Source organism: Lissotriton helveticus, chromosome 8 (genome assembly GCF_964261635.1).
Source record: "Lissotriton helveticus chromosome 8, aLisHel1.1, whole genome shotgun sequence".
Lineage (NCBI taxonomy): Eukaryota > Metazoa > Chordata > Amphibia > Caudata > Salamandridae > Lissotriton > Lissotriton helveticus.
This window is the reverse complement of record NC_136069.1, coordinates 1,470,843,643-1,470,915,731: the sequence shown is the minus strand read 5'-3', so window position 1 is coordinate 1,470,915,731 and position 72,089 is coordinate 1,470,843,643. Positions and strand designations below refer to the sequence as shown.

At 44.1% G+C, this 72,089-nt stretch overlaps 1 protein-coding gene across 1 annotated transcript; it reads right to left on the bottom strand.

Moving 5' to 3' along the window:
• Positions 1–21,365: 21,365 nt before the first annotated feature.
• On the bottom strand, positions 21,366–38,697 carry LOC144773911 (syncytin-1-like). The gene is made up of 3 exons (XM_078658975.1): positions 38,683–38,697; positions 30,632–32,559; positions 21,366–21,433 (listed from the first exon to the last, which is right to left on the bottom strand). The coding sequence occupies exons 2-3, from the start codon at positions 31,989–31,991 to the stop codon at positions 21,366–21,368; spliced, it is 1,428 nt and encodes a 475-aa protein (XP_078515101.1). The 5' UTR covers positions 31,992–32,559; positions 38,683–38,697.
• Positions 38,698–72,089: the final 33,392 nt, after the last annotated feature.

Here is a 72,089-nt window from a genome sequence, read left to right as displayed (position 1 = left end):
CTTTTACAAATTAATAGGCAAGGCGATCATACAGGGAGCCTGCCGGTGTGTAGGACGCTCATGCAATGCGTCCTGTGTCTGCTCGGGAATTGCGCCGAGGCGTGCAGCCCAAACGTGACCAGATCCTACTAAAAACAAGCCCAAAACTGGTCGCGTTTGGGCGCGCGCGTCGGCCGTGAGCCACCCTGCCTTAGCGTGAGGGCGTACGAGGGGGCCCAATGCGCGCCGAAGCGGTACCGGAGAACGGGCTCTTCTGGTGTGCGCGACCGGTTCCCTGCCGGTCAGAGACCGTAGAGTAGATGCGCTCGAAGCGCGAGGGCAGAAGACTTCTAAAAGCCGGCGAAAAGCCAGTGATGTCAAAATCGGAGTCCCAGAGCGCCTCAGAGGCGCGCGACAAGCCCCTATGAAATGCACCAACACAACATTCGAAATATGCAAGGAATAATCGAAATGCTACTAACAATGTAAGCAAATAAACAATCAGGCATATAAACACCTCAGAAATTGACAAAAAAGGTAACACCTCATAATTCGTCAATAAAGGTAAAATATCCCCATGCTAAAGCAGAGTGAGGGGACCAGTAAATTAGGTGCACTTAACTCTTGCTGTGAGCAGCAAAGAAAGAGGATGATGGGAGCACGCAAGGGGTTCTTATGGACTATGGGGGCGTGCCTATACTCATGTGTACTCATGGGAAATGTAGTTTGTTTTACTGTTATTTATGAAAATATACATTTTCATTGGCTGCTGTGTTTATTGCAGTAAAGAATTGAGAAGCATAATCTGAAGCATCCGGTCCTGTAATAGAATCAGTGGTCCACTAGATATACTGACACCTTGGTTACTAAGACTTTTCTATGCAGTCGGATAGTTACATCCTCCTTTTAGTGCCAGCACCCAGGGGGCTCAACTAAACAGATTTCTTAATGTCCCCAAGGCCTATTCTTTTGTGTTTTCAGGTATAAGAGAGGGTATAGCATAGAGGGCTTGATGTGGCAGAAGTGTTAGTACAGGTTATGTGATTACTGTACTTTATCATTCCAGATCTCCCTCCTCGCAGTTCCCTTCCCTTCCTTCCCTTGCTTGATCCTGCCGTTGACCTGTGCCATCAAGGCAAACAGGCTTGGTTAGATCAAGAGGTGGACCCTTTTTGGCATCACTCCGATCCTGAGGACTTATGAAGTAACAGGAAGCCTAATATGCCGCATGACAGAGCAGACGCACAGCAGCTAGCCAGACGGCACCCGTCCCGTCCTGTCTTTTGAGCTTCTCAGCTAGTAAGATCCCTGATTGTTTTAAAAGTTTTAAGACCCATGGTCCCTGATTGTTTTTAAATGTTTTTATTTCGTAACGTTTGTCTTTAAATATTGTACTTGGATTGGCACTACACATTGCACTTACTTCCTGGCTCTTTACGCCTCCCACATCCAGGTCCGCCGTGTTTGCCTTTTGTGTGGAGGGAGCGGGAGGAGGGGTGGGCGGAGTAGGAGGCGGAGTCCGGGGTTGAACTTCCAGGTGGAAGCCTTATTAGCCGCATGACAGCACAGACGCACAATGGCTAGACAGACGGCTCCTGTTCCGTCCTGGCTTGTGAGCTTCTGCAGTAGTAAAATCCCTGATTATTTTAAAAGTTTTAAGACCCATGGTCCCTGATTGTTTTTAAATGTTTTTACTTCATAGCGTTTGTCTTTAAATATTGTACTTGGATTGGTACTAAACATTGCACTTACTTCTTGACTCTTTACGCCTCCTGCTTCCCGGTCCACCGGGGTTTCCATTTGTGTGGAGGGAGCGGGAGGAGGGGTGGGCGGAGTAAGAAGCAGAGCCTGGGGTTGAACTTCCGGGTGGAAGGCTCATTAGCCGCATGACAGAGCGCACGCACAGCAGCTAGACAGACAGCTCCCATTCTGTCCTGTCTTTTGAGCTTCTGAGCTAGTAAGATCCCTGATTGTTTTAAAAGTTTTAAGACCCATGGTCCCTGAATGTTTTTAAATGTTTATATTTCGTAACGTTTGTCTTTAAATATTGTACTTGGATTGGCACTAAATATTGCACTTACTTCCTGACTCTTTACGCCTCCCGCATCCAGGTCCACCGCGGTTTCCTTTTGTGTGGAGGAGGGGTGGGCGGAGTAGGAGGCGGACCCCGGGGTAGAACTTCCAGGTGGAAGCCTTATTAGCCACCTGACAGGACAGACGCGTAGCGGCTAGACAGACGACTCCCGTTCTGTTCTGTCTTTTGAGCTTCTGAGGTAGTAAGATCCCTGATTGTTTTAAAAGTTTTAAGACCCATGGTCCCTGATTGTTTTTAAATGTTTTTACTTCGCAGCGTTTGTCTTTAAATTTGCACTTACTTCCTAACTCTTTACGCCTCCTGCTTCCAGAGTCTGGCCACGTTGTGGGAGAATGATTTGCCTCCGCTTCTTACTCTTCTAATTTTTCGAATAACTGCAAAATGGAGACTAGCTGAGCGTAGGCACTTTCCGGGATGGTAGGGGGTGATGAGAGGTCTGATGATAGCTGGGCCGGTACCCCAAAAGGCCTTATGGGCTATATGTAGAGCCTTAAATTTAGTTCAGAGACAGGTAGCCAGTGAAGCATCTTCAGGGCCTGTTTGGCTGACTTATTTTTTGGTACCCCGAGCAGTAGTCTAGCAGCGCAGTTCAGTGCAACTTGGAGTTTCCTTAAAGTTGCTCCTCCCTAAATACTGCGCTCTTGAGGGATTTTAACCTGCATTTTAACGACTGTGATAAGGCTGATGTCTTAGAACTGACCAAGGACTTACTAGCGACCCAACTCCGCCAAAAAGTCACAGGCCCCACCCATAAATTAGGCCACACTCTCAATCCAATTCTTACTAACATTAATGGACTATCGGTAGGCGACCCCATCCCCCTGCCCTGGACCGATCATTTCCTGATTCCCATTTACATTATTTCCATACCCCCTCCCCCAGATACAAAATGTACCACCAAGAGAGTCAGACCATGGGCCAAACTTATCAGTAGAACCCTGGAACACAGCACTAGAAAGTCAAAATCCTGAATTCAACCTTAATCTCACTTCAGCCGCAGTTGACTTCACCACCTGGATCGAGACATCTCTGGACATGGTCGCCCCAGCCAAACCCTGCAATAAAGTGAGAGAGAAACTCTCACCCTGGTACTCCCCTAAACTTCGATCATTTAAACAGAATTGTAAAACATTGGAGAGAAAATGGAGGAAAGAGTTTAACGCCCTCAGCAAACAGATGTACATGGAATCCATAAAGCATTATCAAAAAGAAATAAAAATCGTGTAGGCAGCGTACTATGAAGAGAGAAATAATTCAGCAGCTAACACCCCCAGAAAAATGTTTCGCATCGCAAAGGATCTTTTAGAGCTTCCAAGTTCCGAAACCCATCTTACGACCTCTCCGGAGCAATGTAATGAACTAGCAGACTTCTTTCTAGGAAAAATTGTAAACATTTACACCACTTTTCCCAGCCTACCCCGCCCTAGTCACCTTAGTGTAATGAACAAGTCTCCGCCCGGCTCAGACCGTGTTCTTAAAGTACGTCCCCCTTTGAATTTAGCCAGGTTATCATAAACCCTCTCTCAGATAAAGGCTCCTCCCACGCAATATGCAAAGCAGGAAAAGTGATATTACCCCACAGTCTATGGCTACTGGCTCAGTCCCGGCACCTTAGAAACATGCCATGGTGAGGGCGCTACTAAAAAAAAACAACCTGGACCCAGATGACTTGGGTAATTATTGCCCAATATCTCTGTTTCCAGTGATCATTAAGGCCCTAAAAAAGCAACCCACCACCTTTTACATCCCACACAAACAGGTTTACAGATTCAACATGGAACTGAAACTGCCCTGCTCGCTGTGGTGGAGGAATATAAACTGATCCTCTACCGGGGAAGGGTGGGGGGGCTGTGGCCATCGTGCTCCTAGACCTTAGCTCACATTTTGATACGGTGAATTTTAATATCCTATTGGAGAGACTCAGGAGGAGAGGTATCTCAGGTGAGGCAAGTGCCTCACCTTAAGTAACAGGATCCAATCTTACCTAGATAACAGAACCTTTCAGTTCTTTTCAGGGTAGTCAACCTCTAGAACCCTAGCAATTAGTTGTGGAGTCCCTCATGGATCCTCCCTGGGCCAAACATTATTTAATGTTTATATACAGCCACTGGCGGATATTATTCTGCCATATGGGATAAAAATTGTCACCTACGCAGATGACACCCAGCTGGTAATTACACTCAACGTCCCACAAAACCCCCCTCTGCCTTTGAAACCTATCTGGGGGAAGTGGCCTCGTGGATGGAACACTCTTTCCTCAAGCTGAATGGTGAAAAAACAGATCTAATGCTCCTGGGTAACACCTTCGGACTAGGCCTCAAACAGATCTGGCCCAATTGCCTGGGGCTGCCCCCAACTCCAAAGACCAAGATAAAAAGACTGGGCATCTGGCTGGACAGTGCCCTCAAGTTCGAAGACCAAGCAGTAAGAGTAGATGGAGTCTGGTTTGGCGCTATTAGACTACTTCGTAAGGTTCTCTCCTCCTTCCAATGACTGCAAGGAGGAGCCTGATACAGGCCCTGGTCCTTTCATGATTGGACTATGGAAACTGTCTTTACCTTGGAGGACCCAAAGAAACTTTAAGGAAACTCGAAGTTGCACTGAACTGCGCTGCCAAACTACTGCTCGGGGTACCAAAAAATAAGTCAGCCAAACCGGCCCTGAAGATGCTTCACTGGCTACCTGTCTCTGAACTAAATTTAAGGCTCTACATATAGCCCATAAGAACTTCTGGGGTATCGGCCCGTCTATCATCAGACCTCTCATCAACCCCTACCATCCCGGAAAGTGCCTACGCTCAGCTAGTCTCCATTTTGCAGTTATTCCAAAAATTAGAAGGGTAAGAAGCGGAGGCAGATCATTCTCCCACAACGTGGCCAGACTCTGGAACTCAATGGCCCAACACATCCGTGCTGAATCCCGTTATCTTCCCTTCTGAAAACTTCTGAAAACCTCGCTATTCCAGCAACCTGCTCTATAAACTGAAGCCACAACCTCTGTCTAGTCGCTAGTGCTGGGATGCCCTTGGGTAGCTCTGCGCTCTACAAATACTACTAAATAAATAATAATAATAATCAATGCAGGTTACACCCCCTGCTGACTGAAAATCGCTTCCAGATTCTGCAGCATTCTCCCCTCCCTCTGATGCTTTCTCAGTATCTGGTCTTCCTTTAGAGCAGTCTTCCATTATTCACATTAGGGCCTGGGCAGTCATCCAAAAAGGCACCATCTCTGATGACTATCTAAAACCTTTAATCTGAAATAATTTGTCCTACATAAAAGGCAGAACTACTCTATGAAATCAGTGATGGGTGTGTGCATGTGTGAGATGTGTGTGACATACGAAGTGTGAAAGCAAAAAAGCACATAGCTTATCAATGCTGCGTTCCGACGGACTTCTCTGAAAAACTTCTGCAAAGACATAGGACAAAACAAAAACTATTATTTCAACTTGCCGTATACCCAATACCACAACATACTTCCCTGGACAAATGGCGCAGTACAGTGAGCAGAGTTGCTGCGCTGCCATGCATCGCCTGGGGAAAGTTGCACCATATCTCCAAAGAAATGGTGCAGTTGTGGTCTCTTCATGTGCTTGCGCACTGTGTGCTGCCTTGCATCAATGCAGGCATCAGGCGCATGATGCCTGCATTGATGCAAGGCAGCACAAGGGTGTCTGCCTTATGGTCAGGATAGTTTTTGTACACAAAGGGGCCCTTTAAAAACTATTCTTTGAGGCTTTTTCCTCTAAGTATGTGTGCTCGGCCTCAGGCAGGTGCTGGATTTTGGCTCAAGTCCATATCTACAAGTCTTTGTAGATATGGATTTGCATACAAAAAGAAGGGGTGGATGCACGAGAATGCCGATGCACCACCCATGGAATGCTTCCCTGACACAAAATAATGCAAAGCAGCAAAATGCACCAAGTTACTTTTTTCTGTCTACGCAGTAGCGCTAAAGCCTTTTATGTTGCTTTCCATTGGGTATGGAGGAAAAAATTGATGCAAACACAACACAAAATCTTTGAAAGCAGACCCTTTATTTTAGTGAAAACTAATGCCATGCTTTATAAGTTGCCCATATTTCAACATTGAGCAGTTTTGCTTTGGAAAACACAAGCAGTATAGGTTTTTTGCGCAATATTGAAGACTGCATGCATTTGTGCTTACTGCAAGCAATATTTATGGTAATATCAACCAAATAAACACTCCTATGTGGTTCAATGGAGTTGGGCCTTTTTTACTCTGAAGGTGCAATCGCTTGCTCTTTGGGGTTGAAATGTTTTGGGCATTGGAGAGGTTCGTTTTCCCCTTCTCCTTTGTCCGACGGGCAGCAATTACTTTTTCTTTTGGTGAATTTAAGCTGCAAACCTAGAAGTTGGATTCAGGATTTGGTGGTTGAGCATTGATGGTCTCCGTGTGGGAAAAATGACACAGGTATCTGAGAGGACTCTGTGGAAGGGGCCTGTGCTGCCTGTGCTTGTGATCTTTCACTTTGGAGGCAATGATTTTGCACCTCACAATCGAAAGGACTTGACTGAACTCCTTTTGTCAGACATTTATTGTTTGTCACTCAATCCCTGGGGCAGTTAACACTTGGGGCCCGATGTCGGTAATCCCAGATTACCGATTCTTAAATACCGAATCATACCGATTCGATATTTAAGAACAGGCAAATGGGATGTAGGTAAGTTTTCTTAAAAAATTACCGAATCTGTAAATTTCGGTAATTAAGGTAATTGCCATTCATTCCTATGGGCCTGGAGCCCCATAGGAATGAATGTCAATTACCGAATCGGTAAATACCGATTCGGTAATTGGGGGAAACATTGAAGGGTGGCAGGGTGTCACTTTGACACCCTGTTGCACCCCTTAATTGTGTATGAGTGCACATGTTGCAGACATACATGCCCTGAGGGCATGTATGTCTGCAACATGGCACTGTTGGAAGAGCAAAAAAAAATGCTTTTTCAAAGGTTTTCATTATTTACCACCAACTTGTAGTTGGTGGTAAATAGCGAATCCTAAAATGGGAAAATCACTCATTTGAGTGCTCCCTACATATCAGGATTCGGTAATTTACTGAATCGGTATTTAAGAATTCCAGCCACGGCCGGTGGTAGGTGTAACTGCAGGGCAGTGATGTAGGGAGGGGGAGGGGGAGGGTGGGGGGCCTTCTAGAGCTCTCCCTGGCGAGATCACTGGGGCTGCGAGCTAGCTTGGACCAAGCATCTTGTTTGCTGTTTTATCACGTTGTCTGAATAGTTTTTAAACATTTTTAAATCGTGTAATTATTTTGCTGCTGGGGGGCTTTAAATCTTTTAGTTAAAAGGGGAATTTTGTGAGGCACACTGACACCCCCTTTACACGCCACTGTTTCCTGCTCCCTGCCTCGCCCAGCCGTTTATTGAGCCGGCTGCAAGCGACGGTGGGCGCCATCTTTGGTGTGGCTGGGGCCGCGCTCTAGTCGCGCCGGCCTCCCGCCCTCCTCACACTCTATATAATTAGTATCATGACCAGACGGCGCAGCGGGCTGGCGCAGCGGGCGCGCCGGATGCGCGCCGAAGCCGCGCCTAAGCCAAGTCCGTCTGCGCCCGTCCGCGACCGGACACGGCCCAGGGTCATGACCCCTGGCCCCTTAGTACATTATTCCTCGAAACAACTTAGACTGCTTAACCCTGGTTATGGCTCTCAACCTTGTACCCCCTTGCCTTTCTCTACCGCTGTAGGTATTACCCCAGCCCCGTGCTCTGAATGCCACTATCAATTGCCGCCCCCTTGTTTGTCAGATTCGTCAGTTCCTGATGCCCTTTCTAATTTATGCGCTCAGGACGTGATTATCACCTCTCTCCATGGCTGCCGAGCAGCGCTTATCAATACGCGCTCCCTTCCATGCCACAGTTTGTATATCAGTGAGTTTATTCTTGCTCACGATCTTGATTTTCTCTTTGCCACCGAAACCTGGGGAGATGCGGGCTCAGGACCAGACTTCTGCCAGGCAACTCCTGATGGATATAGTGTTGTGAGACATGACAGACAAGCAGGTAGAGGGGGGGGACTTGCTATCATCTTTAAAAATCAGTACCGCACTACGCTTGACCCCATCCAATCCATTAAGTGTGAAGCGGCATCCTTTGTTATTAACATTAATTGTAAACAAATTTTCAAAGGTATTCTGTTATATCGACCTCCGGGACCTCGAAACTCTTTTCTTGGCTCCCTCCCTGAGCTAAATGATTACATTATAGACTCAACTGATTACACGATATTGGGAGATTTCAACTTCCCTTTGGAGGAACAGGGAAATCATGACACCATTCAACTCACTGCTGATCTCCTAACCTTAGGACTTCAGCAATTGGTTAAGGGAACCACTCACCAGGCAGGACACACTCTAGATGGCCTGTTCACCAATAATCCCCTCATCTCTGTACAAGATATTTTGCCCCTTACGTGGACTGATCACAGAGCCATTATTTTCGGCATTCATACTCGGCCGGTTAATCTTCCCCTTTCCAGGCCACCCAGTAGGGCAGGAACTCGCGCCTGGAAGACTGCTGATATCCCCCAGATGATAGATATCTTAACACTATCCTCCTCCATAAGAGGATCCAACCTTGTCCCTTCAGCCTCCGATTTCCAAGATTGGATCAGGAACGCTGCTGATCAGGTAGCCCCGGAAAAGTCTATTCGACCTAACAGAAGATCTCCGTCGGCGGTATGGTATACAGAAGAGCTTAGACTCCACCGACAACATTGTAGGAACCTAGAAAGACGTTGGAGGAAATCTTATTGCCCCATAGCTAAGCAATCCTACAAAGATGCTTTGACAATATATAAAAAGGCTATCACTGCTCAAAAAACGACCTTTTTCTCGACCCAGATAGATAACGCCAGGAATTCTGCCAGAGAATTGTTCTCGGTGGTCACCTCCCTATCTACTCCTCCCTCGGGTCCTGGAGTTGAACCTTCCCAGCCCTTCTGTAATGCGCTATCCACCTTTTTTATCACCAAAGTGACAGATATTTACGCATCCTTTGCCGGGGATGTAGGGAGAAAATCCACTGTCAGCAGTAAGGAAATACCTGTTATAGACCATGACTCCTTTTCTTCATTTGTTCCCACCACACAAGATCAAATTAGCAGACTCATCTCCATTACCAAGTCTGGCTCTCCCTTGGATCCCTGTCCTCCTTCAGTGATGGCTAATCTAAGTGAGGTGATTTCTCGCCCACTTATGGAAATCTGTAACACCGCCTTCCAAACTGGCTACTATCCTGCCCCGTGGAAGAAGGCAGTAATTAAGCCACTTTTAAAAAAGCCCTTTTTGGATCCCACTGCTATGGCCAGTTACAGACCCATTGCTTGTCTCCCCTTTCCTGCCAAAATATGCGAAGCATTGATGAATAAACAACTCTCAGAGTTCGTCGATAATTACCAACTTTTAGACGAATCGCAGTTTGGCTTCAGGAAAGGACATGGAACCGAGACTGCTCTAATAAAAGCCTCAGATGAGATTAGAGCCATTATGGACCAGGGAGGTGCAGCCATTCTGATTCTTTTGGACCTGTCCGCAGCATTTGACACGGTCGACCATGCCATATTGGTCGACCGTGTCACAGCTCTGGGGATAAACGGCACGGCCAGAGACCTTATCTCATCTTTTCTGGCCGACCGCACCCAGACAGTCAAGTTGGGTAATTTCTATTCTCCCGTCTCTGCACCACCCTGTGGAGTTCCACAGGGCTCCTCGCTAAGTCCCACATTATTTAACATCTACGCAGCGGACTTAGCGAGGGTAATAAAGGCCCACGGGGTGCGACTGACATCTTACGCAGACGACACCCAACTGGTGCTGGCAATCCATAAGGATGGCATAGCGGTGGCAGCCAATTTCCAGGAGGCTATGCTTGCTGTTAGTACATGGATGTCCTCCAATTGCCTGAGGCTTAACTCGGACAAAACCGAGGTTATGACCTTTGGCAATCTCTCCCCAGAATGGTCCTCCATTTGGTGGCCCAACCAGTTGGGCTTTCCACCTGTCCCAGTGGAAAAGGCGAGGAACCTGGGAGTTATTTTTGACAGCAAGCTAACATTCAACCTTCATGTCAACAAGGTTGTGTCATCCGCCTTCTTTATTTTAAAGAAAATTAAGAAATTGCTGCCTTACCTCCCTATCCCAGCTGGGAAGACCCTAGTAACCACCTTGGTGTTTTCCAAAATTGATTATGGAAATGCCCTATTTCTTAACTCCCAGAAACGTGTGCTATCTAAACTACAGTCTATACAAAACGCGGCTGCTAGAATTCTTTTAGATATTCCTCGTCGCCAGCCTACTACTCTCGCCATCCGCCAGCTTCATTGGCTTAGAGTAGAGAGTCGAATTAAATTCAAGACCCTCTGCATTGCCTATAAGGCAGTGCATGGCACCGGACCCAAGTTTCTGACTGAGGCTTTTCAGCTGTACACCCCTAAAAGATTGCTGAGATCCTCTAACACTGGCCTCCTACTGGTACCCCATACAAGAACGGCAACTTGGGGAGACAGACGCTTTCTAGTTGCTGCGCCAAAACTCTGGAATCTTCTGCCACCTACTATCAAAAACGCCCCTAACTTGATGAGTTTTCGTAGGCTTTTAAAGACATGGTTGTTTAACCAGTGAATTTTGTTGTTCTGGTCCTGCTAGTCCACACATGCGCCGAGACACCTTCGGGTATTTGTATGCGCAATAAAAATTCCAAAAATAAATAAAATAAAATAAAATAAAATAAATAAATAAATGTATGGATTAAGGACTTTAACAGGTAAGTAAGCATATAAATTAATTAAACGAATTTCGTTGTGTGCACGGCATCACCAAATGCGATGCAGTGCACGCAATGAAATTCGCATTTAATTGGGATAACAGAGGAGCAATGTAGTTCCTGGTGCGAAGTTGAAATGTTGGAGTATGGCAGAGTAGTGAGAAGTGCAGAGGAGCAACTGTAAAGGGGATCAGGGGGGGTTATTTCAACCGCAGATGTGCCCTTCTGGTCCCTAGAATCCCAATACTTCAATCCTGCATGGGCTGTTTGGCGGTATGTGTGACGTCACAGTAGCTATATTACTCTATAAGTGGACAGTTGTGATGTCATGGGAACGCGATTAAATGGGAAGTATGTTTATTGGTTTATATGTGTTACTTAATTGCTATCATAAAAGTACAAAAAGTTAGTCTACTGAACTAACTTTGATGTCGATGCTACAAAAACTAAGTGTACACATTCGGTTGCAAATCTATTATATCTTTAATGTGTACATGTGTGATACTAATAGAGGCCAGGCACGAAATCTATGTTCCAATTAAAAATATATGTTTTATACCTACCTGCATATAGTTGGAGTATGGTTTTTTGCTTAGTATCGTCAAACTATTGGAAAAAGTGTTCACGCTCAGTACAGTCATTCAGAATAAACCAGCCTGTGTTGGCAAAAGTGTGTGTTTTGACACAGGAATGCTAGTGCCAGTGAAACAGTTATTTAGTGTGACCACAGTGTTTATAATTTGTCTGTACAATCATGACTGTGACCAGTGCTTAATTTGAGCTGGTGGTTTCCGGCACCGGCACTTACTTGTCAACACCGGTGCTTGGGACAGTCTGACACAAGGTGGTGCTGTCTGATTAATTTAGAGATGGCCACAAAAACAGTTAATTATTAATTCAATATATATTAAAAATTACTATTACCGGCCGCCCAAATCATTCGTATAACTTTGGGGGTCTGAAATAGCCCGAATTGTCACACTTGTAGGAGTGTGATGGTCAGTAGTTGTGTTGTTACTATCATTAGCAGCATGGCAAGGGGCAATGTGTGGTGCAAACTGCAGTGGCCTCCTGAGGAGAACCCTGACATTTTTTTTTTTTTTTACACAAATTAAGCACTGACGGTGACAACTGGATAAAACAGCAGCAGGATATGGAGTGGCGCCTGAGTGATCACGGGAAACGTAGTTCTTAAGAAAGAAGACTGTTTATTTAAAATACTGACACCTACTGGCAACAAAGGTCAAAGAAGCGTTTAACTTGCTTGTGTGGGCACACGTATTTGAACGTTTTTACCCATGCTGCGCAAGTCTTCTGAAGTGTTTTCTTGCAGAAGGATAACGGCCACTTTAGTGAACCACTTACCAAGGGATACTTCCCACTGATTTTCTGGGTTTCAATTATAAATGACAGAGATACGCCAAAAATATGGCGAACAAAATTAAATAACGAAATGGGGAAATTATTTATTTTACGGTGCAGACTCGGTGTGTTATAAATGTAGACCTAGACAACCAGAGGCCCTCGAACCATTGTGGGGGGGGGGGGGGGGGTGGTCGGTGGGTGATGGGCTATTGGAGGCCTAGCCTAGCTCTGGGTATACTGATATAGCATCCTGTGCAGCGAGGTTAAATAAAGTTAATCTTCAGTTCTTATTATAACAAAAAAAAATCTTGCTTCCTCGCGTACCGTCTAAGTCTTCCTGCTTTGAAACAGTGGCGGCTGGTCCATAGGGGCAGCTGGGCAGCGCCCCACTAAGCAATCATAAAGAGAAACTGCTCACTGAATCGGGCAAGAATGCAAGCAGACTATCGTCTGTTTACATTTCCGACCTGTGCTGGCAGCAGCTTCACAAGTGAAAGTGCGCATGAGTCAACAGACGTACAGCGCACGCAGGTGAGAGCAGCAGGAGTCCAGAAATGGACTCCGACTGCGCATCTGCAAGAAGGGCGCTTTCGTTTTTCAGCTCCCCACTCCATAGACATTACATTAGGTATGCTGCGCATGCCTAGTGTAGTGGTGGAGTCTGAGGATAGGATCCTGCTCGGGCGGTGACGTAGGGTCGCCCTATGCCCTGTCCCATGCCAGGACACAGCCGAGTAGCTGCCCCCATTCTTCTGATTTGCCAGTCCACTTCAAAGAAAAGAGCGGGGAGAAGTTAATTCCACTGACATCTTGTGGGTGATGATACACGGGACCGGAGCGGGAGATGCCTGGTAAGTTTATTTATTTGTTTTTATGTAATCATTAAATGAAACGCCTTCCCTATCACCCCCCCCCCCCACCACCTTCCCCAACCGCCTAGGTCATCCAGTTAGACGTCACTTTGAAATCTGGTACTTGTAGTTTGAGTTTTGTAGCAAGACCTCCCTCCTGCACCACAGAGCAGCTGAACGCCCGGCACTGCCTTCCAAGAAACCCTCGAATGTGGCAGCGGCACGTCGGCTCTGAGTCTGAAGGAGGGAAGATAGTAAGGGATGCCGAGGTGAGGGCGTGTGGCAGGAGCAAGAGAGAGAGAGTGTGTGTACGAGCAACACGGCCAATCATTATGCAATCATTATGCACAATGCTCCAGCTGACACCAGGCATTCTCTCTTATTATCTCCCGGTCTGCGAAATTGAAGCTATCCGTCCTCGTACTTTGTGCTTGAAATGTAAAGAATAGGTAAGGAGTTCCAGCCTCACTGGAATATACCATTGTTGAACGGACTGCCCAGCGAAACATAGCCTAATCTAAACCGGCGGCAACGCAGATCTCTACTGGCTACATTAGACAGGGAGGGTGTGGGGGCTAATGAAAAGAGCGGAGTTGTGGACTAGAGAGCGCAAAATAATCAAAGCATTTAAAATTATTTAAAAATAAAGTACTTTAAAGAAACGCTGTGCCTTATAGTCCATATACATGGCGTATTATCATACCATTGTCTAATCAGTTTATCAATCGTACTAATGCCTCATTTTACAGTGATAGAGGCATTTCATGTGCTGTAAATTGGCAAAGCTTAAAATCGCTCCTAATTGATGTTAACATTATTTCAGCAGGATACTCGTGTAAGCCTTTTTAGTGTCCAAAAGTTGCAAGTATGCTACGCCAAGTTTGGAGAAAAACCCTAGGGGTGAACATATTTCACTGGTGCATGTGCGCCAATCCACGAATACGGTCTCGGACAGACTGCAGATTTCAACAGCAGCATGAAAAATACATTCTTGCGTTAAGTTGGAAGAGGAGGAGGGAGATAGACTGAGGAGGGCAGAGGCTCGAGGGTGGAGAGGGGAGAGACTGAGAGGTTGCGGGGCCTCGGAGGAGGAAGAGAGAGAGAGGCTGAGACTTGAAGATGGAGAGAGAGAGAGAGACTGGAGGGAGAGTGGAGCAGGCGCGGTGCGTCCATTGGGGCGAATGAATGAATGAATGATGGATGGATGGATGCAGGATGGATGGATGGGTGGATGCATGAATGAATGATTTATGGATGCAGGATGGGTGGGTGGGTGGATGGATGGGTGGATGCATGAATGAATGATGGATGGATGCAGGATGGATGGGTGGATGCATGAATGAATGATGGATGCAGGATGGATGGGTGGATGGGTGGATGCATGAATGATGTATGGATGCAGGATGGGTGGGTGGATGGATGGATGGATGGGTGAATGAATGATGGATGCAGGATGGATGCAGGATGGGTGGATGGATGGATGGGTGGATGCATGAATGAATGATGGATGCAGGATGGATGCAGGATGGGTGGATGGATAGATCGATGGATGGGTGGATGCATGAATGAATGATGGATGCAGGATGGATGCAGGATGGATGGGTGGATGCATGAATGAATGATGGATGCAGGATGGATGGGTGGATGGGTGGATGCATGAATGATGTATGGATGCAGGATGGGTGGGTGGATGGATGGGTGGATGCATGAATGAATGATGGATGCAGGATGGATGCAGGGTGGATGGATGCATGAATGAATGATGGATGCAGGATGGATGGGTGGATGCATGAATGAATTATGGATGCAGGATGGATGGATGGGTGGATGCATGAATGAATGATGTATGGATGCAGGATGGGTGGGTGGGTGGATGGATGTGTGGATGCATGAATGATGTATGGATGGATGCAAGGTGGTTTGGGCTCGCTCGCTGCGCTCGCTCGCTGTGGTGCAATATGCAAATTAGTTTACGCCTCACCACTTTCAAATGTCACCAGCCGCCCCTGCTTTGAAATGACGTGGGCGAGTTACAATACGTGCCGGTGCAAGACGGTTTTGCACTAGAATGTGCACGGACCAGTGATCGTCGCCTTAAGATTTCCGTGGCAATGGTGTGTAGGGGCAGGTTTGTATCATGGCTGTATGGGTACTTCATACAATTTCACAGGGAGCACCTTCCTCAGGATTGCTGGAGTGCGTGTATTTTACGTGTCTTCTGTTTCAACGAAATAATGTCCATTCTCGGGGTTCGTTTATCCAAGTAGCAGAGAAACACCATTAGATCAGCACAGCTCCTGCACTGCATTTGTTTTAAGTGTTTTGAATGCAAATCCATTACCAGAAAGGAATAATGCGTACACAATTTCAGTGCTGAAACAAGGAGTTATTTTCCTCAAAAAGATGTAGGCCACTTCCTCAAGGCACCGGGCATATCGCAAGAGAAAACGTTGAAACAGCACCCCGAAGAAGGACCTGTAGTGCTGGTTGCGCCAAGAGCTTATGATCTGTTTTCCTCAAATCACAAAAGCTACCAACAATGAATCTTAATAAAAATGACACCTTAATAAAGTCTTTAGACGTGTCCTAGTAATCCTGAGCTGCTATCTTCAGCCAACGTTTTGCTGTAAACCGTACGTTGTTTGCAGACAAGGGTAAAAATAAGCAGCTCACAAGAAGTCGTGGCCCATATCCTCATGAAAACGCGGGAAATCTCTGCAGCAAAAGTGAATAATATTATTTTTTAACTGTGTTTTTTTTTTTCTCCTGATTAAATCGCAAAGTAGCTTCTTTAACGTGAAGAACTATCTTCGACTAAATAAGCCTTCATATTTTCTGTACAATCTGCACGGCTCCCCCACGGGTGTTTCCGCAGCTGTTTGAGTTTTAAGTGCCATCAGTCACCAATCCGAGGGAGGCCGCTGCCCGTCGCGCACGCGCAGTTTGTCAGCCCGCCTTCAGTGTTGTTTGACTTTCAGAAGCTCGGGTTTCAAACCCCGTGCAGCAGCGTTGCTGTCCATGGTGGCAGCGTGCGTGCTTTGCTGTCCCCCAGCGCGGCTTCTGAAGCTGGCTTCACACACATCCATCAATCGGTTCTCGCGCAAGAGGCGGAGCTGTCTTTAGTGCTGCGTCAACGGGGGCCAGATAGCTATCCCAATATGATTGTCTTTTCCTACCCAAAAGGGATTAAGGGCGTTGGGAAGAGGGGAGGGGGAGGAGGTATTTTCTTGTTCGCATCACGTTTGCTATGCCCCTCCTGCGCACATGCAACCCATGAGGTTTTTCATGTGTTTCGTAGTGTGTTGAGGCTCTGGTCTCCAGAATATTTTGGGCATGCCCGCGTGTGAAGCACTTCGTGCTCATATCCGCAGGTGACCAGCAGGGTTGAATCTCTGTGGCAGGACTTACTCAGCCTTTCATCATTTTGAACTTCAATAGCTACATACCACTCACAGGGATGATTTGCTGTATTAGGAGATGGCAGTAGCAAACCCTGTGAATGCTACTGTTGTGTTTGTAAACAACATGAGCGACCTGTGCCAGTATTTCATTGGCAGAGGAATCTTTGCAGAAACACTTTAAGTATCTTTGTTTTAACAAAAGAGGTTGCAGAACTGAGACCTTTATGTGTGGTAGACTGAGGTAAGAGTGTGACGGTTTATCCTGGAATGGCATAAATACCCTAAACTAGAGGCAGTCTTTGTTCTGGTTAAGGGGGGCGTAGGCCAATCGGGGATTGCTTAATTTAAAATTAGGAACATTTGAATCCTTTATCTCTGGTGTCACAAAGCCACCTTACCATTGGATCCAAAACTGAGCACAAAGTATAAACCCCTTTAGCCCTTGACCCTCAGGGTAGCAAAGCTGAGCAGTCCAAGGCTCCCTTGGAGGTGGTGTGGGCAACGAAGTTGCAACTCAGTAAAGTACGGGATTGCACAAAATCAAGGTCTACAGAGTGCTTTTTCTTAACAAGCATTGAAAATTCAATAGGTCTTGTCTTTTATTAAGTTAAAGCCATTTGCTTTGCTAATGGTATTGTATAACAAAGCAAATGGCTTTAACTTAATTAAAGACGAGACCTGTTGCATTTTTAATGCTTGTTTTATTGTAGTCACTGCCCACTTAGATATGTTTTATGCGTGGTTTTTGCTTCTTTTTTCTGCAGGTGTTTTTCCCTCTAGTATCTTTTGGCATGGAGCAGTCATCTTTGTTCATTCACCAGTGAGCACTTCGTTGGATCCAGTGATTAACATATTTGTACAACTGTTTGCACTAATAAATGGATGTTATTCACGAAACATACTTGCTCCAATGGATTTAATTTCAACTATCATTGTGACATCATGACATAATTTCAAATGTGAGTAAATCTTAACACAGAGGTGCGTTGTAGGCGTTTAGGATGTGTGCAGCTACAAAAGGGGAAAAACACAATCAAGCCTGCAAGCTTGTGGATGTCCACAAAGACATGTGTTAGTATTTTCACACCCCACAGACTGTTGCAGATTTACTTCTGTAAAGGACAGGAATTATTTTGTTTTCAGGGTGGCACTATTCTGTACTTGTTTTTGTCTCCGTTGTAATAAATGTCATGGATACAATTAACTATTTCATCAGGAAATGGAAACAAAACTAACATCTTAGTTCATGAATATATAAAATCCAATATCTGACAGCATGTCAAAATAGTTTTTAATGTAATTAATATACAGAACAGATTTCTAAAAACACGTGCGTGCCTCTGTGGTGATGACAAACACAAAATAAGCAATTTGGTGCAACCTTCCAGTTTCACCCACCAAAAAGACTGCAACTTATTAAAAGTGACAGCCTCAAAATAAAGACTGCAATCCTTGCAAAACCGAATCACTCTCAGATCTGCAATGGAATCGTTTGGAAAGTCGTATCTCGGACTACTGAGATAGCAACACAGTCTGTGTGCAATATGGGTCTTAATTGACAATATCAAGATGGCAGTTTACAATTTACCTTTTGTGTGAAGGTTGTGCAGAGAAGAGGGTATGCAACCTCCTTACCTTAAAACTGTATTGCAGGATAGCTCTCTGCTTTGATTGAATGTTATGGAGGATTAGAATGAACTATCCAACTGATTTTACTATGACAAGCCTTGTTAAATATGTTGTTTGCGTAAGACGCAGTTCACAAAACCAACATAGCGCCTACTAAAACAACAGAAGAGACCTGTCGCGTTTCAGTATCTGTTAAAGTGAGCTACGAGCAGCACAAATGTACTTTGGCTCCTCGGCCGTGTGGTGCCCAATGCTGTCTGGCGTCTGCTGGCTTGCTTCTTTCAGTATGGGGTTGTCGACTGTGGGGGTCTGAGACCCGTGTCTGAGTAAAAGAGGCACGTACGGGTTTGACCTCTGCTCTGAAATGGCAGGTGGTCCCTGTTCTGCATTCATGGCGTTTAGTCGCTCAGTAATGCAGAACAAGTGGCAGTGAAAGTGACCGCTTTTTTGTTGCTATGACAACGAAAGCATCGTAAGATGGCGTCGGGCTGTCCACAGTTCCAACGGACATGCGCATGCTGTCTGCTATGGACAGACGGCGAGAGCAGCCATGTTTGTCCATGCAGACGCGTGCATACGAGTGCTCTGCAGTATCGATTCCAAAAGGTACTCGCAATAGCGAGAGCAGCAATAGCAAGAGCAGCAATAGCGAGAGCAACGCATGCGCTGCTTTCGCTAGGCGGGACCTAAAAAGTACTGTCAGATGTCACCGCTTAATACTGCACATAAAAATGCACATAATAAAATAATATCCAGATACCTCTGGTGCTCCTTCTAGACCAGAAAATGACGTGTCAGGGGTGAACACAGTGCACCAGTCCCTGGCTACAGCATTTAGCTCAAACATTTCACAAAATAACAACCCCACCTACATAAATCAGCACATTATCATTGAGGACCTCCTTCATACTGGCTCACCCAGGCTTCCTTAGGGTGTGGCACAGGATATGAGAGTTTGCACACATTACCTCCATCATCTCATAACTAGTCCATTACTAGCCGAGTTTTGGACTGCCCCTGTTTCCTCCTTAGATACAGAACAAAGGCCCAATCAGAATCCTGTTCCCAAAGACAAAAAGAGCCAGACCATGATTTGGTCTAAGTTGCTGAATGGTCACACTATCACACAAGTTTAGGTGGAAAACAGCCTTTAAAATGCGGTCAGCGCCACGCAAGCCGTTTCCCCACAAGTGCTGCCATGCTGGCTGGGCTTTAAGTGGGATGTAAAACCTAGGGGGTCTCTCCAAGGGACGTGGCCGATGTAATTAAGAGCGTGGCTTAAAAACACCTACGCCAAAAATCTCTGCTTAGCATAGTGTGCCGCCCAACTTGTATCTTGCTGTTTCTGTCATTACATCCACAATTATGATAGAACAAGTAACATCATGTCTACAACAAGCCAGGACTATTAGCTTTGTCAATGGTTGTTAGTTGCATAAGATAAATAAGCAGCAACTATGGCTTGTATATAATATTGAATATGCTTCCACTTAAAGCCCTGGTGACACCATGATTATGTTGCTGCTCCTGAGTTTCAAAAAGAGAAGGGAAATCCAGAGAGAAAATGACTCTCTTTAAAGGATTTTGCTTCCCCTAGAACACTCACCTGGCATGACGTCATGCTGTAACTTCTTGAGAAGTGAGCAGTGTGAGCACGCACACACGATGGGTCTGCTGTCACTGCAGTGCGGAAAAAAACGGACCGCCTGTGCCAGGGCACAAAACATGGCCCGATAGAGACATTTTTCAAGGCCCCCTTTAAAAAACTGCCGGTGCTCAGACCCTGTGAGACCCGGCCCACTTAAAGCCCTGTATGCTAGCCTTCATCACACATATGCGTTGTTAAGCAGTGGGTGGTCTAGATATCCGGGACAAGAAGCATCTGTACAGAAATCTCGATGTGGACCGGTAACAGGGGCCTGGCGCTGAGTTTGGGGGAACGTTGGGGGGGGTAGTTTTAGGGATGGGGTAGTTTTTAGGGCTGGGGGTTGGGTTATTTATAGGGCATGGGGCCGGGTATTAGGGCTCAAGGTAGGAGGGCTCAGGGTAGTCTTATGTTTTAGGGAAGGGGTAGTTTTCAGGGCTCAGGGGGGTTTGGGTTGTTTTTAGGGCAGAGAACAGGGTTTTAGGGCTTAGGGCGGAGGGGGTCGTGGTAGTTTTAGGTTTTAGGGATGGGGTCGTTTTCAGGGCTCAGGGAAGAGCCGGCGTTGCTTATAGGGTTTTATGGCTCAGGGCGGAGGGGCTGGGGTGTGATCTTTACCACACATCCCTTTACCAAGAAATTGCTTGGTAAAGGCATGCATGGTAAAGGCATGCTTGGTAAACAGATGCGTTGTTCAGACACATTTGTCGATCGGGCTGCGTTGTAGAGGCACGCGTAGTTTAGCCATGCATGCCTCTGTCATACAGTGAGAATACGAGTTAAGACACAGTAAGTGGCTGCTACGTTGCTAGATTAGATACATATATATAATATTTATGATTGTAAAATCAGATTGTACGACTGCTGCTCTGAAATGGTGTACTATACAAATTTCGTTGTTTTAACTTATATGGTTTTATATGCTTAATCATGTGGATAAGTAGGATGCTGTATTAATTTATAACTGTATTATTGTATTAAGTAGTGACAAACTATCTCTAAATAAAAATATTTATAAAAAAAGAGGAAAATGCTAATGAATTCTTTCAAACAGGCAGCATTCCAAACTGCTATACCTCGCCTACATTCTAGATTGCATGTTCTACCAAAGGTAAGCACATCTCACTTACATTCTAAGTTCTACTTACCTAAGCACTTACCACTAAACCTAAGCATATATGACCCAACACACCTTCCCCCTTACACATGACACCAATAACAAGTGAGGACTTCTTACAAAGACAACTCCTCCACCTAAACTTCACATAACTAAGTCTTGAAACCTCTTTGATGCAAACTTCATACCTAGTGAAACACGATCACTTGCAGAATTGTCAGACTGTTTCACAACTCTGCCATCACCCGCATCCACAAACACATTCCTTTTCCCCTTTGACAAGTATGGGAGAACTGGCAACTTATCTTTACTCCACCACTTACCATCCTCCGATTTTACAACACATTTTTTCACTACAGTCACCCATTTAGGAACAGAGAACCTGGAAGAACCCTTTAGGCTTTGCCTGACAATTTGATGTTCAGTCTCCTGTTCATTTATCAACATCTTGGAATGAGCATGGTTTCTTTTCATTGTAACCTCTCATAATTGTTCTGAATCCGGGAACTCTGCCATCCAAGATCTTAACATGTTGAAAGAGGGCACCTTGCCTGTAAGCAGCACAAAAGGTAATACAACCATATAGGCATTGAGCGTAGATCCTACAGCCCTAGCGTCCTCATTTCTTGTACACTATTCAACCCATTGGTCCTGGATGACTTTAAATTATCTTTGATAACCCTGTTACAACTCTGAACAAGACACTTACTTCTGGGATGATACAAGGATGGTTTGGTATGCCTTACCCCTTAAATGATATGTCCCATTATTAGTCAAAAATTTGTCAAGAATACCTCCGCTGGCAAAGATAGGCTCTAAAAATTCAATGATTCAATGATTTTATACTATTACCAATATTCACAGATTAGATTACTGGTCAGCAAGTATAGTGATCTGTCATAACAATAGCATACTTATTGACCCCACCCCCCAACATGCAATGGTCCAATTATGTTCAGTCCCAGTTTGCTCTAGGCTTATCAGGAACAGGTACCACTTCTGGACTGGGAACAGTGACCGGAGACTTATCACTCATGGCACAGGACATACATTCACAAACATCTTGCTCCACACATTTATCTAAACAATATCACCAGAAATTCTCTCTTTTTCGCACTATCAATCCACATAGAACTATATGATTCACAGGAGCCAATGACAATTAAGGTTCCTTCAGTACAACATGGACCACTAACACAACTGAATTGAAGATAATTCTCTTTTCTATAGACAATTCCGTAGACACATGATGATATCTTGTCACAGCATCATCTATCTCTTTGTTATTGACCCACCCTTGAGTCACACCTTGTGTTAGACTCATGAGTTCCACATCTTTGTTTATGGCTTCCAACCACTCTGTAGTGAGGAGGCCCATACAGGAAGTTTGTAATTAAAGATGATTTATTCAAGAAGGTAACATGTTGCATAGTTCAGAACAACAAGTAGTTAAATGTGAAGGAGAGCCCCACCAGGAGCAGCCTGTCTGCTGCTCAGCCCATGTCCAACTGTCACTTCACCTCTCTGTGTCCCAACATTCCGAGACACATCATGACTCCAACATTTTATTGAGAACAGAGCACAGGCTCTGGCTGAGCAGGTGGAGTAAAATACATTGCAATACAAATGCATGATACTACATATCCATTTTAATTCCAACAGAAGAACAAATGCAATATATGATAAAATATAACAAGAGTGAACAAAGGCCAGATAGAAAGGAAGGAACAACGGGGTGACAGAGAGAGCAACAAAGAAAAGAGCAAGGAAAGCAGAGTGAGGAGATAGATGGGAGAAGACAAGGAGGAAAATGTAAAGTGTCAGTAAGCAAATGGAAAACCCAACCTCTAAAACAATGAAATAGAAAGGAGACAGTGAGACGCAAGAGAGGAAATACGAAATGGAGAGAGACAGATGTACCAAAGACAACCCCCATGCACACCCACTGGCCAGGCAGGCAAGCAAGGAAATAAGTGTTGCAGGGACTCTGCTCCTACACAGAACTGTGCACAGAGACTTAGGACCTTAGTGAATTAGGGAGTGCCAAAACTCACCTTAGTACCCAACATCCCCTACCAGACTAGCATCAGTGTCTCATTGGCTCTTCGTCCTATAGCAAAAATACCAATGATTAGACAACCCAGAACAGTCGACTTAGGTTACCTCAGGCAATGTGGAAAACAAGAACACTCTTTCGTTATACTCTCATACCAGTCCAAAACATGGAGTAAAAGGAGACACAAGCAAGTTTGAAATATTTATTTCTAACGCTGTGTTCTCATGCGCAGCACCGTAGCTAATACAAGCAGACATATTATTAGAAATAATATTGTCAGCATAGTTACTATTCTATAAAATACAAAGGGAGAAAGCTAAATGAAAGCAGGTTTAAAATATACTTCTATTTCACCCTCCCTTGCTAGTAGGTTATTTTATATCTATAGAAGGTCTCTTTAGGCTTACATAGGTGGCCCCATACCTCTGGTATTTAGCAGAAGTGGATCACATCAGATTCTGCACAAGCTCTCAGCATACAAATGTTGTCCGAGTGTGTGTGTGATCATGCCTATGCAGTGCATTATTAAACGCGCCAATATAAGAGGTTGCCACAGCTGCATCTGTGTTATGTCTAGAACGTGCGCTGATCAGTTAGAACAACAGCCACAGTGTCTAAGATAACCTTGACGGTCTTGGCTCACACTGTACAGACTAAACAAGCGAAGCAGCTTAGAAATGCAGCAAAACAAGTTATTCTCATGTGAAGCAAAATACTCAGTGTTCTCTAAACAGTAGCGCAAGTGCGTGTCGTGTGCAAAGCAGAGCAGGAATGTAAAATGGCGTTTAAACTTCTAATAAGCCCATGCTAACTTAACACTGTGTAAATGTACGGGTCATCCCCACGACACCCTCCCTTGATCGGAGCACGTGGAAGCAGTGAGGGCAAATCAGGAACGCAGAGTTCAAGTTCGAGAGTCCGAGTCAAGTTCAAATTTGCCACAACGGGGAAACGGGAGCAAACTCCAAATTTGGGAAAAATACACAAATGTAGTATAATTCTTCTGATTAATCAAAAAACTTGAAGGGTTTGAAAAGGAAAAAGAATCCGCTGTTCAACACATGACGTCAGTCATGGAAGAGAGAAAAGAAACATTTCTTACTCCAACAGCGTGTAGGCATCATACGTTGCAACAGCCTCCAATAGGAAGTCATTGTTCTCATCCGAAAACATATCAGCCATCCAATTCAGCAATGGAAATGAACATACATGTTCCTCAATAACCGGAGCCTCTAGTACCATCAGAGGACAACTCGAGTTTTCTTCAATATAACTGCGTGCCAAAAAGTCATGCGCCGCTGCAAAAATATTCCAATGCCCCAAGACTCCATGCATCGCTGCAAAGGCCATAATCCCGTTGCCAGAACAAAGCAATTCATGAGCAACTAAGGGGCTCATCAGTTGATCATAATCCACGTTGGGAGACACAGTATTGCAGAGACACAAATCCAGGGCCCAGTCGAAATCGCAGCTTAGGCAATGAAATACAGGCTGGACGCATGTGAAAAAGGAAAACCGAAACGATAATCCATAAACCGCACTCAATGTAGCAAGAGGCAGCGCTCCATAATAACGAAACATTCGGTTGCGAAGCAGCAACAGCCAGGGTAGATGGTCTTGTTACATAGGACGTGCATCCATTTTGAAATAAATAAAGTAATAGAAGCACTCCTGCAATCAGAGCGAGCATTAAGGAAAATCCACCAAACAGGCTGGAAAAAATGGAATTAAAAATTGCCGGGAACACACCAAATATAGTTTGAAAAGAAGTCACAAGGCCACTACTAACAACTTTAAAAAAGTGGGCCAGCTCCGTGGTCGAGGAAGCATTAAAGATAGTGTGAATTAACTCCCCAAAATGCAGGGGTAAATCTGTATTTAATAAAGCATGTACTTCAGTGCGGGCGTTGACCACGTGAAGGACAAATTTTTCACGAGCAGATGTGAGGGCAACCTCTTTCTGGGACAATAGAGCTCTTATTCGACTCATCTTGTTGAACTCTGCTTTCAAGGTCGGAATCGACAGCCTGATGGAAACATCCAGCTTCCCATGTGAAGGAGGAAACATTACGTTTTTACAACAAACTACACGTTCAGAGACTGTAACCATGTAAGGAATTCCGGATAACATCCCACAACAGTCTTCATTATTTAAAAGTAAATAACTACCGTTTGCTAGTAATGTAAATGTTGGAGTGATAGCAGGTGTAGGTGTGCCTTTTAAAACACAGACCAAATTATGCGCGTTCTGGTTACAAGAGCCATGCAATTGGATATTCCTACACACTAATGAGTGATCAGGTGTTGTTGTGAAATCTTCACCATTTAAATAAACTTTACCCTCCGTCAGGCATCTGTATGTAAATGGCAGTGATCAAGCTTCATGGAGATAAGCTCTACCTAAAGGTTCATATCTGCATATGGCATAATACTTCATGCAAGCTTCAAATTTGAAAAGTGGGAAAGAGAGTGTGATTAACAAGCCACACAGCAGAATTGTATTCGGCCACAGAAAATGCTAACTGTTCTAACTTTCAATAAGTAACATAGAAAACATTGCATCTTTCATAGACATAAACTGTTGTTTCTTAGTCAAATTAAAAAGAGCAAATAAGGAGGACGTGTTTAATGTAGTCCCAGGGCACTCGACCAGCCTTTAACGTTTGCACAGTCCATGCAAACTCCATGATGGAACGCAGTTGATTTTGTCCATGAAACAAAACAGACACATCCTCTTGCACAATATCAACAACAGATGAAACAATATTGTCTAATGTGTAAATGCGGGAAGAAAGCGTGTTAATGCTATTATCTACAACTGCAAGCACTTTTTCTAAATTAGCTCGATCAATAGCGCTTAATCATGAAGCAGCCTCAATCTGCGACAGCTTCCAAACTTCATTGTAAACAGCATAAATCCACCTTTTGGATCTGCCAGCTGCAGGACCTTTCACAAAGGCATTCATATCAACGTCGCCAGTCAGTTTAGACAAATGAAGTTTAACTGACTCTAAAGTGGAGTATTTGAGCCAATTCTGACACAGCTTGCCTACAGAATATGTAGTGACAGAATGGTCACTTTCACACTGGGGATCCACCCTAACCTGTGTATATCCAGGGGACAAACCCAGAAAACGATGTTGGCAGGAATCAGCACTTTTGTGCCAAAGCAACCAACTCTCAGGATCCAAACTGCAAATGTTAAATGAAGAATTCAGCACTATAGTCTGTATTTCTCTAACGGATATACTTGTATAATTATCCCAGCCGGGATACTCTTCTAATTCAGGAAAAGAAGGTGCATTTAATTTTTTAGTAGTAGCAAATCCAAAGCAGGTGGTTTGAGAAATAGTCGGATTCAAAAACAACATATAGTTCGGGATGAGACATGCACGATGCAAAGCCTCTGTGCCTTGCACTTGCCAAGCTTTAGAACCCCAAACAGATTTTAGATCAATGGTATCTTTCCATAGTTCATACCCCCATTAGCCAATTAGTCAAGAAAGGACTTGGAATATAATAATTTAGAGTGGGTAAGTCTAACTTTGGAAGAGGACCTTTCTGTCAACTTAAAATAAAACCATTAGGATTTGACTGATTGAAATCAGTAAAATATGTGAACTTCTTCAGAATAGCACTGGAACTGCCCTCAACAGGAGCGGGACAATGTTTCCATTGGATATAGCTAACCATATTCCTTCTTGTGTTTGCCTTGTGCAGGTAGTGATTTCCAAAGTGTTGGTAACAATACAAATCACTGTAGTTAGCAGAATCTAAATATAAATCCTCAGCATCAAAGGCAGCATAGTATTTCAAATCTGAAAACAAAGCCTCTATGGCTTGAACATCCCAATCATCAGAACGTATATTTTGTTTAATGACACCCCCCATTGAAACTCTCAGTACATTTGGGACATTTATAACCTCCGTGGGACCATGAATCTGAAATTTAACAACATCCCATACAATCCCATCTAAAACGGGCCAAGCAGTAATATTCATAAATGCCAAATCTCTCTTTAATCTGTGGATGTGGGATGAGGAGTGGGGAGCCAATATTCCATTAATTGGTCGAATAACTGTTCGTTGCTCAACGTAGTGTCCATTCACAAGACGGAAAAAATACACCACAAATCCAATCGACATGAACAAAAAAAACAGACATAAGTCCAAGGGGGAATCAAAAAATGTTTTTTAAACCATGCAGCAAAAATAGACATTTTTGAAGGGGACTTCGACGTGGTAGAGTTAGTGTCAAATAAAAATCGGGACTCATTGGCCACACAGGTCTGTAAATCGGGCATCGATAAGTCAGTGGGGTAAGTGTATTCAGTATCATTAAGACGGGCATCAGGTACGGTATTCAACAAAGGACTTGAAATAGCAGGCATCTCTAAAACAACATCAGGCCTGTTCCTAGGTGCCAGCGACAAAACAGCATTCTTCAGCATTGCCGGATAGGAGACCACAGGTGTCATACTAAGAAGAATCGACCACTCTGTGTAGTTTGACATTGTCAATGGAGATGTACTTCTTTTCTTTACGACCTGGAAGTGGTGGTAAAATGACTGTTCTTGTGCCCTGCACTCCAAGCACAGGAACTGGAGCTCGATACGAGGGACCAAATTCTTTCTTGTTCTCGATCTTCTCTCTGACCAGTTCTCCAACTCGGGGTAGCCAGCCAACTACCAGGATCTGCAACGCAGCATCAGATGTGGAGGGCAAGTGTTCCTTTGCAAGACTGTCTCTCGTCTCTTGTAGATTCTGTTAAATATGACAATGTTCATCTACGTCAAAGGGGGCATCAGCCGCCGCCTGGTCTAGACATTTAAGGTCCGGGACGAACATTTTGATACCAAAAAGCATTTCGTATGGGGTCCGCCCACCCAGAGACCTTCTAGGGAGATTATTAAGTGCACGTTGTACACTATTCAGATGGGCTAGCCAGTTCCTGCCAGTACCTAGAACCCTGGCTGTCAAAGACTGCTTTAAATGACGGTTCATTCGCTCCACAACACTGTTGCCCTCAGGCCGGTATGGAGACAAAAATTTGACTTGGACCCCCAGTGAACTCATGGCATCCTTGTACGCCTTAGAGGTGAACGCTGGACCCTGGTCCGAATGGAAGGTGCCACTGGCAACAATTCCCACAAAGACACACAAGTCTCTTATGACAGTTCGCGAATCAGTGCTGCGGTGTGGCCACACCCATACAAAGCGTGTGCAAGAATCAACTGCAACTAAGATATACTTATACGCAGTATCAGAGGAAAAAGGACCGCAGTGATCTAAATCAACACACCCAAGTGGTTTATTAGATATACACAACTGTGTCTGGGGCGGACGTGCAGCAGTCAAAGGCTTGATCTGCTGACAAATGTCACATTGAAGGACATAATCACGTGCCTGTTTGTACAGTCCCCGTCACCAGAAACGTTGTTGTAGCTGAGATACAGAAGCCGAAAAGCCAGCATGCGCGGACGCAACACCTTCGTGGGCAGCTGTAATCAGTGAGGGCCTGCGTTGGGAAGCAATCTGTCACCAATGTCGAGTATTTTTACATAAGGAACTTTGTCAGGACTTAAGTGATAAGAATACTTTGAAGGAAATCCAGTGGGATATTTACTTCCCTTCTCAGTAGCAGCAATTGCTGCTAAGATATCATCATCAATCTTACTTTTGGAACATGTAAATGCTGCTACCAAATATGTCGAAACTGCTGACTTTGCCAACAGCGTGTACTCCCACATGCTGATGACCGAGAGTATGAATTACATACGCGTGTGGCAGTCGCTCTTTAAGTTCAGCTACCCGGACCCAGATCATTTTATGTTTTATTGTGCTACCTTTGGAGTCTCGATATTCATTTTGAGTCCAAAAGAACAGATTGTCATTGGAAGACTGGACACAGTAATAAGAGTCACTCACAATAAGAGTAGTCACACCAGGATCTGCGTACTCCAATGCAAGCAGTAGAGCACGGAGCTCTGCCATTCGGGCGGTACAGTTCCTTAATGTCTGTGTATGCACGACATCGGGTTTGAACTCTCCATTCACTATTGTACCGACCACAATTACGCAGGCTGAGACATATGCGTGCTTAGACCCATGCGCGACTTGCGCAGAACAATCAGTGTAAATGATACAATGGAAATCCTCCAAAGGACGCATTGTCAAAGGAGCAGGATGAACAAAGTCATACTGTAAATATTCCTGTGACTGCAAGGAGGCATCAAAAACAAACGTGACAAAGATGTCAATGATGTTGCTAATTGTATCCACCGGGGGTGCATAGCTTTAGAATTTGGTACACTGGCTTTCGTCACTGCCTCCAGGGCAGGATACGGTGTAACAACCAACATACGTTTTCCCTGCGGCAGTGCACGTTCAATCGCCATTTGCACTGCTATCAAAACTTTTTCCACAGTGGAAAACCACATTTCAGCTGAAGTGTACAAGAGTGACTTGTAAGTGATAGGTACTGTGTCACCTTTGTTAAAAGTAAGGTACGTGAAACCCACCGTCCCAGGGACGATTCTTATCACCAGGTTAATGAGGTTATCACGAGTCAATAAGAATTTAGATTCTAGAAGATCAGCCTGCAAAGATTGCAAAAGGGCTGAATGTTGAGGCAGCCAGCACGATTTGGTAAAAGTAGGTTGTATCAAAGCATACAATGGCTTGATACGCTGGGCATATTCGGGAATGTAAGTACGCCCGAAATGTAAAAATCCCAGCAAAGACTGTAATTTTTTCAGCGTTGTCGGAGCGCGCAGTTGTGCGCATTTCTCCAAGAAGTGAGGTGCCAATCCTCTACCGTCATTGTTGAGCTCATAGCCCAGAACAACCCTGTGTACTCTGCAATGTGAGACTTTGCAAAGTTGAATTTGTAACCGAAGTCCGCAATACAACAAATTATTCGGTCAACGTGGCACAGATGCGCCCATATCTCGTCGTCTTGATGAGTTCAGGCCTCAGCAAGGCCCAAAGGTACCGAAAGGGTTCGCCCTTCTGTGTACAAAGTCCTTAGACTTACAAATGAAGTTGGCAAGGAAACTGGAAATACAAAAACATAGTTTAATAAACCTTTAAAGGTGGTGATACAACCTCCACAACACTTCTACAGTATTGTACAGAGTAGCACACTGAATACAAGCACATGGCCCCTTTTATACACAGTGGAAGGGGTTCAGCTTACAGCTTAGACAGAGGTTACAACCACGTAAGGACATTTCCAAATATATCAGTGGGTGGAGCTAACAGTATTTCTAGAACATGGGAGGGCTATGCTAATAAGGAACAACTGTTACTTCTGCTGAGCATGCGCTACACTCTCAAGAAGGACTAATAATAACTGTTGCTAGGTAGAATCCACAGTGTAACTGGCAGAGAGGTAGGACAATCAGAACATTGAGCACATGGCAATGTAGGGCATGAAAATGGTGGACTCGAAATACAAAATGAAATCCCTATACTAGATATTTGGACTGATGCATTATGGCTTCAGCTAATGCTTAATAATACCGCTGTTTTATTTACAACAGACGACCCTTTCAGCGTTAGCTGAAGCTATTCCATTTCATAGGGTAGTCATCAAACTCATCTTGAATGTCAATGCTCATAATGTTAGAAATCTCTTTAGTTAGACTCTTTTGATAAGCAGCTTCGGAAACAGCTTTCTTATTGGGTATACAAGAGGTAATGCAAAGAGAACATATCATAGGACCACATTGAATATACATACAGCAAGTAAAAAGAATTACTACTATTATACAAAGGCCAGTGAGGATCTTCCAACCCCATGTAGTAAATAAGGTCCAAAACCAACTAGAGAAGGTCCATGTACCATTATCTACATGTATGTCAGCAGCTATTTTATGCAGTTTATTTATGGCATTATAAACAGAAGGCGAGTTGTCTGGGATGAAGACACAACAGCTACTTCCAATAAGTCTACAAGCTCCTCCTTTTTCTGCTAATATGACATCTAACACCATTCTGTTTTGCAGGGCAACAATTCTAGTAATTTGCAACTCTTCAGTTACGTTTCCTAGTGCTGCAGCAGTTTGGTTGGTCACTGCCTCTACAACTCTAGTTAATCTTCTTATCTTTCTACTGTTTAGGGCAGCTCCAACAAAAAAGAATAACCCTAGGTTAAAATCTACATATTGCTGCAAACTAGTGTCGGTCTGGTCCACATCATCGATAGATAAAGTACGTTTGTATCTATTCACAGTGGCATTATTCAACAATTTCAAGTCTTTATGATAAGTGGCAGGTGCTAAAAACACTGGTGGTAATAAAAACGATACATAGCATACTCCTGACCAGCCAGCTGGTAATCGATAATATCCTCTATTACCGCATACAAAATATGTATTATGGGATGCTAAAAATGTGCTATTATTCAGACCATCTATATTTAAGACTTTAATACAATCACTAACACCTACAGGGATGTTCCCAACACTTTGTACGCATAAGTCCGCTTGTGCTTGTGCAACTGAGATCACAAATTTTTCACTTTCGACAGTGTCTCTAGTGTTCGTAAAAATGTAGGGAGTAGACTCATTGTCCGGTCGATATTCTTCCCACTCCCATATTGTTCCATTGGCTTGTGGATAGCCTTCTTTATTCTGGTGACATTCTTTGTTTAGTCTAAAAAGTAATCTTCCAACAGCAGGCTTTCTTGTGGCAAATAGAAGAGTATACCAGGCACGACAAGAACCATTATGAGAGAAAGGGAGAGGTATAAACGGTGTTCCCCCCTTCTTCTGGTGCGCTGGCATCATACCACATATCCAGCAATTTGTTTCATTTGTAGCAGTGTGGGTATGATGTAGCATCTGAATGAAGGTGTTATTTACAAAGGACAAGCGGTGTTTTGATTCCTGATAGGGGAGCGTATAAAAGAAATGCTCCTCTGGCACCGGTGTAGAAACCACATATAGATCACGGGCAGGAATTACATCCTCAACAAACCACGTGATAATGGCAACAACTGCCACACTAGCAATAAATCCGAAGGCGCAGATCACTTTCTTTCTCTCCATGTTGAACAAATGTCTCGCAAATCTTCCTGAAACTAAAAAAAAAAAGGCTGTCAGAACTCTTCCCCCAAGGCGGCTGTTGTTTTCTTCACCAACGGGCCAAGACGGGTGTCACTACTCTAATGCAAGGCTGATCCCCCCCCCTTGCCTCATCGGCTCTCCGTTGCACCAACCAAGAGGCCGTTCTGACAGCAGTCTAAACAGCAGAAAACTTCTTCCTGGGTCGAAGGTTGTATTTTCTTACTCCAGAAGTCGTCGGGTCCGGGAAGAACTCCTCTTGCTCATCAGGTACCACAGCAGGGCCTTTCTCTGTAGTCAGGATTTCTCGATGGTCAGTCAACACGGCAGGCTCCACCAATCCGGGTTGCACTCTGCGACAATGAAGGGAGTGAATCCAGTTCTTCCGGTTGGTCACTCGGACGGCCGTTCTTGTTGCGAGCAGAACCTGCTCGGGACCGCACCATCGGGGCTCCAGGCCACTCGTCCTCTCGAACGCCTTGATGAGGACGAAGTCACCGGGTCGGAGACTATGACCCTCACCTGTGGACCGGTCAGGGAGTGCTTCTCGAACCTGTTGATGAATAGAAACCAAGTTATCAGTTAATTGTGCCAGATAGTCATTCATCAATACACAAGGTACATCATATACGGAACTTGGTTTAGGCACTCCCCAAATATTCATGGGACGACCAAACACCACTTCATACGGTGTAAGGCCGGTTCGGGAGTGTGGTACTGATCTTATTGACAACAATGCCAAAGGCAAAGCGTCGGGCCAAGTCAGAGAAGTGGAAGCCTGGATCTTTGCTAGTTTAAGCTTCAGTGTTCCATTGTAGCGTTCCACCAAGCCAGCCGACTGTGGATGGAACACTGCATGAAACTTCTGTTTTATCCCCAGACCTCTCAGAACGTACTTGATAACGTCTGCTATAAAATGAGGCCCGTTATCACTCCATAATAGTCTACAAACACCATACCTAGGGAAGAACTCCTTAAGTAGCACCTTTGCTGTAGTCATTGCAGTATTGTCCTTAGTAGGGTAGGCTTCAATCCATTTACTGAAAGCACACACCACTACCAAGACGTACTTTAGATTATTACAGCGTTCAAGTTGGATATAGTCCATTTGCAGGACTTCAAAAGGTGCAGTAGGTATTTTAAAACCTCCTGCTGGAGTCCGTGTTCCTTTCCCTGGGTTGTATTTAAGACAGATCATACAGGTCTGTACCACTCTCTTGGCCGTGCTAGCAATCTCTGGATGCTCCCAAACTTGCGCAAGCAATTTCACAATCGCTGAAGCTCCAACATGTGCTAGCCCATGTGCCATTTGAACCATAGGTTGGACAAAAGCTGTGGGCAACTTCCACCTATCCATTTGTTTGTTGCGCCAACAACCTTCATCATCCAGTTCTCCATTTTCAGACCATTGCTCTCGTTCTTTATCAGAAGCAACTCTCTGTATTTCCCTCACTTCTTTCCTAGCATCATGCCATCGTTCTGCTTGTGACTTCACAACATACATTGAAGTGGAGTCAGGTCTCATTGCAGTTTCTCGTGCTACTTGGTCAGCGAAAGCATTTCCTTGCCCTACTTTGTCAATAACTTTCTTATGTGCACTGCATTTCACTATAGCTATCTTCTTAGGAAATGTCAGGGCAGTCAAAAGATTGTGCACCAGTTCTCCATACATAATTTGTGTTCCGTGTGATGTCAGAAAACCTCTTTCCTTCCAGAGCAGGCCAAAGTCGTGCGCTACTCCAAAAGCATAGCGGCTATCTGTATAAATATTCACACACAACTCTGCACTAAGCTCACATGCTCGTGTCAATGCTATCAGCTCCGCTGCCTGGGCTGATTTCTGTGGTATGCGTGCTGTTTCCACGATAGTATACAAAGTAGTGATGGCATATGCTGCCGAAGTCGTACCATCCGGTAGCTTCAGGCAGGAGCCATCCAACCATAATTCTCCATCTACATCTGAGAAAGGCGTATCCTGGAGATCGATACGACCCTTTGTCTGTTCCTCAGTCACAAAAATACAATCATGTGCTTCTTGTGCCTCAGGCTGAGTCGTCAGGAATGGTAACAATGTTGCTGGATTTAACGTAGCACATCTCCTCAATGTGATATGGGGAGCCAGCAACGTTAGTTCATATCCGGTCAGACGGGCACTTGTTAAATGCTGCGTCTTTGTTTGATTCAAAAGGGCGTCAACAGCATGGGGAACCAACACTAACAGCTTGTGAGATAACACTATTCCCTCACTCTGACGTATTGACACAGCTGTCGCTGCGACCGAACGAAAACACCCCGGCAATGCCCGAGCGACAGGATCGAGCAATGCCGAGAAATATGCACACGGACGCTGCCTGTCCCCGTGCATCTGTACTAACACAGATGACGCACATCCATCTCTCTCATGTACATATAATGTGAAAAGTTTCGTGTAATCAGGAGTGCCTAACACTGGTGCTGAACAAAGGGCCTGACGTAACTGTTGGAAAGCGTTTTCACATTCATCTGTCCAAGGAAGGGGAATTGGAGTGTCTTTTGTCAATAGCGCTAACAGTGGTTTGACTATATGTGAAAACCCCAGTATCCACTGCCTACAAAAGGACGTAAGACCCAAAAATGCTCGAACATCTTTCTGTGTAGAAGGTGTTGGTGTGTCCAGGATGGCTTGGATACGATCTGATGTAAGTGCACGCCCCTCCTTAGACAAAAGGTGGCCTAGGTAGGTCACCTTAGGTCTACAGAATTGCAATTTCTTCTTAGATACCTTATGATTGTGAGAAGCCAAAAAGGAAAGCAAAGACAACGTACAAGTCTCACATTGCTCAGGGGTGTCAGCAGCCAACAAAATATCGTCGACATATTGAATAAGCACTACCCCCTCAAGCAAGACAAAGGAATCCAACTGTCTTTTCAATGCCTGACTGTAGATACTAGGGCTCTCAGTATAGCCCTGTGGAATTCTACAAAATCTATACGATCGATTATTCAAAGTGAAGCCGAAAAGGTAACGGCTATCAGGGTGAATAGGGATCGAAAAGAAGGCGTTCTTCAGGTCGACAACCGAGAATGTTGTCGCTGTTGGTGGGACCAAGGTAAGGAGTGTCGTGATGTCAGAAACAACAGGGTATTGGGGCACCACTATCTTGTTCACCTCCCTCAAATCAATAATAAATCGATATACCCTAGTATCAGTGTCCTTCTTCAAGATTGGTAAAATAGAACTGTTACAAACATTGTATGGGACTTCTTCCACCACCCCCACTCGAATGAGATCCTGCACAATCTGTATGAGCGCCTCCTCACCCTCCTGTGAAATCCTATATTGAGGCAGGCGTGGCAACACAGCTCCCTCCTTTACACTAATGCGAACCGGGGGAATGACCATCTGTCCCACATCAGTGTCTGAAGTAGCCCACAACGTTTGAGGTAAAGAGGCTAATGCAACACTTTCAGCGACCACACACACTCTCTCTTTTGCAGGGTAATTGTCATTTAAAATCACGCGTACTCCTTCAGGGGAGCAGCGGATTGTGGCTCTAAAATGTTTCAGCATGTCTAGACCCACAATGTTGTCAGGCGTGTTTGAGGAAAGCAAGAATGGACATGGTGCTGTAAATTTGTCGACATGAAATGCAAGGGGTTGGGATAATGGGCTAAGAGAAGGTGTTCCATCGAACCCTACAGATGTGATCGTTAAGCCAGACAGGGGAGCCCTCGGAACCAATTGTTTAGACAAAGCGCTACGAGTAGCCCCTGTATCAACCAGAAACTGATCAGTAGAACCCAAAACATGTGCTGTAACATAAGGACCCCTCTGATCTACTGGTACTTCAACTGATTCCTCCCCCCATCCTACGCAATCCTATGCATATTGGGAATCATGACTTTCGGGGTGCACATAGTCAGACATCTGATACTGATTTCGTCTATCAAAGGTATTAGACCCTCCTTGTTGTTGCTCCCTAGATTCGAATCTAGCCCTGTCATTTAGGTTACCTCGTGGTCCAGAAAAACCCCCACGATTTCTCCCAAAACCTCTACCCCGTCCCATAGCCCTGTGTTCTCGCGCTAAAGGACACTCATTGGCCCAGTGGCCTCGTTGCTTACAATATGCACATTGATCTTTAGCCAAGTCTGTGCGGTTATATGTAGAATCATAAAAACCCCGACCACCTCTATTATTTCCTCTCTGGGGTGGTCCATACACTTGTGCTAACATAACTTTTGTTTTCAATTCCTTAGATTTCTTATCTTCATTACTTTTTGCTTCTAGTTCCTGACGCTCGTAATACTGAGCCATTGTCAGGAGGGATGCCGGAGTCGAAGTCGTCCAGGAGCTTTCACTCGCTTTCAACCGAGCTGCTACTCCTGGTAATAAATTCGAAACATATTTGTCTACAAACAGATGTCGACCCGTGTCATCCGTCAGAGACTGACCACTGAAATCGTGAAAAGTTTCTTCAAATCGCGTAAAGAAGTCAGAAACTGATTCATCTATCTTTTGCTTGCAAGATGCTAACATAGTCCAGTCAATCTTTTTAGGGGGAATAATCGTCTTTAATTTAATCAAAATAGCAGCAGGGAGGTCTAGAATGAGCTGGGGTGGTTTCTGCGCAGGTTTCCTAGCTCTGTCCTCCTCCTCAATGTCTTCCCATTTAGCTTTAAACGTCACTAAATCATCAATTTTCCGTACTGATCTCCACATGTCAGGGGGTAATATAAGACCAAAGAATAAATCAATGTCAGCTAATGTCATAGTACAAGAATTCAAAGCCCCCTCAACTTCCTCATAAAAGGCAGCAGGATTTTTCCGTGGGTCAGGTAACGCTTTCTTTAAGGCCATAACATCCGCTCTATTCCAAGGAGTATATACCCAATTATAGATAAAATACCCTCGGGCATCAGCTGAATCTTTATCTGAACTAGTACCCGCTCCTTTAGGAGGAACATACAAAGGCGCTGCCTCTCGCATAGGTTTAACATGCACAATATCGACCTTATCTGAAGAAAAGATAGGTGATTGTTTCCCGTCGCCACTCAAACCCGTCTCTTTGTCGTCCACCGTCTTTTGTCGCTTTTCTTCTCGTAACCGAGACGCCTCATCCCGCAATACGAATAACCGTCGAACTGCATCAGCTGCCTGGGAAGGAGAAAAGAGACCTTTACGCAATTCTTTCTTATCTTGTATTATGTCATCAGGTTCAAGAACAGGAGAATATTTTCGAAAAGCCCCGACTACTTCATCAGAAAAGGTTTCAAGAAAATAAATTTTTTCCCTGTCCGGCCATTTTTCAAGAGACAACAATATTTCAGCAAGAGGAATTGTACCCTTAAGAATACGATAAGAAATTTGTCAGAGCTCCGCCATACGATCAGATGTTAGCTTAGACCGCGTGTCTACCTTATCTTTAAATGATCCAGAATCCTCATCTTCCCCTTTCGGAGCAGACGGGCCAGCATACGGAGGCGGAGAACGATCTAGTAATGAAAAATCATCATCAGCATTATTAAGGACAGGATAAAGAGGCCGACGAATGGGATATTGGCCAGATATCTGCAATCTACGTTCCTTTTCCCGTTTTTCTTCCGCATCTTTTTGTTCACGTTGTCTCATTTCTTGCGCCTTCTCACGCACATTCTTCCTCTGCTCTTTCTCAGTCAGCGCATGTTCACGTTTCTCATGCTCACGTACTTCTTTCACCCACATTCGCACACTCTCAAACATATCTTGTCTCGCTCGGCGCTTACACAGGCACTGTTCCACATACTCAATTTTGCGCACATCAAACGAACCATACAAAGGCCATCTCAACTCAGGATCCTTCTTGGTATACTTCCTCCACAATGTGCTGTACATTATAGGGGAAAGACCAAACTTAATATACATGTCCCTATTCGGCGTCCCTTCTGGGGGAGCCGGCTGCGATTCTTCAAGACTTAACCGGTTTCCACAGCAGCACCACTTACGTAGTGCGCTAAAAGCAGACATGCTAGAAATATTGTGAAATACACAATATTATACAGAAAAATGGCACTTAATCGTTGCGCCGCTCACAACCATATGTTGGAGAAAAATCTCCACATTGCCTACCTATATGTGTTGCAACGCATATATACCCATATTCATAATCATAATATGATCGATCATCCAAACATCTCCATATCCATATCCATATCCATAAGCCACAGCAAGCGTATCCTAAAACTGCCTTGCTAATCACTGGCTACCATAAACACTCACAGTAATTACCATACATTGGTCCTTACCAAGCACGAGCGTCCAGATTCCACTTGCCAAGTTCCACAATTTTCTCAAACAGCTTATCCACAGCAAACCGACAGAAGAGGTCTCAGTCGAAGACCGGCGCCACCCAGATGGTCAGATCGGAAGGAAGGAAGAAATACCTCAGGATGCCAGGACTAAAGACGCCGCTGGCAGTGATCACTTCCCCGGCAGAGTTCCACTCCTTCGTCACGACCAGTCCTTCGAGCCTCCGAGTCGCCGATGAGCCCCACGTGACGGGCGCCAATTGATGAGTTCAGGCCTCAGCAAGGCCCAAAGGTACCGAAAGGGTTCGCCCTTCTGTGTACAAAGTCCTTAGACTTACAAATGAAGTTGGCAAGGAAAATGGAAATACAAAAACATAGTTTAATAAACCTTTAAAGGTGGTGATACAACCTCCACAACACTTCTACAGTATTGTACAGAGTAGCACACTGAATACAAGCACATGGCCCCTTTTATACACAGTGGAAGGGGTTCAGCTTACAGCTTAGACAGAGGTTACAACCACGTAAGGACATTTCCAAATATATCAGTGGGTGGAGCTAACAGTATTTCTAGAACATGGGAGGGCTATGCTAATAAGGAACAACTGTTACTTCTGCTGAGCATGCGCTACACTCTCAAGAAGGACTAATAATAACTGTTGCTAGGTAGAATCCACAGTGTAACTGGCAGAGAGGTAGGACAATCAGAACATTGAGCACATGGCAATGTAGGGCATGAAAATGGTGGACTCGAAATACAAAATGAAATCCCTATACTAGATATTTGGACTGATGCATTATGGCTTCAGCTAATGCTTAATAATACCGCTGTTTTATTTACAACAGTCTGTGAGATAAATGTCATTTACATACGAACACGCATCTGGGTCGACTCCCTCCAAAAGAGAGACAATTCGGGCAGAAAATATGCCTAGACTATTCTTATAGCCCATGGCCGAGCGCCACTGGTAAAACTGGTCCATTGGGAACTTAGACCTGACAAGTTGTGGGCAAAAAACCCATTGGATATGTCAAGTGTGGTTTTAAACCTTTTTCTCACAAGACCATCCACCAAAGCAGAGCCGTGGGTATTCTGTACTGCATAGGTACGGCAATGCGAGTTCAAATGACGGTAATCCAATACCAAGCGGTATGAACCATCAGGCTTGTTCACAGTAAAAAGTGGGTTATTCATCGGAGACACACACGTTTCAATTACTCCTTGATATTCCAATTGTTCAAGGATTTCTGCCACGGAAGCCTTCGCTTCACGCCGCAGGGGATATTGAGGTTAAGGCTGTGGCATAGACCACAAAGGAATCTCGTGTCGGGGGGAGAATTTATCCCAACCACAATGAGTACGGTACAAAGCCGGAGCTATCGCCTTAGCCCACTCTTCTGCAAAATTCAGCGCATGCTCTTTCGACACTGTGTGCGCGAAACTAGGGAGGATTACCTCCTACCCTCTCGGAGCCGTGAGAACAAAAGGTGGGGGTTAGTCAGCCTCCGCTAACAAAATTTCATAGGTAAACGTAAGATTTTCCCAAAATACCCCTTTCATGGTACGTTGAATGTCACCTTCAATTAAAAGGTCAATCTCATAAAGCCTGTCAAGGGGAGCTACTCTAGTGTCAGCTGTCTCAACAACAACAAACTTGTCAGACGCAGGGCCTCTCGCACTATGGTAATCTCCGCCGCACTGTCCAACAGCGCCTCGGCCCATGTCAGATTCCGAAGCTGCGTTCTCACTATCTGTGGCATATCTCGCTGGTAAAGCGGCAACTTTCTTTTTCTGAAACTGGGGTCTTTTCTGTGAAGAATCGTCCTGCTTGCCTTTTCCGTCTTTCGGGTGGGGCTGGACGCGACTCTGCTGGCCACCCCAACCTCTGCTGCCGCCTCCACCACCGGACAATGAGGCCGATGTGTCCTGTAAAGAACGAAGAGAGCGTTGATCAGGAACCTGAAATCAATCAGGTGACTTAATCGTAGAGCGGTCGCGCAAATCATAAACGCGTTCAGTAGACGCAGGCACTGGTGATGTAGGATGTGACTCCTGTTTCTGTTGCTGTTTGCCCTGTTTTTTGTTCTTACTCCAATTCTGGTTTTGAGATTTGGGTTGATCAACCTTATCAGACTTCGGAGCCTGAGTCTGCTTTTTCTCTTTTGTAGAAAAAGGCTGTAGACCTAAACTATTACGGCCTATGGTCTTATAAGCAGCCATAATAATTCTCGGTAACTGCCGGGGTTTGTCGGCATCAATGACATTGCGTAAGGCATTAGTGACTTGAAAGTTAACCGCATCTCCCTTAATGTTAGAAAGGACGAGGTCCGTGCTCATCTTGAACACGCTTAATGACCGTCGGAAGGACAGCCATTGACGGAGTGCCGAAGCACCTCGTGTACACTGCCGCAAAAATTCTACCCCATGACTCGCAGTCACCGGCGTCCGACACCAAGTCTGTGGGCAAACTAATTGTAAGAATCCTGTGTTTTTCTACATTACTCTAATTAGGAACAACTGCCTCCAGCTGGTCAAACTTCTCGGCAAGCCAAAAAGGCATATCATCCTTATCTTGGGGACGCTTGCCCATAACTGCATTAACCATAACGTGACTAAGCTTCATTCCGCTTGGTCCAACAGGAAGCACCGCAACACCAGGGGCCCTGCCCTGGTAATTGCGGGTGATATATTGGACAAGGGCCCTAATAAGCCAGATCGCGGAGTTGTATAGGATCCTCAAGTCAGCAACGGGGACAGTCCCCGAATGAGGATGCGGGGTAAATCCAGCCAAAACAGGTCAAGAAGTGCCTGGAATGGACAAAGGACCTAATCTAATCGCCGTTAAGCTGTGGGGAAGGGCGCCATTCAACCAAACTCGGTGCTGCCATGCAGAAATCGGAACTTCCTGTGTCCTATAAGGAACATATTCCCCAGGCACGGCTGTGTGTAAGTGTGAAACACCTGAGTAGCGACCTCCACAGGAGGAAATGTCACCCATGAGTAGAAAATCTCAAAAGGGTATGCTAACTCAGCACTCACCACCAAAATAACTGCCATGCCCTCCAAGCCGACACTATAAGCCTGCAAATAATTGCGGACCGCAATGCGACTATGCTGCGGTATGTCAGTGTCAGCCATTACGACACAGAAAGAAGAAGTACAATGCAATACAATGTAGCACAACTGGGTAGTAATTCAAAAGGAAACCTTTTTGATAGATTCAAGCTTGAAAGGACCTATGTAACTATAAGTAGGTTTTATCCGTCATCACTGTTAACCGAAAACAATAGTGAGGGGGTCATGGACTGTTATAAGCACTACTCAAGCATCTGGTAAATAAGACCAACCATGTTGGGCGCCATGTTGCAGGGATTCTGCTCCTACACAAACTGTGCACAGAGACTTAGGACCTTAGTGAATTAGGGTGTGCCAAAACTCACCTTAGTACCCAACATCCCCTACCAGACTAGCATCAGTGTCTCATTGGCTCTTTGTCCTATAGCAAAAATACCAATGATTAGACAACCCGGAACAGGCGACTTAGGTTACCTCAGGCAATGTGGAAAACAAGAACACTCTTTCGTTATACTCTCATACCAGTCCAAAACATGGAGTAAAAGGAGACACAAGCAAGTTTGAAATATTTATTTCTAACACCGTGTTCTCATGCGCAGCACCTTAGCTAATTCAAGCAGACATATTATTAGACATAATATTGTCAGCATAGTTACTATTCCATAAAATACAAAGGGATTAAGCATGTTAGAATGGTAATTGAAAACAGGTTTAAAATATACTTGTATTTCACCCTCCCTTGCTAGTAGGTTATTTTATATCTATAGAAGGTCTCTTTAGGCTTACATAGGCGGCCCCATACCTCTGGTATTTAGCAGAAGTGGATCACATCAGATTCTGCACAAGCTCTCAGCATACGAATGTTCTCCAAGTGTGTGTGATCATGCCTACGCAGTGCATTATTAAACGCGCCAATATCTGAGGTTGCCACAGCTGTATATGTGTTATGTCTAGAACGTGCGCTGATCAGTTAGAACAACAGCCACAGTGTCTAAGATAACCTTGATGGTCTTGGCTCACACTATACAGACTAAACCTGCAAAGCAGCTTAGAAATGCAGCAAAACAAGTTATTCTCATGTGAAGCAAAATACTCAGTGTTCTCTAAACAATAGCTCAAGTGCGTGTCGTGTGCAAAGCAGAGCAGGAAAGAAAAATGGCATTTAAACTTCTAATGAGTCCATGCTAACTTAACACTGTGTAAATGTACGGGTCATCCCCACGACAGAAGGACAAGGCACGACGGGAACAGCACAGAAGACATACCCCAGCACAAGGAGAAGAGAAAGAAGAGATTCCTCCATAACAAGGAAGAACGAGAAAAACACTGGAGAAAGGGAAAGACTGCAGACCAAGAAGAATAACAGCGAAATGTGTATGGTCCAGATTCCGAAGATGAAGAGGAAAGAACATCAATAGGAAAGCTGAACCGAAGAAAACAGAGGAAGCGAAGAGACACAAACAGATGCTCGTCGCCAAATAAATGTAGTGAGGAGGTCCACGCAGGAAGGTTGTAAATAAAGATGATTTATTCAAGAAGGTAACATGTTGAATAGTTAAGAACAACAAGTAGTTAAGTTGTAAAGGAGAGCCCCACCAGGAGCAGCCTGTCTGCTGCTAAGCCCAAGTCTAGCTGTCACTTCAACTCTCTGTGTCCCAACATTCCGAGGCACATCATGACTCCAACATTCTATTGAGAACAGAGCACAGGCACTTGCTGTGCAGGTGGAGTAAAATACATTACAATACAAATGCAGGATACTACAGACTCCTTTTCAGATATTGCTCCTTCAGTGTGTCTAACAACTGTATATGCAGAAACTAAATCCAAAGGGTCACTATCTTCTGTTTAAATGTGTTCCACAGGCAGGCATGATAGGCAAACAGCAAGTATGTTTTGGTCTCCAGAATGTATTCTACTTTGTAATCATACGCCTGCAATTTTTATTGCCACTTAGCATTTTTTGGGGGGTGGCCTTGCCATCACCCTTGACTGTTAACAAGTAAGTTAATTGGTTGTGGTCAACACATGCACTAAACCATGTACCCATCAAGCAAGTCTTAAAAGGAGCTATGCACCATCTACAAGCTAATGCCTCAAGTTCCATGACTGAGTAAGATGGCTGAGCTCCCTTCAAACTCCTCTCCTTCCTTGCCATTTCGATGTTTAAGCAAAACAGCCTCTAAACCTGGGTGACTCATTGTCAGGGGGTCGCTGACACGGATGGACGAGGTGTGGACGTTAACGCCTGTTCGTTTCCACCCCGTCCGCAGGATTCAGACGGCCCCTTTAACGTTTCTTGGATTTCCTCAATCGACATACCCTCGACATCAACGTCACCACTCAGGGACCTATAAATGGAGGCGATGTCATTGCTCGGGATCCAATAGCCGGAGGCGGGCGGATAAGGAAGCTCCCTACCGGAACGAGTGCGCGAAAGCCGGAGAGGGAGGTGAATCCGAGGAAGAGAGAACGGAAAGCGTTGCTGCTGCAGAACAGAAGCCCGACCCCGGTGTGGAAGAAGACCCGGCCCAAGAATCCGACAAGCCAGCAGGCCACCGGTACCACGAGCCGCCCTGCCGCACTTCTGGAGAAGTGTGGCTGGACAAGGTACGGGCCGCTTAAGGGGACTGTTTTATTCACGGGGTGGGACGGGATAGGGTTGGTTGAGGGAGGTCACGGGGCTGTTTGTCTATTGTTTTCTCCCCGAGCACTTGTGTGGTTACTTGGTTTATGACGGGTGACGGACCCCCGGTGATCCCCTCACGCCCCCTCTCCTCCTCCTTCTAATCTATGGCCCAGGACATAGCCAGTAATCCGGTATAGCGTAGTTCCTATATTCCCAATAGGCTCTGCGCATTGGAATAATATAAACAGCAGTGTAGACGTAGGACTGAGGTCGACTAGGTCTCTACTGACTATACACTTAATTAGTTTTGCCAGCTAGCTCAGAGGTCACTAGAAACTTTCTCGAGTAAACAAGGAGGAGTTTAATTTCCCTGGATAGACAAGAAGGGATTAGCTTCTGACAACCATAAACATGACAACTTTGCTCCCTCAGAATAAAGAGTGTATCTCTAGAGTCGTGTGAAAACAATAGACCGCTATTTCACTCAGTCAATCGTGCATACTTAGTTTCACCAAAGTGCAGAGAAATAGAGAGACGGGCGTTTTCAATAAAAGGTGTTATTTATTGAGCAGTCTTCTTTCTCATGCAAGAGAAATGAATTGCCACAGTTGCAATACTTATCATAAAGTAAAGTGCGTACAGTAAAAGGAGTATTATAAAATAATACTGTAAAGGCATTGATATGATTTCTTAGCCATATGATACTTTAAAATGGATAAAATATATACATACATAAAAATATTGACTAACGTCCTCAACTGGTGCTTCTAATCTACGCCTACCCCGGTGTACCTGATCTAAGCATAATACGTGGGAAGGAGTAAGTAAGTTGCAGTTCAAGTTAAGTTGGTTTTGCCAAGGATCGGAATCAAGAATTCTCTTAAGGGTTTAGTCAGCTCCGTACCTTGGTAATAGAATGAAGGAGGTCTTGTATCTCTCTCTCAGGACTCGATATCCCAGCAACCCGCAAGGGCGGCTGGAAACACTGGAGCTGGATTTTCTCGGCTGGAGAAAAAGGCAGCGTCTTTCTCAGTGCGTCAAAAGGGAGTGGCGGCGTCAGTGGGCTCTCGCATCATCTGGGCTCTCGGGCAAGTAGATAGCCGCTCTGCTCCAAACCACTGTGTGTTTGCTTAAGGCAAAGTTGGTATATTTATACCTGAAAGGTGCCGGGTTTGACGTAAGGTTGGACATACGACGTCACCAAGAACTAACAGTTCTTTCTGACTCTAGGAGTTCTTGTGCAAATCAAAACAAGAGCAGGGGGATTTCCCGGGCTGCTAGAGGCTTGGTTTGTTTAAAGAACGCGTTGTACTTTCTAGGAGTCTAGGGGAGTAGCCATGCCGTATTTGGACTGCATGGGCTATTACTAAATATGGATATGATTCTTATGCCTTTATAAGGATATTATTTATTATAGCCATACAAGGGCATAAATCGGGAATATCGAATTAGGGTCCTAAGTAGAAACACAACACCGGGGTGTTTCTTTTCTTTTCTCTTTGAGCCCCACACCTTCGGAGAAGCATCCGGAAACCCCGGTGACAACTGCAGAGCGTCAGAAGCTTCAACAGAGACAAGACGTGGACTGAAAGAAGCTCCCTTTCACTTTGATTTCTTTTGAGTTGGAACTCCTCTATGCATTGTCTATCAGTGTCTTGAATAAATAAAAACCTAAGAAGACAAGCCCTAAGTGTTGTAACCTCCTTCTTTAGCCATTCCTCCCAGCCAGACGGTTACACTCATATCAATCATGCTGATACTTGCATCACAACTGTCAAAAGGTTTTAACAGAAAGGCTTGGGCAACCTCTCTTTTCATTAAATCTAACCTTTGTACATACATTCATCCAAGACAAATGCCTGCCTTGCTTGATCAATTTACACATATTATCAGTCTACTCTGCACATCTTGGAATGAACCCAGCATACAACTCTAGCATTCCATAAAGCACCTCAATACGCTCATGATACGGCCCCTGAACACCAAAAAATAAAACACTTTCCTGAATGGTTCAGTGTTTGGAGCTAGAATAGTAAATCTGCAACTTTCCAAAACTATACTCTTTCCCCAGTAATAGGTTGGAGTAATAAAAAGAAATCTTCATTACAGAAAATTAAACATTTTGCAAATATTAGTTTTGTAAGAATTAGAACAGTAAATTTGAATTGCCCAAAATAAAACACTTTACCTAATGGATCAGGGTTATAATCGGAAATCTGCACTTCCCAAAATTAAATACTTTCCTCAATGGTAAATGATAGATTGGATTTATTTAATATAGAAAATGTGAACTTCCCAAAATCAAGAGCTTTCTCTAATGTTTCTGGGTTCTCATTTAGAATTGTAGTTTTGAACTCCCCCAAATTAAACAGAGTGGTAGTTGATATGGAGGTAAAAAAGTAAATCCGCACTCCCCAAAATCAAATAGTTTCCCCAATGGTTCAGGGTTTGGAGGCGAATAGTAACCCGGAGGTTACCAATTGTAATCGTTTCCTCAATGGACGCGAGTGTGGGTTTGAAATATAAAATTTGATGGTTAATTTGTTTAATATTACAAGGTGTTGTTTCTGTTGTTAGTAGGGTGTTACAATTACAATACTTAGGGCCTGATTATGAGTTTGGCGGTCTCTCAACGGGCTCCCACGCCAGTGCCCCGCTGCTCGACCACCAAATCAATAGTCACACCACCCGCCAGATTAGGACTTACATACTGATTTTAGGGGCGGTGCTTTGGCGGTCCCAAGGCAGAGCATGTTCCTTCATGACAAGAACTTTGCAGTCCATGGAAAAAGGGAGTGCATACAGACAGGGGGGCACGCCAAGCCCAGGGGCAACAGGGGTCCCTGTAGGGTCCCCTTAGTTTCCTCACCACCACCCTTTTCATGGTGGGCACACATGCAGCCACAGGGACATGCTGCCCATTGGAAAACAATTCACAAAAGGAATCCTGCATACGAAAATTTATTTACAAGTGCATATCTCTCTGCCACTTGAAAGGCACGGTAGGAACTTCCTCACTAGTGGTGAGCAGTCAGACCTTGTCCACCCTGGAAAGGATTGGAGATTTACTCCAGCAAAGGGCTGGAGTCGCTCAACTTCTAGGATGGTAAGCAGGAATGCATCACCGCCGCTGTAGGTAAGATCGGTGGGGCCGGCTGAGGGGGGGGGGGGGCGGGGGATTGCGAGAGACGACCACAAGTGAAAATTGATTATTTATTAATTTTCCCTTGTGGTCGTCTTTTGAAATCACCCCCCCCCCCCCCCCCCCCCCTTCCAGCCCGCCCCATCGCACTTACCTGCAGCGGCCGCGGCCAATCACTTCCTAGGGTTGGGGAAACATTTTCTTTTTTTGCTCATTGTACTCCATTCCACTGTGTAGAATCTGCAAACTGGAACCCAGGGATAAATGTTACAAAACATTCACAGTAATACTCTTAGAAACCTGCACAGAGTTCCAGACGAGTATATCTGCACTCATTTGTACGAGTCGATTTATGGCTAAACAGTGCAGAATTTGTCGATCGCTCCACAGAATCCAAAGTGCTATTTACTATTACTCAGGGTCAAATTATATATCCACGCAACATATAGGCACTAGAGCCTGGTCAACCATCATACAATCTAACATACGGTTGCACAAGGACTGAAGTAATCCAAACTTCACTTTTGTGTGTGTACCATCATGTACATTTGTTTATAATTCACACACATATAAATGCGCACATTTGAATATACACCTAAATTACGACTCTGTGCTGAAAAATGGCTATACATCGGTCAGAGAAACAAATAGGCAAAACCACTGAAGCCTCTCAGGGAAGCTTAATCGAGAAAATAAACAAAGAAATCAGAGAACATATCTAAAAGAAACTTAAGGTCACAATTAGTTGTCTTGAAATCTGCAAATGTTTTACCTCTGTAACTTCGGAAAGTTTCTAAAGTTTAGAAAATAGCAAATAGGTGCAGAAAGGTTCTGCTAAAGGCATGGTTTTAGCTAAAATAACTGCCATGAGCTGGTGAGCGACTCTGTTAAAAAAATTCCCAAAACATGTAACTTCAAAACTTAAATTACTAAATGTAAAACATTTCTTATGCCCCTAAATTATTGACAACAATTTTTCTCGAGCTGTAGGCACACACTGAGGCCCAGATTTTTAAAAAAACATAGGCATGTAACTCAGCACAGCTGTCAAAAATGCTGCGTTGCGTGACAGGGAGGGAGGAGAGCACCATATTTACAAAGATATGGCATTCTCCTCCTCTTTCCCTAGCGCCGGCACTTTCAGCTGCCAGGCGCCAGGCACACACCTTAGTGCCATAGTGCTAGGGTGTGTTCCTGAGTGTCCAACAGGTTTTGGACAGGAAGGCTGCTTTTCCTGTACAAAATACTATGGCCAGACAAGTTTGAAACCTTTTCCTACGTTGTATGTGTGCTGCACAGTGCAGCACACATGCAAAGTAGGAAAAGAAAAGAGAAATGAAAACCATTTCTCCTCTTACCTCATTTCAAGCGGCCTTAACGTTTGGTGCTAAACCTTGTCTACTACTGTATATAGATAGGGGTTTGCATCAAAATTCATGGGTGGTAGCATGACAGTGCCCATGTACCACCCATGTAATGTCCCTTTGATGCTCAGTGACGCAAACCAGTGTTTTACGCTGCTCTATGTTACAGGTAAAGTAAATTACAACGAAAAAATAATTTGTGCTTTTATGACGCTAACCCAGTGCAAAATGTTTGTAAATCTAACATTACATTAAAAAAATGCAAAACGTCAAGCACAGGAGGTAGAGACAATCATCATTCACAATGGCACACAACCTGATAACCTAGGGTCAGCTCTAGCACTGGTGACTTACAGTGCGACAATCCTTGTTGGTGCCCCACCCCCAAAAACCTCCTTCTCCACAAATGTCCTTACTAGCACGCTCCACTGGTGCCTCTCATCTCTTCATTGCCACTTTCTAATATGCGTTTAATTTGTTTTATAGCGCTACTCATTCCAGAGTAGGGTGTCAGAGCCCTTTGCATCACCCGCATATTATACAGAATCAATGAATCATTAGACGTGTTTAAATCAGTCCATAGGAAATGTTACATAAGACAACAAGTATCACAATGTGTAGGAATTATATATCATCCATACCAGTAGGCAGTATATTTTTCAAGTGTTCAGTCTGGAGTAGCACAAACTCAGGATTTAAAACGTACCACGGTAGTTGGGGTTGGCTTCACTAATAAAACGTCTTTCTACCCAAACTAACCCTTTTTAGCAACATTAGGATAACGAAAGACTTGGGGAAAAACATAACATTCTAAACTATACCATACAGTTGGAGTGAAACTCTTTCATGACAGTTCATAGGTCATTGTGATGTATTAGGGTCGTAACTTATGACTGCAAGTAACAAAAGGATCTCTGTGACAAAGGCAGTAGACCACTGAACGAGCCACATAATATATAGTTCTATGATCTGCTTGGTACACATTCTTTGCAGCAGGCACATTAACCCGCTGCACTACATTAGTACGAGTGGAAACTGTCACTAGACAAATTATCTCTCTCCAGCAGGAACATTAATTGCTAGAGTTATATTTACATTGTATTGCTGTCTTCAACCTGCTGGACAGCTCCAGGTGCGGCTGCACGGGTCACACAGCCCTAGAGCCGGCCCTGGATACACCATTTTATGCGCCTGTGAAAACATTAACTCACTAGCAGAGAATACTGCCATGTGTATGCAGTTTACACCACACCACACAACGCTTAAAAACAAACAGAACCCACATTAAATAAACAGAAAAAAATAGATAGCGAGCCAGAAAACAATGACATACTATAACTGCAAAGCAATTCATCATATATACCAAACACACGCATTGTATAAAAACAGACTGTAAACAAGGCATTAATCACATTATTACATTAATCAAATTACTCATATATCAACAAACAACAATTTAACATAACATAACATTTCAAAAACATTTTACCAAGTAATGCCATAGTAAATAATATAACACCGTAAAAACTAATAACAATAAGCACTTTCCCAGATCATGGTGCTTTTAGTTTGCATTGGCTTCTTAACGTCAGAATATCTCTACATTTTAGAATGTATTCCTTTTCAGTTTCATTCATTGTTGTTATTTCTTATCTTAACTGTTTTTAAAACTACATGTCTCAATTGTATGTATATAAATAGGAGAAATCAAAGAGGAGAACCCTTGCAAGAACAGCTTTTGTATTCGGTAATGTCAAAGGTTGTTGCAAATATATCCATTGCTTTCTGGGTGGCATTGTTTAAGATAGTGGCCCCAGCAGATGGCCAAAAAACGCATTTGGGGCTAGCAAAAAGGGACCACATGCGAGGGAGCATGGACGTCTCAGGAGCATGCTGGGGAAAATAAGACGACGGGGGAACAGACAGAAAGAATACACAGACATTTACATATTTACATTGTTGCTGCCTCATTTTAAATTCTCTTTTTTGCTAAAGTGTTAGTGTGGTTGCTTTTCCCCTTCTGTCTGTATGTTTACTTGTGCTAAATAGATTATGATAATCAGGTACATAAATGCATGCAAGTGTTGTTACAGCATTTTAATCACAGACTTTTCACTGGGAGCCTTCATTAGAATTCTCATAATCTCACTTGTTAGTGTAACAAACAGCAATAAATGCCGAAGGAACTTGGATTAAGTCAGAGGCATTCAGACATGAAAGGAGGAATATGGAAATCTTGTCGGATAGCTGCATTATTTATCAAAATGTCACACAGACAGTTCAGGGCTTGAAATATCTTCCTCATTACAATGACAGGGATAAGGAGCACCAGTAGATATTAATTATATTTTGTTATGATTCACGGTGGCAATGCATACCGTCTCCCATTGAGTGATGGCAACTTTTCCCAGCTATAGAACAGCATTAGTATATGCTTAGAGATACTGAAGCCATACATGTTGTTGCAAAAAAGTCAGTTTCTCTCTGAAACAGGTAATAAAATCCACCCATTTTAGCGAAACTAATTGGTATAGCTAATAAATATGATTTTGCACTTGGTAAAACACTAGTTTTGTTATGTGATAGTTTGGGATCTCATACAATAAAGACGAAACGAAATTCGTAGCGCGCACTGCATGGCAAAATGTGATGCTGTGCGCGCTACGAATTTCGTTTTATTAATTAAATTGTGTACTTACCTGCAATTATCCATATGCCGGTTTTTAGCACCCTCCACCCTGCCCCTCCCCGCCTCCCTGCCCCACCGTAACTCCCTCCACGGGCCGCGGCTGAATAAAGAGATAATCCTATCAATAATTTTTTTGTACTATTTTTCCAATTATGACCTTGACCGATCCAACATTCTGAAAAGCACACACAGGAGTAGGAAGAGAGAAAAATATAAAGACAGTGGTGTGTGCTCCCTGTGAGAAAACTGCCCTCACTTACAAAATTGTGATATGCTTCATCATAGGGCGTGCTACAAACATCCCTGCACAAACCAACGACTGGGGGGAGCAAAAGGGAGGTGAAGACAGAACAAACAATGACATTTCTTGGGATCACCGAAGAAAAGGTGCAGCCAGTGAGAGTTAAAACTAGCTTGGATGTGTACTCACTCTCAATTTTATTCCAGGGCCATCCAGCTAGTTTAAAAAACGTGAAGGATGGAAGTGAAAGGAGAAAATTAAGATTCCTTCACCCCTCCTTACTGCCAAGGTGTCGACATGTTTCTGCTGTTAAAGGTATGCCCATAAAACCGGTTTACTTCGGTATTCATCAGGACCCTTCGACACTCAAAAAGGGAGGTCCCCTTTGATCCTACCTCCAGTATCTGTGAAATATGTACCTAGCAATGCAGAGATACCTTGATCAACACACAATTCATGTTCTGTGAAATGAGAAAATAAAGGGGAAAGGATAATCACTCAGTCACCCAAAAACAAAAATACAACAAAGTTACAGGGAGAAGTAGGATCTGGCCCTCGTATGCTTAGTCATACCTACATTCAACACTCACTACAAGGAACGCTCGTAGGCGCTATTCGATGTTAATACTAGCATCTAGTCCAATTTAGATTCAAACATTCGATGTGCAGAATTTCCCACAAAAAAAATACCCACTAGACACATTCCAGTAATCCACCCGTTCAAAACATCCAGTCCTCCTTAGTGCTGTGTAAGAGAGGATCACTCACCAAGTTTTATAGATTGAGTCTCTAGAAATGGCGAGGTGTTGGGAGTGACCTCTTGTAGTCAAACTCCGAAGAAGACAAACACACACATATAAACATATGTTTTAGATGTTACCAATATGCATATTCTCTTGGAGAGTATGATTGTGAAGACAACAAATAAATAAATAATCGTCTCGTCACATAGTCGTAAAATCTCACAGTATATTTGGATTGCGGTTTCAAAAAAATGGAAATGACAGGATTAAAATGGAAATGTTCCTGTTGCCGGTATATACACCCTACACCCTACAACAAAATAATGTGAAGGAGAATAAATCTAAAACCCAAAGCCTGTTGCACGGGAATGTATGCCAGCCCAATATCGTTCCTTGGACTTCATAGACTGTTAGGCGATCAACTGTAAAAGAATAAGTGGCCTTGCATCAATGATCACTGCTAGAAATGTTAACAGACTAGTCCCACCACTTATCCCCCTTCCTCCTTACTACATCAATGTGGGTGCACCACTCGGATAGTTTCCAAATCCTCGTCGTGAAGGTGGTGAGGCTCTCTGCTTCCCGTCAATACAAGCAGGAGCAGTTCCGGTCATGTGAACGTGGAGTCAATGGCGTAACCATGTTACTGGTAGATGGATTTCATCCATAGTGTCTTTTTTCATCCTCAATCTTAATTAAAACGTGTACTCAGGCACAGAACCATGGCAAGTATGCTCTTTTTAGAGAAAAGAATATATTGTGGCGAAAAACTTGCGAAAACATATATTATGTTATAATTCCCTAATATTTGTGGTGGTAAATTGTAGGGGGTCCCAGCAAGGTTTTGAATCAGTCTACCCCCACACGTAAAATGGGAAAATTACTAATTTTAGAAAAATAAATCTAATATGGCAAAAATCTTGCAAAAACATACTTCCCTAATATTTATGGTGGTAAATGGTAGATGGTAGGGGGCCCCGGCAAGTTTATGGATCAGTCTCCCCCTACATGTGAAATGGGGAAAGGAGAAGCAGTTATGCAGCTGGTGCCACCCTCAGAAAATTTCAAAAAATGTATGAGGATGGCCCCAGGCCGACCCTATTAGGATGGGGGCATAAAAACCAGTAGCCAGTGCAATACAGTGACCTTAATGTAAGCAGAGGAGGGAGGAGAATCTTCATACGTGAAGGGAAGGTCAGAGTTAACCATCAGCAGTTGCTGGTACAACAAATGGATATGTAGCCCAGCCCTGAATTGAGGAACGGACAGTGTCAAGGACTCCTTTATCTGTTCAGGGTGTTCCAAGGAACATCATCATTCAGTCCCGATATATAACTTTTGAGTCTGTACACCCATTTTTGTTCCCTCAATAGGAGTGTTCTCTTCTTGTCGCCTGTAGAAGGTTTAATTCTGGATTTGTCCAGCACGGTCCGTGAAATATCATTCACAGAGTGATTTTGTTCTAAATAGTGTGTTGTGAATTTCGTATGGGATTTTTGACATCTGATGGTACTTCTATGTTCCATGATCTGAGTTTTTACCCTCCTGGTCATCATACCAATGTACTGTTTGTTACATGGGCATGTGATCATGTAAATGATATTCTCCGAGTTACATTTCGCGTGGGCTCTCTGTGTTCACGGGTAGGTTAAGCCCACATCAACATTTTTGGATTCCTTCGTCAAATGACACACATCACATGAGCCACATCTTGTGTGTCCTACAACAGGGATGAAAGACATTTGTTCTGTGGTTCTGCTAGGTTTCTTCATGGTGGGTCGTGTGTGCACCAGTAGGCCCTTCAAGTTGGTGCTCCTTTTGAAGGAGAACAGTGGTTTATCCAGATCCAGACTGTTAGAGTTCAATATTCGCCAATTCCTAAGTATCAGCCGTTTAATATGATGTGAGGTTGTATTGAAGGTGGTAACACATATGGTATTCATCTGTGGTGCTCTTTCAACTTTTTCTAGGAGAGTCTCCCTGTTTGTGTTAAAGGCTCTCTTTTTAGCTTGTTTAATCATCTGTTCTGGAGTTTATTAGTCAGAAAGGCAACTTCATCGTTCAAGGCCATCCTGTCAGTACAATTGCGCCATGCAGCATTCTGTCAGGAGGTAAGTCGTACATGCTGAATCATAGGAACTGGGTTAGGATGGGAAACTGGTGAAGGGCACGTACATGAATATAAGATAGTGCTGAGTGTCCTTACCACATGCAAATGCAAGGGAGAATGTCAGACTGCACCAAGGAAGCTGTCTCTTTATTCTGGTGGTCGGTTGCCTCGATGCACATAGAGGAGATGCTGAATGGGCCATTTGAGTACCTACCCAGTGTTGCTGCTCTAGGCCACAATATGGGACTTTGTCTAATCCAATATGGGGCTCTGGCGAGCCTGCTACATTCACCCACTGTTCTACCATCCGCGTCCAATACAGACAGCAGCAGACATACCCTTGTGCCAGTGGCTATATAAGGCAGCTTCTTTGCACTCAACCTCCAATCCAGCCCAGGGAAATTAAAGGCCTTGTTAGGATGGTAGTCAGTTGGACCACTGACCGCCATTGTATTGGGCAGGAGACTGTCCGACAATGAGTCAGCGGGCCCACCTACCCTATTATAATATGACCCTCATGGTGGCGGTTGGCAAGGGATTTATTCTAGTGCACCCAGGAAAAGGGGTGCAGCACAAATCGCAGTAAAAAATTGCAGTTTATGCACATCCATGGCATGGTGCATGGATGTGGGTGGGCACTACATGTGCCCCCAGGCCACTTAACAGTGGCCCACGAGGGTTGAGGGCCCTGCTTGGTGCCCCCAAATCCCTTTCCATCTGCCTTTGCATGGCAGTCGGGTTGCCATGAAAAGGCAGTTGGAAAGGGACATTCTAATCGCTATGGCGTTGCCTGCACAGGCACTGCTTTCATTATATGAATAGGATTTCGATTGCCAACTGACAGGCTCCTTGAGCCCGTCGCAGGCTGCGGTCTTGTCCCAGACCGCTGTTGTCAGACCGTCTGCATTGTAATGGTCGGACCGATGGCCTGGATCTCAGTGGACCGCCACCGACGACCTGTTGGTAGCAGTCCTATCGATATTGTAATTAGGCTCTAATTCTTCAGTAGCCCAACTGTGCCCATTCTTTCAGCCCATATTAGTGGAAGTCATCGTGTGGCAGCCACTGTGCAGCCCATCTCCAGATAGGTCACCAACAGCCCGATGCCAGAAGTACATTCTACCAAGAGGCAGGCATTAACATTACATACAGAACATTTAAACTGTGTTTTTGTGATGGGGCTAAATTTCCCTATTTTTATGAATGAACATCTGAGCAACCCTCAACACTCATCTGCTGTTCTGTCCTTATCTGCTGCGGTGTTAGTGCAGGTATTTCCTGACCACACTTGCATTTTTGATACATTTACCACTCCATTTCCACAGATTCATGCATCAGATAATCAAATATGCATTTATGTTACCAAAATCCACCAGCTTTAGCATCCAAAAAATGTTGTTTGACAATACAAGTGTAAGAGTTGTTTTAGACGCTTTGGTTAACATCACTTACATATATTATACTTCCTATCCTTTTTAATACCTTTCTAAAATGCATTTTTAATACACAAAATCTAATGAAATATATTTTATTGATTTTACTTACTTCATGTATAGCATTGGTGTTATTTCATCATCCTAATGATATGTCTTTAAGGAACAGACCCCAGACACAGACAGTAAACTGATCAAACTACCCTAGTAAACCGTAATAAAAACTACAGAAACTTCATGTTTGCCAGTTCCCCCATTAAATCCTTGTCTGACTGGAAAGCGTGTATAACTTTGAGCGATACAGATGGGTTGAAAAACTCAAACCATGGAATCACACCTCATCACTCTGCAAGTCTTTTCACTTTCTCTCAGAGCAATTCTGTAATCAATTCAGAGCCCTGTATCTCACAGACAAGTGGTCTTTTGGTTCAGTCACAATAGGCCCAGGAAACAATAACAGCATGATGTGCTTCAATGATGACCTAAGATTTTGTTTGAGGATTCCTCTAAAGCCCAGCTTTCTTCCAATGGAGACTAATAATTCGTTATCACAATCACAGGCTAGGTTCTATGTACTTGTTTATGACTGTCTACCTGTGACAGCAACCTTCATTTCAGAAATTTTTAAAAAGCTCAATTCATCCTTCAAAAAAACGTGTGCTAGCACACTATTATTCTTCTGTCTATGATTTCAAGCACAATTTTGATCAAATGGATTTTGATGAAAAAAACTCAAACGTAAAACTGGTTTAATCAATGTTTGACATTAATTTAAAAAAGCAAACAATTTGCATTTAGAATTTATGAGTAAAAATGAATGTAAATTAAATTATTACTGATAAAATAAAGATGCACATCTTTTTAGAGAATTCTAAAACGTCTGTAAGAATATTTGAATTAAACTGTTAAGGAATTGCCTAAAAATAACACCAAAAACAAATTCTCTTTAATTTCCCTCAACAACTCGGCTTTTTCTTAAGTTTACCTCTAACATAACTCAAGTGTGTCAGTTGTTAATATTTGATTATTTTGTAGACTTCTACTGACTAGGCCCTCATTATGCGTGGACTGGGAAATAGGCTGGATTTCCCCCACTCCCAGAGGTACTGGTACTAGGGGTTCCTGTAACTCCAGAGAGTGGTGATAATCCCTCCCATTACGACCTGGACCTGAAGGTCTGTTAAGGATTGAGGAAATAACAAGAGGATTGGAATTCAGGTTCAAATCTCCTGGTAATTCCCTATTTCCTCGGCCTGTGACTGATATTTAAGCCCCCCAGGGTCTTTCGTCATTTCTCCCTTCCTGGACTTATGCTTGGAAGTTTCAGTCATTTTCGGCGCCTAAAATCTATGTGCGAAAATAAAAAACGTATAATTCTGATGGGGCTGGTACCTGCTGTTACTGGCCTAACGGTAATTAGGAGGCCTTTCATAAAGAAGGCCTTAGAGCCGTCTCTCGTCGCTGTATTAACTCCCCTCCATCACCAGCATCTCCAAGAATACAATATGTGCCATTATCCTGCTTCCATTACATCCATCCACTAATCACTCCTTGAACTTCTAATGGTCCAAATATCTTGTAAACTCAAAGGTACGTAACACAAACATGTAGCATTTTCCTTGTGGCAGAACAGGAATTACTCCACACCTGGGGCATTAGGGTCATCCCTTTTAAAAAAACAGCTTACCCCATGCCATTTCTGAGCAGGCCGAGTTTCCCACCAAAGATACATCAGGCTCACCCTACCAGCGTGCTCAGAGGCGCCTTGGGAAGCTCACCAAAATGGAGTGTAAATACCCCGTGAGATCGACCAGACTTACGGTCGGCAGCAGCAGCAGACTCACCACAAGGACCATTAAGGGAAACACTGTCCCGCACCATCACACTATGCTCGAAAGAGGACTGACACTTCTACCAAAACAGAGATTATAGGGGGGGAAGAGAACCAATCCTATGCTTATGCTCCTGGAATATCAACGGTCTAGCCACACAAATAAACGACCTAGACTTCCTGGATTACATCTCCCTCTTCGACATAATAACTCTCCAAGAAACCTGGCTCAAGGATGCTCAGGACATCAAGGGCTACACGTTTAACTATACCAGCTTCAAGGACCAGCAGGTTTGGCCACCATTCAGGTGGATTGGCTACCTATGTCTCGACCACAACAATAGCATCAGCAACCATTATGGATTCAACTTCAAACACAACACTAGCAGTCAAAATAAGAATTGCCCTTGATGGAAAAGAAGAGGAGGTATGCATAATCAACTCATACGTACATCCAAAAAATAAGGTGAAAGATTCAACCAAAATCCCTAATCAACTGGCCGAGTATGCCACCCAAATGGAAAACCCACTCTTCCTTTTGACCGGAGACCTAAATCAAGACCTAATCGGCTCGGCAGAAGTGGAGGAGATCTTGGCTTTAAATAGAGCCCATAACATTCCGCTGCAAAGTGTCTCTCCAAGGGCCTGATTCTGAGTTTGTCGGTCAACCTGCAGCACCACCACCGTTGCGCCTGAGGCAAGACTGCCAATCCCGTGGTGCGCCCGCCCGCTGGATTCCGACTTGAATCCGGGACGAGCAGGCGGTGCTGCAGCGTCTCACAGAGGCGGCTGTGTAAAGCTCATAGGAGAGCCTGAACAGCAGACCTCCACAATGACAGCGTCTGCAGCACGTTCCTGCACGGTGTGGCATGTACTCTGTTGTGCATTGCATACTGTGCAGGAATGAGAGTATAATTCCAGGGGGGGGGGCAATGTGTGCCCCCTTGCATGCACCCACAGGCCCAAAGATGGCCCTTAGTTGCATCTCCACCACCCTTTTTATGGCGGGCTCACCGCCATAAAATGGGTAGGGGAAAAGCAATTCGGAATAAGCTCAGAAATGCTGCACCACCTGCATATAGACTGCCCCTTTCCGCTATGCCAGGGTCACAGGATCCAAGATTTCAGGTGAGGTCCTGTGTGGGTCTGACCACCACACTCCACATACAGCAGGCGGGCGGACCCGCAGTGGTGGTAGTGGTCAGACATGCCACCACCAGTGCGGCGGTCCTTAGGACTGCCGACACTTGATAAGGCCCTTAGTCTAATCCTGATTTTGTCCATTTTAGCATCAAATATGAGATCATCCCTAATGTTATTCCCTTCTCCAGGACAAGTGAAGTATTTTGATGTGTAAAAAAAATCAATAAACTGAAAAGAGATAACCTTGACATGTACTCTCCTATGTCCTTGCTCTGAAAAAAACAGACTCTTAGGACAAAGTTTCCTTCATGCTTAACGCACTGTTGTAAATTTTGCAGATGAAATTGTCTTGGGTGCAATGATCTGGCAGCATTAAATGAAGTATCCAATGTTTTTGGACACCAAGCCAAATGCATTGCAAACTCTATTAGAAATAGTGGGTCGCAAAATGTGATTTCCATATTGCAAATTGTTAAAGGTATGTACCAACCGTTTAAAAATTGCGAAGAGACACAAAACAAGCAAGTCGTAATTCAGTACAAACTATAAAAGAATCCCATATTACAGCATACTCTTTGAAAATGGTGCCCTCTATACAGGAGTGAGGAGATTGCATGCAGATTTTGAGACTTAAGCACAGGTGAAGCAGAAGTTAGGGGATTTTCAGGCAGCGAGACATATTGTTTCAAAATGCTTAGGAAGAGATATGCTAAATACAGATAAAGTAGGCATGTCATAGTGTACCTGATTAAATAACCCAGACCCTTGTGAAGAAGGCACACTTCGCCTGGCTACACTATACCCATACCTGTGCAGGTTTTGTGCTCCCTACACCTGCTACACAGAATACCTTATAAGACTAGAAAAAACAGTATTCCTTTAGGTGATATGCAACCCCAACTGCAGAATTACATAACTTGTTGCATGCTACGCTAGCAGTACCCACATGGGGACGAGGGGCTGTTTAGTAAGCAGCAAGTAGCTATTGTCTTACCCCAATAATGCTTCTTAACATCACCAGCATTGCTACATCAGTCAGTCAGTCATGCTTTATTCGATTTTGTTTTTTTTAAATCATAAAAGCGTACAAAAAAAAGACAATCATTAAAAATAAATATGTACATTCAAGAATAACATAACTTCAATTTAAAAAAAGACATAACCCCAACCTCAGAGTTCAGTAGTGTAACGTGTTATTCAAGGGGTTTATCCCTATCTGGAGAAAAGATACACGGGTTTGTCCTTTAAGTAGACTCAAAAGTTGCGACAGTTGTACAATGGGTCAAATCTGTTGAAAACAGAAAAACTAATACCACTGGGTACCTGAACTTCCCCACCCAACGCGTGGTGGTAGGCTATTGTTGGTCCTAACCGGGGGATATTTGGCATACAGGGATAAAAATCAAGTAGATCCCAAATGTGTATTGGGCCATCCCCCCTTCTTGGGGCGGACAAGATCTTAAGTATGATGCGATGTTCCGGTTCCTGAATCTAACCAGTACCAAGTCCCCTGAAATGTTTTTTGGTAGTGGGCCCAACCAGCCCACCCTTCTCACACTCAGGATTCCGCCGTCTTTGTCCGGTGGTAGGGGTCTATTTCTTCCCATCCAGAATATAACTTTGTTCAATAGGTCCTGCTGTCTTTCAGCTTTTCCCATCGCGAGTGCTGGTACTCCTGAGAGGATGGACACATATGGCGCGGCTTCTGGCGGGAGGTGTATGTGTGGTACTTTGCGTACTGTCTTAACCTCTGGGGGCCTTGGTATAACAGATTTGAAAGGAACTTTGGAAGTGGTTGAATCTGGGGTTTTAGGGGATTGTAGAGTGACTTGCATGCTTTTGTGGATGGCAGTTGGCTTAGCTGTTGGGAAAGTGGTAGATGGCTGGGGTCGGTTCGATGTTACTGAATTATCGATGGGTTTCAGGATAGCCGTGATTTTATTCTCTAGACCCGAGAGCCTTTCTCCTATAGCGTTGATTTTTTCTGTTAATGGGGAAATGATGGTTTTAACAAGCTGTTCAATCAAAGTCAGTAGAGGGATCTGGGAATAAGATATTGATTCATCCAGTTTGACATCAGTCTCCATGGTGATAGGGAGATTATGAACAGACCATGCGGGGCTTACAGATGGTTTATGGAATTTGGATTGAGTCCTTTCGGCATTGTCCTCATCATGCTTTCTTTTGACGGGTAATAGCCATGGAAGTACAGAGGCTTGTGTATTGACTTTGTTCAGTAAAAAGGGGATTCCTGTGTACTGCCTTTAGTATTTATAGTACAGGTGCCTTTGGCAAGAGAGGGTGCATCCAAACTGACATACTTTGTTTTGCATAGACTGTTTAGTTCATTCCACAGGGACAGGTTATGCACTCTTGGGGAGTTTAATGGAGGAGATAACGTGCTAGATGGAGAGTAACAAGGACATTTTATGTTTATCGCATGAACAGTAGGCAGGGAGCTTGTGGTAATCGTTTGGTGCGTTTGCGCAACTGAGCTTGTTCCCCCCGTGCAGGGCATGATCAGAGTGGGGATAGTACTATTACAGAAAAACGTCAAAATGATGTGTGTACACTATACCTCCTTTAGCAGAAGTTACAAGGGGTGCGGCCCGTCCCGTCCTAATCGGTCCACTGAGGGCCACAGAGGGCCCGCCCTTTGCCCGGGCTTAGCCCCGCGCGCGGTCCCGCGACGCGGGGGTAGTGACCCTTTTGAAAGCGCCTCCTGGCGCGGAGCGTGGTAGGTGCGGCTTCGGCTGCCGCTAGGGCGTCTGTGCAGGGTAGTTCCTCTCGTGTCTCTCCCCCTCCGCACTGCGGCCGCTGGTGGCTGTGGGCTGCGGCGGCGGGAGGGCGGAAGGTAGCTGGACCCCGGTGCTGCTGTGGCTGTAGAGAGGTGAGTGCTAAATGCCTCCAAAGTGGTTTCAGAGCCCCCCGCTCCACAGGGGTAGTGACCCTTTTGAAAGCGCCTCCTGGCGTGGAGCGTGGTAGGTGCGGCTTCGGCTGCCGCTAGGGCGTCTGGGCAGGGTAGTTCCTCTCGTGTCTCTCCCCCTCCGCACTGCGGCCGCTGGTGGCTGTGGGCTGCGGCGGCGGGAGGGCGGAAGGTAGCTGGACCCCGGTGCTGCTGTGGCTGTAGAGAGGTGAGTGCTAAATGCCTCCAAAGTGGTTTCGGAGCCCCCCCATAAATATACCTCTGGTAGGTGGCAGTGTGTATGCAATCCGGCCCTTTAACCTAGCACCAAACTTGAATTCAGAGTTAGCATGGCAGAACAGAATCAAACAAATAGACACGGCCAGTGGTGGACCATACCTTTGCGCCTGCTGAAAGGAAGATTTTGTGTGAATCACAAAAGATGGGAAGCACTGCAATATTCACCAGAAACCCCATGTAAGATGTTGTACCATACTACACACTGCAACATGAAGGGGCGTCCATATAGTCCCAAAGGATGATTACCCACTACCCTCCACATTGCCATGTACCTGCATGCCTGTGTGCCAGTAGACCACCTGAAGGAAGGGCATGCCACAGATAGGTGACCAACAACCATTTCTAAGGTAAGTATTGAACACTTAATGCAGTATTTTGAAATAGCCATGTACATGGTGTAAGTGTCTATAACAATCGTCCTGTTTATTCGCAGGTTCAACATAGAATAGAACATACACATCTGCCAGTCCTGGTAAATACTCAATGATAATTAATAAACTGAGAGTAAAACAAATACAAAATAATGTTACATCACGTATAATGGTGAAAAAAGCAGCCCGCATACTATTTTTGTCTTTTCCTACCACTGCCTGCCCTAGGTTTCTCACCATATTCTCCTTCACCAGCCTCATCTCCCTTACTATTGTGGGTCCTGTGCACTATGCATCACAGGTAATGAGATGCTACTAAGGTAGGAGGCCACTTCACTTTCAGAAGCAGCTGCCTGCTCCCCAGTAGCCGCATGAGACGTCTACTCAAATGTAAATGTCACCCGCGCCAGACCCATGGCCACATCACCACTGTAGTGCCCCTTCTCTACTTTGATTGACTGTGTGATGGGATAGCAGACCATTTGTACTTGCCTGTCTATCTACTGATTCCCTCAATCCTTGTCATCAGGGAACGTTACCTGCATCTCTGGGTGAGTGATTCATCATGGACACATCTACTGAGTGCTGTTACCACCTCATCGTGAAACATCCTTTACAACAAAGCCGGAACCCTGCATGCTTTACCATGCAAGCTTTGCAATGCAAGCGACACTACCACGCATGCAATTGTCACGCATGTCTTTACAATGAATATGTCTGACTGATTGGTGGCAGTCCGACCACGAACAGGTCTTTCTGTCCGATCGCCGTGTTTCAATGCAGGCGGTCAGACCCTAGGCGGTCAGAGTGAAGACCACCGCCTCTGACAGGATCACATCTGATCCCGTCGGGGCAGTGGCCAGAATCAAAATCTCGAATGGAGGTGGTGCTGAGGCAGGCACCGCCGTCAGGATTACAATATCCTTTTCCAGCAGCCTTTTCATGGTGGGAAGACTGCCACGAAAAGGCTGTCGGAAGTGGACTTTGGGGGCCCCAAACAGGGCCCCCTTTCATCGGTGGCCACTGTAAAGTGGCCCGGGGGCACATGCGGTGCCCCTGTGCACATCCATGCACCGTAGTGTAATAGTTACCTGTTACATTTTCACGACACATAAGCCTTTACCTTATATGCCCTTACAATGAAAATTAGTTGTAAAGGCATGAGTGGTAAAGGCATATGCATGGTATATATATTGTTTTAAACTTTTCTAATATATAGGATGTTAATATATATTTTAAAGTTTTAAATATTGAAATATTTATGAGCACTCCAATATGCACATGTCAAATTTTAATGTGCATATAGGATGGAGCACTAGTCTTGTCCCACCAGGTATGAAATAATAAAATGGCCATGCTTGTAATGCAAAAATTAAAAAAAGAAAAAATCGGGCACTTGCCAAGTATGGAAAACCTGAGTGGGAATGTTGAGAAGAAAGTTCAAATCACTCGACTTCGTGTTATTTAGATATGGACATAAGAGATGAATATTAGTATACACATATATATTCCTTTTAAATTGTTTTCAAATCTACTAAAGTATGAAATGAATTTAGGATTATTGCTAGGAGATCAACACAACAATTTGGCAATATCTGCTTGGGATCACAATCTGGTGTATAGTCCGTCTTCCACTGCAGTGGTTGAAGCGGACCATGTGATCCGAAGCTTGCATTTTAAAAATGTTGTCAATGCAACAACGTTTCTTTGTGTGAACAAGCTTGTGGAAGCAGGCGAAACGTATAAAACGAATAAAAGTTTGCAAGCTTTTAAGATTGGAGTCATAGTCCCTGTGTTGGCGTCCGAGTTCTAGAAGTAATGCGGATATTCACTGAAAAAACCATAGGTTTCAGGGGCGTTATAGTTAGTTGGACATTTCACTCGTACAAAACCATTGAAATTCCCCGTTATAGTTAGTTCCGCTAACTATAACTCGCGCGCCCGCAATGCACTGCTGATGACGTCACATATTACATCACTCATGACATGGTCAGTGACATCACTCATGACATCACTGATGACATCTCAAATGACATCACTGATGACATCATACAGTGAATGTGTGTTTTTCTGAAAATTAAATATGTTTTATATATGTATATTCCATGGTCGATGGAAGATTAAATGGGTATGTAAGTGTCGAAATGGATGATTTGTTTGTAAAATTGATTGTATAACTGAGTGATTAAGTTTATCTTAGTGAATACATGGGTTAGTGAGTAATGTTTAAATATGTAAATATCTGTATCAGTCTCTCACTTTGTGTATAAGTGGCTGCATGGGTTGTTGAGTAGCTACATGAGTGTCTATATGGGTTATTAGTTGGTTTTTTGAGTGTCAGTATGAGTGTCTGAGTGTCTGTATGGTTCGGTGGGGGTATTACGTAGTGCATAGATGCATGAATGAGTGACTCACTGTTTGTATGTGTTGAAGACAGCATGTGTGCAGGACTGGATGGATGGATGAGTATGTGTATGGGTGTGTTAGTGAGTGAATGACTGTCTCAATAGTGTCTTTATGAGTAACTACATATGTTTTAAACTTGTATATGTGAGTATTGGTGTATATAAGTGAGTATATGTGAGAGTGCGGGATTGGAAAAGTTCCTTATAAATTAGTATGTGTTTCTGTGAGTGCTTGCTTAAGAGAGTAAGTATGTGTAAGTTTCTGTAGCAGTAAGTGTGGTGGTGTGTGTATAACTGTATATGCAATTTAATTGATGTTTGATACTTTGTTTGCATGTGTGACTATGTGTGTGAGTAACTATGGATGAGTGTCAGTTTGTAAGTGGATGTATATGTATATGAGTACATATGATGAGTGAGTACATGTATGAATGACTGTATAGGACTGTTGGTGAATGAGTGGATGTGTGAGTAGATCTTGGAATTACTGAACAGGTGTGTTGTAAGTGGTATTGGTATGTCCATTGTTTTGAAAATGTTAGTTACTATTTTTGAGTGTGTGTATCAAAGGTTATATTAGCGTGAGAGGAGGTCTGTCACTCTATCACAAGAATGATGTCATCAGTGATGTCATTTGAGATGTCATCAGTGATGTCAGGAGTGATATCACTGACCATGTCATGAGTGATGTAATATGTGACGTCATCAGCAGTGCATTGCGGGCGCGCAAGTTATAGTTAGCTGAACTAACTATAACGGGGGAATTTCAATGGTTTTGTACGAGTGAAATGTCCAACTAACCATAATGCCCCTGAAACCTATCATTTTTTTCAGTGAATTTCTAAGGTTTTTAAAATGCTAATTCCTAACTATAACATGTCTGAAACCTATGGTTCTTTTCAGTGAATTTCAAAGGTTTTTTTAATGCTAATTTGTAACTATAACGTGCCTGAAACCTATGTTTTTTTCTGTTAATTTCAAAGGTTTTTTTAATGCTATTTTCTGACTATGCCTACAGAGGTAAGACATGTGATGAAAGAAAAAAAAACACACAGAAAGAAAAAAAAGAAATGCAGAAAGAAGCTACAGAAGTCCTCAAAGACGAAGAAAAGTGCAGGAAGAAGGAAGACGTGCAGAAAGAACAAACAGATGAGCAGAAAGCAGCCTTGTTGCATAATCATCCTGTACCCTCCACTTTTTCAGATGGGTACTGGTAGTAACTGACTCTGACTAACCAGTCTTAGAGCCAGTGCTATGCTAAAAGACACTTAGAATACAGTGGAAACACCTACATACACAAGGGAACACTATGTGTTGGGTACCCCTGTGATTAGCATGACCTCCTTTGTAAGCCCCTAGTACATAATAGGGCAGGGGAATTAAAACTACCTCTTAAAACGAGCCACGGGGTGCGTTTGCACACTGGTGAAGGATGATGGGGGCCTGAGGTGACATGTGTGCAAACACGCCCTATGGGCGTTTTAAGTTGGGGGATAAAGTCCCCTTGAATCATGAGGGTCCTCCAGTAAGAGCCACAGAGCTGCAGAGAAGTGTAAAAAGGGGCACGGCCTGGGCCACCTCTCTGCAACGCAGCACAGTGGCACTTACTAGAAGCACCTGGTGGGCTAGTTGGCTCCCAGTGGCCCTCAGGATTGAAGGAGAATTATTTCCCCAACTTAAAACACGCCACAGGGCGTGTTTGCACACGTCACCTCAGGCCCGGTACCCTCCCTTCTCCACTGTGTAAACAAGCCATGTGGCCGTTTTAAGTTGAGAGATTAAGTCCCCTTGAATCCCGAGGGTCCCTAGGGCCCAACTAGCCCACTAGGTACCTCCAGTAAGCACCACAGAGCTGCGTTGCAGAGAGGTAGAAAAAGGGTCATGACCTGGACCACCTCTCTGCAACGCAGCGCTGTGGCACTTACTAGAAGCACCTGGTGGGCTAGTTGGCTCCCAGGGCCCCTCAGGATTGAAGGGGAATTATTTCCCCAATTTAAAACGTGCCACAGGGCATATTTGCACATGTCACCTCAGGCCCAGTCCCCTCCCTTCACCACTGTGTAAACACGCCCTGTGGCCGTTTTAATTTGGGTGATTAAGTCCCCTTGAATCCTGAGGGTCCCTAGGGTCAAACAAGCCTACTAGGTACCTCCAGTAAGCGCCACAGAGCTACGTTGCAGAGAGGTGTAAAAAAGGGAGTGGCCTCTGAACACCTCTCTGAAACACAGCTCCCTGGTGCATGCTGGAGGTACTTGGAGGGCTAGTTGGCCCCCAGGGACCCTCAGTATTGAAGGGTAATTAATTCCCCAACTTACAACTCGCCAGGGAGAGTGTTTGATTGAGTCAGATGCTCCGTCCATCACCACCCCCTTGTTTCCGGTCCAGGGAGGGCATGGCTTGGCAGTTCGGGCTGGACTGTTCCCATGAGGCACAGGGTCAGACTGATTTGCATATGGCCATGTCTGAACTGGGGTGGCAGAGTGGGCTAAAGAACGGTGATGGATTAAACCCAGATCTGTTGACTGGGTGTGAGTGTTTGATTGGTTCAGATGCTCCGTCCATCACCACCCCCTTGTGTACCGCTTTGTTCACCATAAGTTGGCAGGGTATGTTCAGACGTGAGTCCCTTGCTCACTTTGCCACGGGATTCGAGCAAGCCTGGCTGAAGACGGGTGTAATGCTAGAAACCGGTCCTAGGAAGCTTGTTTCCGGTCCAGGGAGGGCATGGCTTGGCAGTTGGGGCTGGACTGTTCCCATGAGGCACAGGGTCAGACTGATTTGCATATGGCCATGCCTGAACTGGGGTGGCAGAGTGGGCTAAAGAACGGGGATGGATTAAACCCAGATCTGTTGACTGGGTGTGAGTGTTTGATTGGTTCAGATGTTCCGTCCATCACCACCCCCTTTTGTACCGTCATATATTACATCATCAATGACATGGTCAGTGAGATCATTCATGACATCACTGATGACATCTATTCTCTCTATAATTTGGTGATCTTGATTTTTCTGGTTATCGCTTCTGTTTTTTTCTCTTTCTCTTTCTCTTAGGATAGAGTACCAAGAGAACTATGATGAGTGCTCTTTTATAAATACGTTTACCATAACATACATTTTTACAAATATTTTAGCTGCTTTTACTGTTGCCCCTGCAATAGTAATTAATTTATAAAAAAAATGCATATTTTGTTCTTTATTTTGGTGAAATATTTTGAAAGTTTTAAATTCAATGAAAATGTGCCACTTTTTTTAGGTCTATGCTGGATAGCACATGCACTGTCATGAAGAGACATGCTGTGTTTAATCTGTTAATCTTCAGTCCACCCACAGGCTTCCCATTTGCTTGCTCCATTGCCTGTCTCAAATTATTTGTCACCATTTATCCCCGGCATGCATGGTCATGCCTCTTCTTATGTCTAGCCCTGCCCCCAGAGCATAGACCAAGTACTTGTAAACATCCACTGCTCCCGTTTTTACAAAAATTTTAGAACCTACTTTTGTGTTTCTTTTTCAGCACTCTAGACAGTGCTCATGCTTTTACCAACTCCATCTCCTCCCTCCCGCCCCCATGCTCCACTACAGATCACTCCCTTCTCCGTTACTACTTTTTCTTCGTTGCTGCTTTCTGTTCCATCCCCCTCTCGCTTCGGCTAGCTCCCTCGCACCACCTGGCTCTTGCCCCGTCCACAATTCACCCCCGACCTCGTCACTGCTTTAAAAACCCATTGTAGTCTGTTTCTTTCTAGTGAGTGGTGGTGTTCAGCCTTTTAATGTCTTGTTAGTGTTTAGCTGACATGCTGATTGGAGCATGTGTGCAGGCTCCTATTACTTGGCACAGGTGTAGTCTCTGTTTATTTTCCACACCTGTGGGTACTGGGTGTGTGTACTTGTTTACACCATATGTGGTCATTCGGCAATGGTGTTTATAGCTGGAAAATCATCCCTCATGTGAATCATGTATGCGTTATCACAGGACATGTCAGACCATCTAAAGTACCTTTGTCTTCTGCTGTGATTCCATAGCCATGTGCGAAATGAGTGAACTGTTCGTGTTTCACCTCGTTGCTTCTCTATTTCTTCAAATTTCTCTCGTTGGGACACTTTCTTACTTTTTCCTCATTCATCGGTGAAGTGTTTCCATGCGCTATTGTTTCTTAACTTCAATTCTCTTCAGAGGAGCCAGACTGAGTCTTGATGTCATCAAGGTCTGTCTGCCCCTCATTGTCCATGGCAAAAGTAGTCCTTTTAATGTGGATGCTGATGCAATGTATTTCCTTATGTTCTCTACTGTAAACCAGCCTAACATTGTGATTGTTTCTGGCTTTTTTTGTGCAGTTCTATATAGCGCCACCCAAAGGTAGTGAAGCACTTTACATTAGGACCAGTTACTTTTTTGTGCAGTATTATATTGCCCCAACACCACCTGAAGGTATTGGAGCGCTTTACATTGCCACTAAGTCCTTTACACAAGGACAAGGATGTTAAGCCGACACAAAACTCAAATTCGGTTTACCAGATTCATATAGTCGGCAGCTCTGGCCCTTATGCCACATCCTCTCCCGAAAGTGCGCCATATCATCTCCTTTTCATTGGCCTCAGTTCCTCATTTTGTGATTACAAATAAATAACTTGATCTACCCGTTTCTAAACACAACAAGCATTGGCAAAGCCAGTAGGTATCAGCTGTGCAAAATCTATTGTTTTTAGATCTTGGCTAGACAGCGTAAGAGACGTGTTGTGGTTTATCTGTGGGCTTTCAGGCCACCCATCTCCTACCATTGGTAAACTTCAGGGTCACTCTCATTTTCTTTGATGCCATTCATCATGGCCTGCAGGTGTCATGCCCTCTTCTATCGTTTAGTACTCCCATAGCTCATGGACCAAGTACATGTCTCCTTATACTGCTCCCGGTTTGTCACCTATTTTTTTCCATTGTTTTCAAGCACTCCTTAGGAATACTTGTGTTTTCAGGCCATCTTCCTTGTACACGTACACACATACCACTAAAATGCATGCACATATACATAATGAATTCATTTTTTTAAGTTGTTAAAACATGAATAGCACTTGTTTATTTAATTTTTTTGCATGATCCGATGGTATTGGAGTGCTTGCTCCATCCTCCGTCTCGCCATACCTTGCCGATGGTATTGGAACACTTCAACTGCTCACCAGTTACAATCCACCTTGACACATTCATGTTTATCACTGATCCTGCTTCAATTAACATATATTTCCCTCTTCCTTGTTGCTTCCTCCCGCCTTCTCCAGTCATTGTGTGCTGATCGCCCCATCCCCACCTGCTTCCCTGCTTGATCTGTCCCACCACTACTGCCCTCGTCCCTGCTGATTTTATTTTTTTCACGATCCAATGGTATTGAGCTCTTGTTCCATCCTCCATCATTCCACCCTACCACGAGTCACTCCGTCTCGACCACTACACACTGTTTCTACAGTTGATTACCAACAAAATTGCATCACAGTATACAAAAAAACTTTCAAACAGAAATATTACACAAAACACTTGTCTTACACTCACTCATGTCATCACAACTCTTTTGAAAGCTTCTCCATTAGCTTTACTTTTGTTCAAATACATTCACCATAAAATGTTTTGCAATATGTGCCCAATGCATTTCGGGCACTCTAGTCTGTGCCATTCCACTGTACACCACTCCTCTGTATGCAACTCTAATTTACGCTAAGCCACTCTATGCCACTCCACTCTACCCAACTCCACTCTACGCTACTCCACTCTATGCCACTCCAGTCTATGCCACTACACTCTATGCTTCTCCAATCTGTGCCACTCCACTCAGTGCCACTCCACTGTACACTACATGCTATTCTGCTCTTCACCACTATACTCTACACCATTCCACTGTACGGTATCCCACTATATACTATTCCTCACTACTGCACTCTACTCTACTCCACTCCACTCTATGTTTTTGTAATGTATGCCACTACACTCTACCTCACTGCACTGTACACACCTCCACTCTACACTACTGCACTCTTTGCTGTTCAACTGTACGCTATTCTACTGTACGCCACTCCACTCCACTCAACTTAACTCTAGGACACTCCACTGTACGATTTTCCACTCTATGCCACTCCTCTGTATGCCACCCCACTGTACCCCACTTTGCTCTACGCCGCTCCACTATAAGCTATTCCACTGTACACTACTCCACTAAACCCCACTCCACTCTACACCACTCCACTGTGTGCCGCTCCACTATACACTATCTTTAACTCTATGCCAATACAGTACAAAAGCATGTATCCGAATTAATGGTCAAGCTTCCCCTTTTTTTTTAATCACGAGGGGCACCCGTCAAGGATGTCCCTGTTCGCCTTTACTTTTTGCACTTTATATTGACCCTTTAATTAATCGCTTTATTTTGGAACAAAAGATTAGACCTATTTCTTTAGCTAATACTAATTACCGCGCATTGGCTTATGCAGATGATATTGTGATAACCACCACTGACGTTCAGACAGCTCTTCCAGCAATCAATGATCTTGCTAAGCAATTTGGATCATTCTCCGGTTATAAACTTAACCTGCAGAAAACGCAGATTCTTTGTTCGGGGGATAAGCCACCTCCGAATATTTCTACTACCTCAGAGGTCATATATTTGGGAATTAAGATTTCTTTACCCATACAGAAAATACCGGAACTTAACATAAATCCTGTGATAATACAAATTAATAATATGTTACAGCGCTTAGATCATCTACACCTATCATTGTATGGCAGACTCAACATCTTAAAAATGCTGATCTTACCAAAACTGCTCTATATGTATCGTACTATACCGCTGGAATTTCATTCTCTCGGCTTTAAAAACTTAGAAAGGACTACCTCTAGGTTTTTATGGGGCTATAAACGCCACCGTAAAGCCCTTAAGAAAATGATACTTAGTAATGAGTGTGGGGGATGGAATGTCCCTTATTTCTTATTTTATTATTTAGCGGCTACACTTCAATTTATCAGCCCTTTCATAGTGGGAGATAGAGTAAATATACCCCTTTGTCAAACGCCAACGATATTTGAGATGATTATGGGTGAGAAGGTGAAAGGCAGTTTCCTTAAGGTAGTTGAGCCCAGCTACCATAAAAAAACAAAATACAAGACGTTGAAGGCGGCTTTTAGAGCCTGGCAAAAAGTACGAAAGCATCTAGGCTTATCCAAACTACATTTTTATACCCCCCTAGGCTCGTCTGGTCTTTTGCCAGCTATTTTTTTGTGATTTAACGACTTATAGGTGGGAGCAGAAAGGATTACGATATTTGGGTGATCTATTTCTTAATGGCCAAATTGTTTCATTTCAGGAACTAGAGAACAACTTTTTTTTGGCAAGAAATGATTTTTTTAAATTTCTTCAGCTCCAAAGCTTTCTACAGAGTTACTTATCCACCACTTCA

Coding starts and splice junctions, on each gene's coding strand:
- LOC144773911 (XM_078658975.1), bottom strand. CDS start 31,991: ATGGAGAGAAAGAAAGTGATCTGCGCCTTCGGATTTATTGCTAGTGTG. Junction 21,434..30,631: donor TTCTCTTTGCATTACCTCTT/GTATACCCAATA, acceptor TGCTGCTTACAG/GCAAGGTGCCCTCTTTCAAC.